Source organism: Photinus pyralis, unplaced genomic scaffold (genome assembly GCF_008802855.1).
Source record: "Photinus pyralis isolate 1611_PpyrPB1 unplaced genomic scaffold, Ppyr1.3 Ppyr1.4_LG4, whole genome shotgun sequence".
Classification (NCBI taxonomy): domain Eukaryota; kingdom Metazoa; phylum Arthropoda; class Insecta; order Coleoptera; family Lampyridae; genus Photinus; species Photinus pyralis.
Window position 1 is genome coordinate 45,667,930 of NW_022170511.1, and position 64,271 is coordinate 45,732,200.

The window sequence follows — 64,271 nt, forward strand, 5'->3', positions numbered from 1 at the left end:
CGAAGCACAAACCCGCGTGGTCAGACCGTGGAAAATAAAACTCAAAATCATGTGTAGAGTTGTTTTATTCATTTAAATTGAGTTAGTATGTTGATTTTCTCTGTTCCAAACATAAAATACATGCTGTCTCAAAGGACGTTGCTGATAGGACTTGCCAAAATAATTCGTACAGTTTGATTTATTAAAAGTTTCACGTATTGACTTGCTTTTCTTGCTTTTGGGTTCCTCTACATCTACCTGTTATGTATTTTAGTAGTTCTGTTTATATTTTGAGTCAATTTTTCCTACATTAACGGTATGAGTACAATCTAATTTCAATGAAGGATGTGAGAAAACAGCAAAATCCAACTCATATCCCAGTCCCAAAGCGCCCGTAACAAATTATAGTTGGACAAAAATATTACGCGTGCTATACGTTCATTAACCCAGAAAGCTAATTAATTTGTTTTTGAAACTATTTAATAAGAAAATATACTATGCAATTTGTTTCGCTATTTGAAATTCGCACGAACCAAAAATTTACCAGAAGCGAATTTGTGGGGTGGCGAAATAATCGTCTAGCTTATTTATTCCTATTGAAATCTAATACCATTATTAACCTAAAAGCTTTTGGTAATTAACGATTTCCTAAGGGAATGCGTTGTGATACTAATAAATGAAATTTGTCGTTTATAGTTTCATATGGTGAGACCGTAAAATTATAAATACTTGCCTATTACGTAGGTAAATGTACTTTGAGATTTTTGGGCGTAGTGCATTGCGCAATTACATACGATACCTACTTCAAGTTAATTTTCGCAATCTTAGGTAATTTGTGAACAAATTAAACGTTTTCATGGAATAGAAATACCAAGTGAAGGACACTAAATATCAATAAACAAGCAGTCATTAAAACATAAGCAAATGATGATGCCCTAAACACGATTTAGTGTAGGCGCAATTTTAGTAAAATAAACCTAGAACTGAGAATAATAGGGCTGAGCAACACACATTACTTCATTCCAGTAATACTCGTACTTGCATGAGCTGTATGAATAGTTTTCTTCTTTCTTTACTTAATTCTTATATTTAAAATGTCGCTTTGTTATTCACAATTAAATAATCTTATGCAAAGGGAGAAGATGGAGAGGAAACCTTCTCCTACCATACAAACTTGCCCTTTTTGCAAACCATTTTTAGCCAGGCAGTAGTAGGTACCTACAATTTAAATAATATATTAACATTTAGCTGTTCTTGGTTATTTAAATTTGTTTAGATCTTTACTTACTTCATTAGTGTCAGCGTTGAGTATTACTTTTCACTCAACGGTGTCAGTCAGTTTTCTCTTTCCTATCTTTTTTCTTTATCGGCTAGTCCCATTTCAATGGATACCATATGAACCCTTTCCATCCGTCGATATGCAAGAAATGAGTGAAATATTGCCGAATCCTTTCCTACGATACCATGAGGACTAGCAGGTTGAGCGAGGAAAGGATCGAAATCGAAGGCATCATCAGGGTACTGCAATACTTTGTATGGGGTTAGCTTTTTTTATATTTCTATTGTTATATACAAATTTAAGGGGAGTAAATGCGTATTATTATTATTATATTGTTATATACGAGGTACCTACCAGGACCTTTCTTATATTAGTTATATCCTTAAGAATATGTGTACCAGTTTTCAAAGCGTCGTGCACATGATACGTAGGTAGGCCTTTCTGAAATTAATCCTAGCGATTTTGGAACAGATCCATTTTTGACCATCCGTTTGTCAGTGTGCATGATAGTTTGTTTAGAAACCTGCGATCGCTTTGAAAATTGGTACACATGGTCTTAAGGATATAAGAAAGGTCCCTATTGTTTTTAAGTTACGTAGACTATCGAGTCAAAAAGTTTCACTCCAGGATCGTTCGGTATTCAGTTGTATCGGATTTTTATATTTGATTTTGTGACAATGGAAACTTTCCCTAAACATTTCTAAATTGTTCTCAAATATTTGAATAACTTAAAAGTACTTCCTTTTTCAAACAGTTCCAAGATTAGGCTACTAGTTCAAAAGCTACAGCCCTTTGAATTTTCTTTCGAAATTGGTTTCTAGTCTATAACTTTTTATTGAGAAGTCTGATCGAAAAAGTACGAATTGTTTTGGATTCTACGCACCAAAATTAATAAGAAAAAGTGTTTTCCCGAGAAATTTTGGTGTAGTCGATTTTTGGTAAAAAAAAGAAGGTTATACAGTGCCTTTTTTTGAGGTCCGAAAAAAAAATTCTCTCAGATCGACCCGGAAAAAAATATATCTTATAGAATATGGCCTGTAGAATCCATAATTTCAAACAGTTCCAAGATTGGGCTACTAGTTCAAAAGTTACAGCCTTTTGAATTTTCTTTCGAAGTTGGTTTCTAGTCTATAATTTTTTATTGAGAATTCTGATCGAAAAAGTACGAATTGTTTTGAATTCTACGCAACAAAATTAATAAGAGAAGGTGTTTTCTCGAGAAATTATGGTGTAGTCGATTTTTGGTAAAAAAAGGAAGGTTATACACTGCCTTTTTTAGAGGCCCGAAAAAAAATTGTCTCAGATCGACCCGGAAAACATTTTTTCTTATAGAATGAGGCCTGTAGAATCCATAATTTCAAACAGTTCCAAGATTGGGCTACTAGTTCAAAATTTAGAGCCTTTTGAATTTTCTTTCGAAATTGGTTTCTAGTCTATAACTTTTATTGAGAATTCTGATCGAAAAAGTACGAATTGTTTTGGATTCTACGCACCAAAATTAATAAGAAAAAGTGTTTTCCTGAGAAATTTTGGTGTAGTCGATTTTTGGTAAAAAAGGAAGGTTATACACTGCCTTTTTTGAGGCCCGAAAAAAAAATTGTCTCAGATCGACCCGGAAAAAAATTTTCTTATAGAATGTGGCCTGTAGAATCCATAATTTCAAACAGTTCCAAGATTGGGCTACTAGTTCAAAAATTACAGCCCTTTGAATTTTCTTTCGAAATTGGTTTCTAGTCTATAACTTTTGATTGAGAAGTCTGATCGAAAAAGTACGAATTGTTTGGATTCTACGCACCAAAATTAATAAGAAAAAGTGTTTTCCCGAGAAATTTTGGTGTAGTCGATTTTTGGTAAAAAAGGAAGGTTATACACTGCCTTTTTTTGAGCCCCGAAAAAAAAATTGTCTCAGATCGACCCGGAAAAAAATTTTCTTATAGAATGTGGCCTGTAGAATCCATAATTTCAAACAGTTCCAAGATTGGGCTACTAGTTCAAAAGTTACAGCCCTTTGAATTTTCTTTCGAAATTGGTTTCTAGTCTATAACTTTTGATTGAGAAGTCTGATCGAAAAAGTACGAATTGTTTTGGATTCTACGCACCAAAATTAATAAGAAAAAGTGTTTTCCCGAGAAATTTTGGTGCAGTCGATTTTTGGTAAAAAAGGAAGGTTATACACTGCCTTTTTTTGAGGCCCAAAAAAAATTGTCTCAGATCGACCCGGAAAAAAAATTTTCTTATAGAATGTGGCCTGTAGAATCCATAATTTCAAACAGTTCCAAGATTGGGCTACTAGTTCAAAAGTTACCGCCCTTTGAAGTTTCTTTCGAAATTGGTTTCTAGTCTATATGTAACTTTTGATTGAGAAGTCTGATCGAAAAAGTACCAATTGTTTTGGATTCTACGCACCAAAATTAATAATAAAGTGTTTTCCCGAGAAATTTTGGTGCGAAGTATTCGAATACTTCTCAAAGTATTCAAATACTTTGCGAAGTATTCGAATACTAAATATTTGTGAAAGTATTTGAGTTACAAATACAAATACTGTTCCCATACAAGTATTTAATTACAAAGTATTTGAATACTTTAAAGGATTTGAATACTAAAAAGTATTTACAAAATCGAATACTGCCCAGCTCTGGTTGAAACTTCCCAAAATGCCACCCCCTATATAAACTTGTTTAGGGTATTATTTTTCTTTTAACTTTATTAATATATACATATTCTTGTAACATTTTAACAGATAAAGAAAAATCTTAAGTCCATTTTTATTGAAAAATTAAGTTAAAAGATTAACCAGTTGGTGCGACGTGAGTTTCTCCTTGTACTACGGAACTGTTAGTGAGTGTTGTGTCAAAAGGTAAAACGGGAGAGTCTGGTGGAGGTGCTTCAATTGATATATCATAAGATAGTTCATTTTGATCACTTTGTGCACCAAGAAGATCAGTTTGTTGTTTCTCAGATGACGTAGCAGGTTCTTCTGTCGTCATTTGCGAACAAACTACTATTCTAGAGCTTATCGATGCAATCTCGTCTTTAATTCTCGTACATTCACTTCGAACGCAGTTTTCATATTGTTGTCCTAAACTTTCCATTTGATCATAAACCTTAGAGGCACTCACGGCTTCTACAATACGGTTACAACATTTTCTAGCTGATGTACATCCCTCTAAACTTTTTAGGCATTTTTCAATGTTTAAAACGGTCTCCCTAATGAGACTAATAACACCGATCACGTTAGCTTCTAAATTCATGTAACATTTGGCCCTTAACTGATTCTCGTGCGTTTCTTGGATAGTAACACATCGAGCAACTAAGTCATCTAAGCATTGACTTGATACTTGGTGACTGGTTAGTTGAACTTCTTCAACTGCAAGCCTTACTGGTACTAAGGAGACTGTTATATCTTTGGTACAGGCAAACAGCGGTTTCATCAAGTCTTTGACACTTTTGACTCCTGAGAAAATCCCCCTAATGCGATTTATGTAATCATCACGTATGTACATAATTTTTTCGTTGCTACACTTTATTCGTAATCCGTCACTAGAAAAGTTTTGAGCCAAAATGCCCTATAAGAATAACTGTATAAGCATTCAGATGCAGTTAAAGTACTTACTTGAAATGCGAACAAGAAAATGACAGTTAATTTCATTTTTCTACAACTGTCAAAAAAACCTGTCATTTTCTGACGGATTTCGAAACGCGAAGTACTAGATTTTTAATCGGTTAATTAATAAGTAAGGTTGCTCTTGACAACGTGCGCGAAATCGTCAACAGTGAAAAAAAGTATTTCGCGCACGTGACAAAGTTGAACTTAAACAGCAAATTTAATTAACAATCGGTTCAGTTGTAGAAAAAATATTGTATATAACGCTAGCGCGAAGTTATTTCGCGCATTTGACTGATATTTTAACTCGGCTTCGCCTCGTCAAAATACCTTCAGTCTCAATGCGCGAAATTGAACTTCGCGCTCTTGTTATATAATAGTTATTTATATAACAAGAGCGCGAAGTTCAATTTCGCGCATTGAGACTGAAAGTATTTTGACGAGGCGAAGCCGAGTTAAAATATCAGTCAAATGCGCGAAATAACTTCGCGTTAGCGTTATATACAATATTTTTTCTACAACTGAACCGATTGTTAATTAAATTTGCTGTTTAAGTTCAACTTTGTCACGTGCGCGAAATACTTTTTTTCACTGTTGACGATTTCGCGCACGTTGTCAAGAGCAACCTTATTTATTAATTAACAGTTTAAAAATCTAGTACTTCGCGTTTCGAAATTCGTCAGAAAATGACAGGTTTTTTTGACAGTTGTAGAAAAATAACTATTTCGTTTTGGTTTTTGTCACTGCACTCAAAATGTTTGTGACAATTCTCAAATAAAGTCCAATGCAACAGTTACTTGATCGTCTTCAGATCTTCCTAGCTTCCTAGTTCAAAATTTTTCTAGAAGTTCGGGAAAATGTCAAGGAACATAGGGGCATAGCGGAAACCAGGTGGGAGTAAAAGAGTGTCGCCGGACACAGCAATTTAATCTGTGCATGCTCAGGCATTCAGATGGGACGCGATTTTTTATGACGCCGGGAGATTTAGTGTGAATATTAGTATTAGAGTGAGAAAACACTCAATTACCTCCAATTAAACTCGATCTGAAAGTTTTTTTTACCGGAAAAAACACGGTCCATTTAACCAAATAATACAAAAGCTACTCGTGACTACACTTTTCGCGAAACATTTTGCTTAGGGGATAATTATATGGGTGGAAAATAAAAGTTTATAATACCATGCTGTTTTTCCCAGGGTGTTTCCAATAGCACTTTGTACCAACAAACATAAATCATTAAGCAACACAGCGCAATTTTGTTTCCTAAGTTTGCCGAGAGCTATTTCTTCGGCCTCACCTTCCAGAAAGTATTTGATAGTTTTAAACCCTAATAAAATTCAAAATGGGGGTGGTTTTTGTTATGTAATTATATAAAAATAAATGTGCTATATCTAGCTGTCAGTTAGTGATCCTCTTCTGGCCTCATAAGGAAAAAGAATAAATGAAAAGTCAATAATCTCCATTGAATTATGAAACGGTTCTTATTTTCTTTAAGGTACTCCTTTGCTCCAATAAAATTAAGTATCAGTAAATAGGGTTTGAGGCGAACAATCCTGTAAAGCAATAGTTATTTGTACAACTAGAGAAGAAAGTGGAGTTTTTCAACTCGAGTTCACAGTTTGACACATCAGTGTAGCGTGTGGGTCGGGGTGAATAATGTGTTTCTCGCACACTAGCCAAAACGAAGAAAAATATAGTAAGCCGTATAGGCGCCACTTAATCTTTAGTAAATTTCAAAAGCGAAAAGAGAATTCTTGCCGAAAGGCAGACAATGAGATCCGGTTCTGTTCTTGATAAGCTACAGAAATAAAATAATTGAAAGGGTAGAACATAAACAAGAATTGTTACCACAGTCGAGGGTAATTTAATAAATGATCTCAAAATATTACAAATATGCAATATGTAGATCTAACGTTTAGAAGTAGGTAATTTAATTTTCAAAAACGAAATCAACTTGCAGTTTCGGAACTTATCGATATCAAAACAGGCTTCTATAGAAAACAACGGAGCTGCAATTGTTAAATGACGATTCAAACAAATATAGTAATTACAAATCGATTGTATCGAAAACCAGTATGTAATCAAACGTTATATCAAGGATTAGTCGAAAATGTTACCTTTGAACTCTGGTCGTAACGGCTGTCTGAATTCAGAAAGGCGCTTTTCTGCCTTACCTGTAACAGATAACAACAAACAAACAAGAGAGATAGTGAATAGCACAGCACATAAATATGGCGATAACAATGTCTAACGTTTGACACTAATCAGGTAACTGGTATACTAAAAACGTAATTAACACTTAATAAGAACCAATAATTCAATTTAGGTTAACTAAACAAAAGCAAAATTTTGATCGACAACGAATCTTCCGTACAAATTGGTGATATCTATAAAAGCATGAACGTGGCGTATTTCAAGAAAACTACTTTACAATGCATTAATAAAAATAAACTAGCACGAATGAACCCTCGGAGTGACAAAAATAACGTAGGTAATGTAGATAAAGTCGGTTCTCGTTTTTGGTAAGGTGAAATCTTCGTAACGACTAAAAGGCAATGTACAGGGTGTAAATCGAAAAGTGGAACATAGGCGTTTAACATGGGAAATTACTTTTTCTTTGCGCAAACGATTCCTAATTATTTTACGCAACAATACTTCAAATAAAGGTTATAACGATTATTCTATCTTTTCTTGTACGCGAAAAAATTAATTATTCTGTTTTCACGAGTTTTTAGTCTAGGTAGCCATGGACTATGTTTTTCTTTTATCACGTCGGAACTAAATGGATTTACAGAGGAAATACATTGATGGCGTAAAAATGTCGCTTTTAAAAATCACGTTCCAAAATAATAGTACACACTATGGCACGAAGGATGCTAGCACTATTAAAAGAGCTCAGGCATCGAGGTTTCATGCCTTTAAAGATTTTATAGAGACGGCCTTTTTCCACTTGAAATGATCGCAGTAAATGGGTTCTAGAAATTCTTTTACTATTTTCGCCTCCGGGTTGGGCGAACTGGTTCTAAAAACTAACATAAAACTGTTTTTTGGTTAGGTTTTAGTACAACAAACCAACAAACAAAACAAAGCATCAAGAATCAAGTCAGTAGCTGATTCTTTTGTGGCTTCTCCAGATAATCAACGACGTTTTCACCTTCCGATTCGCTATCGATAAATCTTGACTCTAGAAATCGGAATGGGGCTGAAGAATTGTTCCCAAATACCAACTGGTCACTATATGCTATGGTGTTATTATCTTGGAATTAGAACCGAATCAACCTGTCTTTTTAGAATTCAATTTACGAAAAAATTATGAAACATTAACAGTGGTAAACCAGCCATAAGCTACTTGAAAGCAAACTTTTTCAAAATAGACAAATGTAGACCTTACTTTTATACAAGTACATTGCCCGCGATTATTGTTGCAATTTAAATACTTAAAATCGGCAAGGAAATTGATAGGTGTAAATTATAAATTCTACTTTAATAGATAATGTATAAATAATATAATAAATTAACCGATTGGTGTCGTGGAAATTCCATTTTGTCGCTGAACTGTTTCATTCAATCCGAAGGCTTCAATGGGCAGCCTCAGAAGGTGGTGGTGCGAGTTTATGGCCCTTGAGCTGATGTTTTAGTTTGAGATATCGTAATACCATCTTCAGTTTGGTGGGTTTCTGTTACAGAAGGGCTTTCCGTCGTTGAATCAGTAGGTAGCGATTCAGTTGTCGGTATTGTAGAACTTATAGTTGATATGAAGAAATGGTGTGTATTTAGGGATGGAGTTGTTTCCGTTAGTCCAGTGGTAGACCCAGTTTGGTGCGTTTCAGTTGATACCGAAGGGTTTTCCGTCGTTGAATCAGTAGGTAGCGGTTTAGTTGTCGGTATTGTAAAACTTATAGTTGATATGAAGAAAGGGTGTGTATTTAGGGGTGGAGTTGTTTCCGTTAGTTCAGTGGTAGACACAGTTTGGTGTGTTTCAGTTGATATCGAAGGGTTTTCCGTCGTTGAATCAGTAGGTAGCGGTTCAGTTGTCGGTATTGTAGTCGATATGAAGAAAGGATGTGTATTTAGGGGTGGAGTTGTTTCCGTTAGTTCAGTGGTAGACACAGTTTGGTGTGTTTCAGTTGATATCGAAGGGTTTTCCGTCGTTGAATCAGTAGGTAGCGGTTCAGTTGTCGGTATTGTAGTCGATATGAAGAAAGGATGTGTATTTAGGGGTGGAGTTGTTTCCGTTAGTTCAGTGGTAGACACAGTTTGGTGTGTTTCAGTTGATATCGAAGGGTTTTCCGTCGTTGAATCAGTAGGTAGCGGTTCAGTTGTCGGTATTGTAGTCGATATGAAGAAAGGATGTGTATTTAGGGGTGGAGTTGTTTCCGTTAGTTCAGTGGTAGACACAGTTTGGTGTGTTTCAGTTGATATCGAAGGGTTTTCCGTCGTTGAATCAGTAGGTAGCGGTTCAGTTGTCGGTATTGTAGTCGATATGAAGAAAGGATGTGTATTTAGGGGTGGAGTTGTTTCCGTTACTCCAATGGGAGACCCAGTTGATACAGAAGGATTCTGCAGCTTGCAGTAAATTGCCATTCCAACCCACATGTAAGCAATCACGCTCTTAATTCGCTTACATTCACGTCTATAACATCTTTGATATTGAGCTGTTACAATTTTGACTTCATCTTTAATGTTAGCGTCATCCACTACACGCTTACAACATTTTATAATTGAAGTGCATTCTCCTGGATGTCGTGTGCATCTTTCAAGGTTTAATGTGGTTTCACGAATGTGTCTAATAGGATCTTTGGTGGTTCCTCCAACAGTCCAATGACACTTTCCATTTAAAAAACCCATGTATTTTTTTTCGATATTGACAGATTGGGCAACCAAATAGTTTAAGCATTGATTTTTTTGGTGATTATTAACGGATATAGCACTCTCAATGTTAGCCCTTAAAAGTGTTAATGTACTTTTTACCTCCACAGCGCAGGAAAGTAGTGGCTTCCATAAGTCACTAATATCTTCGATTTCTGAATAAACTTCACTGATATATTGGTTCCGTATGTATTTACTACTTGTTTCGCTGCAACTTCGCATTTCGATATGAAAAACGCATTGTACCAAAACAGCCTGTAAAAGGATTACCGTATTAGCACCCATAAATTAAACGTAAGAGTACTTACATGCACTATTAACAAGGCAATACTAATTAGCTGCATTCTTTCAGTTTGGGTGAGTTGGTTAAAAAAGGTTACCAAAAGGCGGATAGGTGTTGATGTATCTAGAAATTCGTAAAAATATATCGTCTCAACGACTTATCAAACCCTTTTATATAAGATTTTTTCGCGACATAGGTATTGTTTGTTACATTTGTACGTATTATGCTAATTTACTACGTCATATATACGTCACTTTGCAAATACAAAATGAAAAATTCTAAATAAATGAGGAAACACTGTTTGCTTAAGAATGTGATAAGCTTCTTCCCAAGTACAATAATTATTAACTAACCATCAGAATTACTGTCTCGTTATAAGGATAAATATTTAGAAGTTTAACCATCGACCGTAGGGTCACCTATGAAACAATAGATTTAGATTTTCACAAGATACCTATCCCAAAGAACGTGTAATAAAGCTTATCGGCTCTGTTATATCATTGCCATTCTCAGTCAATGATAATACGATCTGCCTATTCCTCTCATGTTTGATATATACAATTTTCTTTATTTGAGGACACCTGTCGCTTGGTGTGTTTTTTTTACCTTGACATCTTTGAATATAGAAAGGTTTAGATTATTTTATTATTTTAACCCTTTTGATTATAAATAATTATAGTCATAAGAAGAAATGCGGTGGGGACAGGACAGGTTGATCTTCATTCAAGGTAACGGAAAATCCTATTAAATGATAAGGTTTAATGTACACTTCCCAATCATTCTCATCATCTTTACCACTTTTTAAACCTATGAACTTTATAATGCGGTAACTTTCCTTCGGTTCAATTTCACTTTCTTGCATTACCTATGAATAAAAATAATCTATGGCAGTATGGCACGTGTGGTGGACGGGCGCAAACAAAGATAACACCGGTACAGCATTTTTACACATGAGATGTATAGTCGTACATACCTTATTTTTATTGCTTGTATAGCCACAAACTGATTTTGTGTGAAAAAATGAAAAAACCAAATAAATAAACCTAAAATATGTACTTACCGAGGTACTTACATAGCAAAAGATAACGATCCTACATTATTTTATATTTTGTTTGTCCAAATGTTTAAAAATCGACAGTTTTGCTTTTCTTGTCATGTTCAACGGAAGTTTCTCTTATCAACCCCAAAATATGATCTCCCATCATGCTTTCATCGTACTGGCCTTGGTAACGTGTCCAAGTTCCATTATGTCTTGATGAAGAAAGCGTTTCCCTTGCTCTTCCAAATAAGATCCCATATTATCCGGTATCTCTATCTAAATGAGAATGTAACCTGTGAATTCTATACCCCATGATGCAAAACAAAATCAGCTCGTCATAATTTTTAGCTCTATGGTTTTTCAGGAAACCATGAACGGGAAACCATGGACTACTGCCTTAAAACTGTTCTAGGATTTTTTCTCTTCATTGCGAAGTAACAGCGGGAAAATATCACAATCCTTATTGATTTTTATTTGAAGGAAAACAATGATTCTAGTTTTAATTTTCGCCCCTGTAAGCTTTCAATCAAATCGCTTATAACTTTTGTAAAATCAAATATTTTCAATGCGCAATCGCACTTTTTATATATTTTTGCGTATTACAGTCAGATAATAAATTATGCAACATCGTCATCATAAAAGAAAGAAAAGGACAACTATAGGATTGTACCGTCGGCTTGGAAGGACAGGACCGTAGACTGGGAATTTAAAGAACCATACTAATACATAGTAAAAGGATTGCCAGAGACCTCAACTACTAGGATATCAAGGAACACTAAAGAGCTAGGGGTCTTTCTATAATAATCAGGCATCATAACAGGCCAGTTTAAGCAGTTTAAAAGTTCTAAAATGAAAGCCGCCGAAACGCCTCGGTTCATGGACTGAAGACATCAGGTGCTCAAAGAGAAAGAAGGTAGCGGTCGGAGTCCGTTTAGCCGGTGAAGAGCGAACGGAAAATCCCAGCCGACCTGTCATTGAACTAGGAGAGCCAGAAATCATATCAGCCGGGAGAAGTAAATCGGAAAACCCCCAGTCAAATAAGCTAAACATCCGAAAAACGTCAGGGGAATGGGCAATTTGCTAGTAAGCTCGATTAAACCAATAATAAAAGCTCAATTCGCTGATCGAGAAGCTTTGTTAGAGATAGACGAACCGAAGCTCAAAAGCTACACGAAGGATAACTGCAGCCGCAATAAGAGAAGCATCAGAAGCACAAAAAAGATTATTGGAAACAGGAAAATCATCAGAATGTCGAATCTATAGTAGGGAACGAGTATGAAAGTAGTATTGCAAGTTTTATAGGAGAAAAAGGCATGGAGATGATCGATTTACAAGAAAGAATCAAATACTGGGTAGAACATCAACACAAAGGAGCGAGAATAGAGGAAGGCAATGCGTTAACTAAAATTACCATTCAAGAAAATGTAACTAAAAATCTCAACCTGTTAACAGAAATCGTCAAAAACAATGCAGTACGGCCAAATGATGAAGATTTTAAATTACTGTGTACTAGGATGGTAGAGGATGGGAAAGTCGAAGCTTGACCGCAGTACTAAAGGTCCTTGCGTTCGGACATGGATATTTGTTAATATGTAGTGGGGCCAAGGTTAGTTTTCTACTAACCTTGTAGTGGGACAGCCTTGGTTGAAACCCTGCCCACTTAAAAATAAATAAATAGTTACTTATTAAAGAAATTTTTAAAAACCTACCCAAAGGATATCATTTTATTCAATATACATGGAAGTATTTCTTGCAGCAACCGAGAATGTCAGCGACTATAGCTAAACCAGAACTTGTGATGTTCCAATAAGAAGGTAGTAAGAAATTAAGAATTACTAATCCTGTAATGAATCCTTTGAGTTTGCTGCCGGATGTGCATGCGGCGCATCGCCACATTACTCCCCCTCCAGCGCAGTGGTATGGAAGTTGGGAAACGTTTTGGAAAATTCACGAGTCGTCCGGGCATGGTTCGTTGATGCGAAGAGACAGTTTTCTCGGCAGGAACATTCGTGACTTTCTATGTTCTCCTGATTTGGGCTGACGAAGGAGGATCTGAGTGTCTTAGCAAACTCAGTTGTGTCCGAATGATGCGGGTTCAAAACCAGATTCATCTGCGGGAGTTGACCGAAGACCCAGAAGGATGGTAGGTAGGAACTTCTACCCATCGCTCGCTTCTGTAGCCCTTGATCGCAGCGTCGAGCGTGCGATGGAGGCGTTTCACTTTAGCGTTCGCCTGGGGATGATATGCGGTAGTACGGAGATGTTTGATTCTGAGGATCCGGTTGATTTCAGCGAAGAAAATACACTCAAATTGTCTGCCAGGGTCGGTTATAATCTGTTCCGGAATTCCGGATCTTGCAATCCATTCGCTTAAGAAACGGATTCGGTGGAAATGTCATTTATGGAAGTGGACGGTGGTTGGTAACGGTAAGTCCTTAAGAGTTGCTATCCTGGTGGCGGATGACTTAACACCTTCGCGAGAGATGTCCATTCCAAGGAATGTGAGCGATGGCACTCCAAACTCGCATTTGACGACGTTGATGATGATTCCATGTTCTTGAAATCGTTGAAACACTCGTTCGAAATGCACCTTCGCTTCGCTTGGTGATGCGGTCAAGACATCGTCGAGGTACGCGACCGATTGATGATTGATGAAGCGTTGGAAAGTTTGCGCCACATTCCTGAGACCAAACGTGACCACCGGGAACTCGACTAATCCGAAAGGGGCTGTAATGATGGTATTCTCGATGTCCGAAAGCTCGGATTTGATGGAACGCAAGTAACTGAATGCGGGACTTTATCATTGACTACTCGCGGTGTAGTCACATCCTTGTAGTTGTTAAGTAGGTCTGCGAAGGAGTTAGCACTTTGAACCGATCGTACTGAACACACAGAACACGCGGGTGCGAATGGGTGGTAAATTGGTGGTAGGGGACCATAGCACATTATTCCCAAGTAATTCAAAGCAGTGATTGGTTCGGTAGGGGCTGTAGCTACACCCCCTATAGGCCCAAAGTTTAGAATTAACGGTTCTACCCAAATTTTGGCGTAGACCTTTTCCAATTTTGCATTATTTTTAAATGTTTCTACCGCAAGATGATGTCCCATCCCTAAAAATTTAGATCACGACGAAACTTGGTATGGTTCGACAGAAATAGCGAAAAAATTTTTGAAAATTTTCGAGTCCACCTCGGTATAAGTTAAAATCTTACAATCTTTTTCATTTCCGGGTCAAGAACTGCTGCAACAAGCTATTTTATGGAGTTTTTAAGAAACGTTTTTTTACTTTGATGTATAGATAAGAACTTTAATTAAATCATCCCTCTATTAATAAATTCTTGCGACGATATAATAGGTACAGACAAATGATCACGCTGCTTGTTATCGACCATATACTGTGGCCAGTTAGAATACGAACAAGAAATAGCAGATAAGCTTATGAGTTATGGAGGAAATTAAATTGGGAATTGGAGCAAATACGATGAAACCAACAATTAACATCCAAACGAATATGTTCATTTCTCTATCTCCCACAAAATGACAAACAGTATAAGAACGAACATGCCTAGCCTACTAATGCCAGATAAATGAAGAGCACGATTTATTTTTAGAAAACGAAACGGAAAAGATGAAAGCAGCAAAAACCAACTCTCCAGGGGAAGCATCGAAAAAGGGGAAACGGGGAAGAAAACACGAAATGGAAAAGAAATGCCAAAAAGTAAAAGAACAGCAAAAGCAAGGAATCAAGAGGAAATAGTAAAAATTAGGGAATCGAAGTCAAGAAGAGGTTACTAAAAATAAATAAAAAGAAGAAAAACCGCACAGTGACTTTACACCCAAAAGAAAAACCAACATTTTCTTGGAATGTACTAGAAATTGTGTAAAAGAAAGAACGGACTTGTTTTTGAATGCGAAGGCTTAGCGCTAATTGAGAAAATGCTAGAGGAGGCTACACTGGATCAAATACAAAAAATAGCCCTATCTATTTTCAGTGCAAATTCCCCTTTGAGTTCCTTACCTTGTTCAATTGCTTTCAGTATACATATTAAATGACGGTCACCATTTAATTAATTTCATTGGCTTCATTGATGAGGTCAAAACTTGAGCTAGGCACACATAGAAAGCATTGAGCAAAACCATGGCATTTAGCATTTCACGTTTATGTATTATTTTAAGTAGGAACGTAATCTTTTCTAAATACATTAAGGATTACGTTGCAATATGTAAGTAGTGGATGCACTTGAAAATCAAGAGGAGATTGAAATCACAACGTAAGTTTCACCAAAACCGATGTTTCAACTAAATATGATATACGTTTTGCGTACTCGGATACGAGATGAAACACGACTGTACCTGAAAAATAATCTCATATTGCAACATTGCAAATTGAGTACCAATAAAATTAATAATAGGTTTAACAATGGCATGTGCAGTAGAATAAACCACAATTCGTTATCGTATCAGTAACTGGAACTTACCTTACAGATAACTACGTCATGGTACCCTGAATTATAAAGTGTTCGGCTTACAGGGATTTGTCATTCGTGATTATCTTTATTGCACAGTCATACCGTAAAATGGAATTCGGTACCTTAATTTTTATTGCGGTAAGATTGTTAACGTACACATTGCTCGCTTAAGCTTAAGCGACTTTGATTCACAGGTTGTTTCCATAGGAGTACCTCAAGCTCAAGCCCTTCGACCAAGTACAATCGACATAAAGGCATTGGAGCTACTCTACCGCGAAGGGCTGCACGAAACCAACGAGTTAATCCGCCAAGCCAGAATTCCGATCGAAAACATAATTGCCACCGGAAAACTGAACGTCTCTCAGCAAATTCGCGATTCTCAAGCGAGGGTTGCGTCGTCGTCCGGCCCGAATTCGGAATGCGCCAAGGTGCACGCCGCTACGTTACAACAGAGGGTTAATCCGGAACACCTCAACGATTGTGATTATAACTATTCGCTGAATGACGCCTTGAACAAGTGGGACGCGGTTAAATCTCACATTTTCTTTTGCTCAATATCGAGCACTAATGGGTGCGTTGACGAGACGAAGAAGGAGATCAAGGATTTAAAAGCTTCGAATGCTAAACGAATTCCAGACACTGTAAAACTGAGCGATAGCTGTAAACAGGCGCATTGTGAAAATGTCGTGCGAATTATTGCAAAAATTGACGCAGCTTTTCAAAACTGCTTGCATGTTTAGTTATGTAAGTCCATTGTGGTCCATTTGGCATTTGGGTTAGGTGAATGGAAATGTGACAAGTAAATGTCCACCTTCTATTGTAATTTATTATTTCTTATTTGTGTCTTATAAAATTTAGTGCACCGATTTCTTTGGAAAACTATTACCAGGATTGAAATTGCACAATCTTGCAGCTGTGAATTATATACGAATTATATTCGAATGTGATTTATTCTTAGAACTTAGAATAGGTGTCTTTATTTTGGTTTTCAATTATAGTAAAATATACAATCACAGCATAACAAAATACAAACTTCGTGCGATATTTTACGAACTTGTTTATGAATTATCTGCAACCCAACATACGGTGCTCAATACTAAAGAAATCTAATACTTCAGGTAACTGACTGTAATAAACTTTCTAGAGAACTACCCACTATGAACTGGTAGCATGGGCTACCGAAGACTGGTGTAACCAGTTTGGAATAAATATTGTAGATGGTAGCGCATGTCGCATTTTTGATCTTTAAGGGAAATTTTAAACAAACAATTACTCACATATGATTATTTTTCGAACATGCTCAGGTTAATTTTCAATAAAAGGAGGCCTGAAAGTAATTAATCACCGTCCATACAAATCCTATCTTAGTTCTATATGACGACGCGACATGATTCTGGTTTTAATTCCTAGTAAAATTTTCTAAACCATGAACAGTTTGCAAACGAATAGTTCTTAAAAAGAGTCTGTAATATTTTTGAATGTATTTTTTGGCGCATTACTGTTCAAAAATGAAAATTAGATTCTTTGGCTGTGTATAAAAATACACATAGTCAATTTTACTAAAAGTTCAGGAAGTAAGTGCAGTAATAAAGGTATAAAGGATACATATTACACCGTTGTAAAGATTTGTCTAATATATCTTCATCATATTCTTTCATTTTGTTCAGTTTGTGTGATAATGGAGGTGATTGTATCTCGAGAGAGACCTGATTGTAAGATCACAGCAAAATGTACCATACCTATTCCAAAATATTATGTAAAATGTAAGATTATTCTGACAAAATTAAAACTATCAAAACTTGTATGCAAGAAATAACCGTTTCGGATTAAGCCTTATGTGGTTTTTAGTTTATTCGTAATTACGTGCCATCCAATATGCACGGCATCGTATAATTTTTCATTATTTGATATTATTCGTATAAATTTGTTACTGCCGTACATGTCAGTAGAAACGTTATCGACATTGTTATCAGCTGTGGAAAGTCCTCGTACTGAAAATGTACGGTAGGTATACGTTTTTCTTTGCTTTTGTATGAATACAACATAGCAATATATTTATGTTCTTAATCATATCGGAGTAGTTTGAAAATCTGGCACATTTCATCTTTTTGTTTTTTGTTTTGTTTTCAGGAAAAGTAAACGACAACAAAGGCCTGATGTTTTTCCGTTTTACTTATTATTCTTATTTATATCGTTTTAAATAAATTGATAGCTTTTAGAAAATGCATGACTTTCTTTAGAATTTTCTGACTTCCATTTAAGATTTCAGTAGGGGAACCCGGGGCAAAGTGGACAGGTTAAGACCAAACAATTCATAAATTGATGAAAGCAACATTTTAAATAATGGTAGTGTGTTTATAGGATAAATATAGGATTTCTTTACAAACTGGTGTAACATAAGGATCATAATGAGAGCATATATTTTACTGCGATTTTTTGCCCCATATACGGGGCAAAGTGAAATTTAAAATGGGGAAACATGAAAATTTTATATTTATTCGGTTTTTTCTTTGCACACATCACTTGAAAACTAATTCCACTTTGCTTCATTTAAAAATTTTTACTTTGCCCTATTGTGCATCATAACAGAAGTAGGTTATCTTTTCCACTTCCTTTACTTTCCAATTTTGGTAGACGTGATTCCACTATGGTGCCTCTATTACGCATATATTTCACAAAAATTCGCTACAAATATCAGATGTATATTTAATTTCACTTTGCTCCGGGTTCCCCTAATGTTTTTACTTATGGCTGCTACATTCCTTTGATATTGTTCGAAATTAAGAGCGCATCCATATTTGGTTTTGTAACGTAAGCAACGTGTCTGTTAAATTGTTTGTACGAAAGGGCCGATTTATAATTTAAAATTTGACAGGTTTCGATTTTTTCTGTGTGTTACTCGAGATAGTAAATTATGTGTAGGTAACGTCTCCTACTTTCTTTTCATTGCTATGTACTTCTTAGCTTTTGTATTTCTTTTCTTTATTTCCTGAATATGACTATTTTGTACCTCTCGAAACAGATTATGGAATGACTTATTTTTCTTTGTGTGAACATTATTAAAAGCATTTTTTTAACTATACCTTTCAAACACTTTTCAGATTCAGGCACTGTTTTACCTTTTATTGATGTGTAAACCTTTTCTTTAATTTTCAAGCTCTCTCTTCTAATTTTATGCCAATTATTTGAACTAAACAACTTTAGCCTTTTATTACTAAGTTTTCCTATTACATAATATAGACATTGGCCCTTTTTACTCATACAAATTTAGCTAAAATGTACCTTCTAATACGAAAACAGTTGACATTTGCCCTTTGGGAAACAAGCCAATAAATTTTGATTGAATATATTTCCGCCATACAACAAAAGCATCTTTTCTTATTTTTGATAACATTATATGACATATTCCCATATTCCATATTATGGGAATTAGGTAGTTCTTCATGTTTTTTGTAATGAGCGATAATTGGCAGTAAATAAAATGATTTTTTAGGTTTCCAATTAACATTTCAAAATCAAATTACGTCTAAGAAATAGTATTATTTTATTAAAATGTACACTATGCGACATGTACTCGTAACATGTTAATTTAGAATCGAACGGTTTTTATTTAAACTACATGAATTTATTTGAAAAACTTAATAAATGTATCCTTCACAAATTTAACTTATCTTTTGCAAAGCGAGCATACAATCTCCTTGTTTTCAGACTTTTTTCGAAACAAGTCCTAATATCAGGATTTTTCGCATTCCTTCCTCAAAATCCATTGGTGGTATATAAAAAATGTTGGAACCATCTTCATGAAAAATTGTAACAGGCTGGGGTTAAATATCCCTTCTTGAAACAAAATGTAGACTTTTTTGGAGTAAAATCGAAAATTCTTTATTCTGGATATTCAATTTAGTAACAAAATACAGCACAATTTTTTTTTATACAGTGATATTCATGTAGAGTAGACATAGGTATTTTCTATAGGAATTTCTTATGTTTACTTTTAAATGATAAAAAGTCTGCTGAAGGACGCCAAACTTTATGCAACCAAAATAACTACCTACAACAAATGAAGATCTGCCTTTCATATTAATTAATTTGAATATTATCGCTTTGACTCCCGTTTTCTAATTTTCGTTCGTGTGCGATGTATTCAACTAAAGAAAAAGTTGATATTTCCAATTGGTATAGTGCCGGTAACAGTTAAAGGAGCGCACGAGATTTATTTTCTGTGAAGCCAAAGCAACAATATTCAAATTAATAATTAATATGACAGCCAGATATTTATTAATTATATGTTTCAAGAAGTTATCTTGATTGCATAAAAATAGGCGTCCTTCAGAAAACTTGATTATTTGAAAGTAGACATAGGAAATCCCTGATCACTATTGGCATAAGCTTCCAGTAATTGTTTACTTAAACATAACCCCATACCTGACACCAATTAAACGTATTTACAATTAATTAACAATAAATTTATAACAGTTAAAATATTATTTATCACTCACATATACACAATTTATAAGAGCGGGATCTGTTTATTACTTCGGCGTTGAAATTAGAACTGTCCTGAAACGCAATTTTGTTTGCTAATATAGTAAACTCGAGGGTTCCCGAGTGGTTGCGAGTCTTCTCGAATGTTCTAGAACAAAGCCGTCAAATTTCTCGGAAATATTGCGCCTCATTCGCCTTCGTTCTTTACGGCGATGACTAATCTTTCATGGCACCTCGATGTCTATCGAGATTTCTGGAATATTCGCTACAATATTAAGATAAATATTTGCAAAATTTCCCAACCCTGGTGAACTAAATTTCATATTTTTATTTTATATCATTAAATCGTGACGGGAACTGAACCATACGATGTTCATACATTACCAAATAGCGGATTTGGTTATAGGTTAATAACCACAAAATTCGTGTACGCAAAAAAGCATTTACAACATAATACTGCGTGCATCTTCTTATACATTACGTAAGATAATTTTTTTCCCATAATTACAAAGCGCTTTTAACACCTCACGTGTGATTTATAACCAATTGTGTTATCATACACGATCTAAATAAGAAATGGACTACCTATTACAGTTCCATCAGATATTGCATGATTCCCATACTTGAGGGTATAATAAATACTAGGTTCACACTTGAATGTTATTTTGTAAAACTTCATTCTACGGCGGCGGCTTCCGTTTGCTTCTGCCAGAGTGTTAAATCAATATAGAAGTTAATTTACATCTTATATTTCGTCCTACAGCAAGAACTTACAGTTTAAATAAGTAATGCGTGTACAAAATACTCGTTATACATATCTTTGGTCCTTATTAAGGACCTCTTTGTAATAACAACCAATTATGGCTTACTTCACGATAAGTTGATTTAATGCGAAGCCTTTATTTTAATACAGGTTTTAGTGATGAATCGCTTTTTACTGATCAAAAAGATTTAATATTTCCGTAAACGTTCTTCCGCCTTGCTTGATGGAAAAGAATTGCTTAATTGTACCGACTTTTAATATTACCAAATTCTTCTCCAGGTATTTTGCAATAATATAATTAAACTGTTTTACATGCTCATGAATTGTCATTTAAGTGAAAAGCGCTTACATCATAGAGCTTTTTGGCTAAGCCAAACGAGCTTAGTTATATGCGTACACGTATCAATGCTCTACTTCTGTCAGCAGGAGTGATTTACGATTCATCAATTTTATTTAATAACATTTATTAGTAGTTGATTATTAATCACCTTTCGGGGTTTCTACTTCCCAAAAAAGGAAATAAATGACTTTAGGTAAATTGTTTGTTTTTCTAATAACGTCTTAAAATTAATGAGAGAAGAACTCGTTCACCTCAACTATTAATTATGTGTGTGTTTTACTAAACATTTTTCTTATTTTAATTAAGCCTACTTAGGTAACGGTATGGCATTTTTAACTCTCAGAACCCAACTGTGCCGCTTGATTAACTTAACTCCCTTATAATCCTGTAGAACTTCGCAAAGTAGAAGATTGAAAATTAGAAAAGGATATGAGATAATTTCTTGTTATATCGGCTTGTAACTTTGAAGTCATAGGGACTTTTAAATACTAGCAGGTATGGCTAATTTCATTAACAAACCATCCTAAGCTACGTATAGTACGTAATTGTTTCTCAAGTAAATCAATTCCCCTCTTAAAATTTAACTTTAAGGTACTGGTCCACAAGTAATGATCAGCTACTCCCAGAAAAGTTCTATTAAAAAATTAAAGAAGGGAGTTTCGATACATTGAAGTAACCGAAGACGACCCCTTCTTCAAAAATAAAACGATGGGTACCATTTGCGTAAGTACATACTATTGATGTGGAAGGAATGAAGACGGTTGCGCTAATCTCGTGGTAGCTCATCTCATAATTATGGTTCATGGGAAGATCGGAGTGGTAGTTTGTTTGATAGCCCGTCTATTGTTTTAGAACGTATAGTAAAAAAACCGACAAGGGGAGAAGTTTTAATTTGTTAGCATAAAACGCAGAACCTGTTTTAGTTCTTACTGGTATAGTGAGGGTATGATACGTAATTATCAGGAGGAAATGGTTACCAACAATTGAAACTAAGTTACTGTTTTGATTCTGACACCTCAAATTGCGGCAATAAAATAACCTGTTGTCGCCAGCGCTTTGGTGTCAACGTTAACTGCTTTATTTTACACGCGCGTGATAATCGTTAATCGCCAAAGTTTCCTTAACTGAGGTAAATTACTTGGCTAAACCTGACAAATTCTTCAATTTTATGCCAAGTCCTTATACTGGTTTTTGCATATACATGATCAATTATAAGGTTCAATTTAAAAGTATCTGCATTTAACAAGAAGGTACAAGAGTAATCAGTATAGCAGGGTATCAGGGTCTGAATTTATAATTGTTATAATTTTCGATTCTATTTGTTTCTTACATTTTGTATACAGAGGGTGAATTTTAAGAGTGATGTGAACACATCCGGAACGTAAGAACAAAAAAAAACACCGTTATAAGGGTTGAACTTCAACTTCAACCTTTCAACCGATGAAGTTCATAATATGCTCCCCTTAAAGTCGTTTGGTGACACCCTGTGGCGTAGCCGGAAAATTCTTTAAAAATGGTTGTCGTTGGTATACAGTTAAGGAGTATTGACACCAGTTTTGGATATCTACACTGTCTCCAAGCTACGGAGGGCCACTATGGCCATTCTAGAAAACGGTTAGATTTACAAATTTGGTTAAATGGGAGTAATATTGCGCATTCAAAGGTTTAAGAACGTTCATCAATCCCCGAAACATTTTTTGATTTTTGACATATTTTGAAAAAAACGGATTTTTTTAATTTACGAACTATTTTTTTCTACCGTTAATATTAGACCTAGAATCCACAGCGGCTCAGCAGTACGTATTTATAACAATCCAATGAGTGAATTGATGCAATAATTTAATAGAAAAAAAAGAACAAAGACGAATCAAATTAAATTAACAGAAGATATAAGAATTTAAATACAACAAGAAACAAATTTGAATAAAACAACTATATTTAAAGCATAATGGTCCAACAGGTTTCCATTATTGTCTAAAACAGATAGCAAAGCAAGATTTTTAATGAATCCCCATACGAAGAGATCAAGCGGGATCATATCGGGTAAACGCACTGGACATGGTATTTCCAAATGGGCGGTAATGATTTTTTCTGGAAATCTCAGTGAAAGATATTCCCAAAAGGCTCTAGAAGGGCCGGAGAAACACTAAGGTGCACAGTATGAGAGGATGCCCGTGCGTGGGGCGCTATCGCCTCCTCTGTCGCCTCTTAAAGTAACCGAAGAATGGTGTAGAGAACACTCCTTGTCCATCAAACTGACAAAAACGGAGCTAGTTCTCTTCATAAGAAAAAGCTCCCCTGTTATTCCAAAAACACCTCCAGATTCGTTCTAGGCATCACACTTGGAAAAAAACTGAACTGAAGCAAACATATCCAGCAACGTCCCCGCGCAATTGCCAAACTTTGGAAAGGATTGTCTTGTGGCTCTACACTGCCGTGATAAGACCTATGCTCTGCTATGGAGCAATTCGCTCTGGTGCCTAGAATCAGACTCTCCACAACCGTAGCACTTCATAATCATGTGCTAAGACTTACCCTTACTTGCAGAGGCGCGATGCCAACACCCCCCCCCCCAGCTATCATGGAGGCCCTTCTGGATCTGCCTCCACTAGATCTCCACGTGAGAGAGCAGGTCGCTCTGGTATCCTTCAGTCTGAACAATAAGGGAGTGTTGAATAGCAGAGGTTTTGAGGTCGACCACTCTCGAATTCTGGGCGAGAAGCGAGAAGATTGGCGATCGAACTAACTCACCCCTCAATTCATATTAGGGAAACACATCTTTTTTGATGCGAAAGTGGCATAGTCATCTACGCGGATGGGTCAATAACAATGGAAGGAACAGACACTGGTATCTACTTAAAAAAAAATGAATTCCCATACAGGCCCGCAGTCAGGGGGTGGACAGGTGGGGCCGCAGCATGGCACCTACAGCATGATATTGTTGGCTAGGATAATTTAATATTATTATCTTCAGAAGCATTTTGCTGTGTAATATCTTTATCTATGCAAACCACACAAAATTACAGAGCTGCGCCCAGGCATAGGCACTAGGCAGACCATAACCTAAGCATAGGCGTCGGCGAGCGGCGAGCTAAGGTGCAAGCAACGCAAAAACTGCAATGCTAACTTTAATTACGTTATTTTGAATTAGCGTATTCCTTACACGTAGCAATAGCCTACTATACCTACTTAATTAATAGTTATTTATGGTAGTGTATAATACAAAACTTTATTTTATAATAGAAGTCATAGAAATCATCGTAAATCTTCTGACAATTCTTAATTTAATGTAGAGAAAAATAGTAAGCTTAAACTGTGTCGACGCGGTCGTATAGAAACAGCATTGAATTATGTCCTGAACTTTATTGGGTGCACCGTGTCCCATTTGAAATAAGAATTACAGATGTCATTAGAATGCACAATCATCTTTTTCACTTTATTTACCCTTACGTTGAAAAAGGCACTTAGCCTACTCATTCAAAGCTATTAAAATGTCAAATTAACATATGATATAAAAGTAGTTTTGTTTGCTGTTATCCTCTGACCACTTACGCATTGACTGAATTTGAAAAATGTCTGCTTTTATTAACGATCCTCGAGATCCTCTATAATTTTGTATTGCTGTCTGTCTGTCCGTGTGCCCGATAATTCCGATCGCTTTAAAAATGGGTACACAGATCTTCAGTATACCGGGTGGTGAACAAGACATCATAGGAATTTCAATAGTATTCTTTTCTGATTATTGGCTTCTCTAATTATTTTAGAGTTTATTTAGGTTTTTTGTAGAGACAACTGCTACGTAGTTGTAAAACATTATAGATACGTTGAAGATCTAGAAGATCATTCGGTATTCAGTTTTATATATCTGATTTTTTCTTTTAATTAATTCGTTTGAATAAGACAACTAATATTCAGATTCATCCTCCTGTAAGCAGGTACAACTAAAGATACATATTTTCATCACCAGCAACTCCAGATTTAATGCTGTAGCGCTTTTATTGGCATATTAAGATACTCTAGCGTAAAGCTAATTGTGTAGCTTTCTTATTTACAATTAATTAAAAATAAATTTATAACAGTCTTAAAATGGATTAATTTATACCTGTAAATTAGTACGAGTATGAGTAATATAATTTTATAGTCTAAACTGCACATTTCTAGCATTTCAGCTCTAAAAATGAGAAATTGCGTGGCTTGTGAAAAATAAGAGTAAGCTTACTGGCACTTTCACCATAAAATCCCCCATTAAATTTAGATAAAATAAAGGACACATCTATACTTCAGAGAAATCAAATATTATACCTATTTAGAAGTACAGATTCATTAGGAGGAATGGAAAAATGCAGTGTGAGGTGTGAGGACGAATTAATCAGTTAAATCTTTGAATATACTTTGAATAATTCAAAGGTTAAATGGAGGTGAGCATTTGAGCAATGTATAAATACTGATGGTATCATCACAAATCACCATAGACAGCGGCTGCAGAAGAGTATTACTAGATGGCACCCCACGTATCTATTTCAAAAGATTCATCACGTCAACCCATCCAAACAAACGGTAATGTGCAAAGAAGCGACAGATGCACAGTAAACGAGTACAGAATAAATGGGGTGCGATCTGAAATTGATATCATGCGAGCACTTAAAATTGAATTTGGCCAGAACAGATTGCTTATCAGGACCGTTACATATCGACCACTACCTATCATACTTACAAATCCACTCTATACTTACGATTAAAACGTTAGGTACCCAGAAACATCCGTTACTGCAGTTTATTATTCTAAATAGAAGTGTTAAGAATCGCATAAAAAACTGGAATTAGAAAAAAATGAAATAAAATTGTATCTGCTGCATGGAAATCATATGTACGGGATTAAAAAACGAAAAAGCATCGCAGGAATTTATTTTTGCATATTACTACCGTTGCTTCCAATGCAAAAAAATACCTTAATAGTTAATTTAGAAATTGATAAGGAAATTATAGTCGCTTGTTTTGAGTCAACGTCCGTCGCGTGCCATCGACGAAATTCACCTGTCGATACACCTGTTTATTAACTTAAATGAAAATGCCTGAGATGCTAAAAAGGATTAAGAAAATTTATGTAAGAGAGTTGTCCATTTTGGGCAAGTCAGTTTTGCATTTCGCTAACCTACTAATAGCCATAATGACTCGTCGTCGGCAAAAACCGGCGCGGCGAGGACCCAACTCCAAATTGAGATTGTAGAAAAATTGGAGGTTTAAATACCTTTGAGTAATTAACGACACTACCGGCAGATGCTCGAACCTCCAAGGTATACGTAAAGTAGGCCAAAATAAAGAATTCTGGTAGTCGATCAAAAAAGCACGCGTGTACCGATGATGGAGAGCAAATAAAATCTCGTTCACTCACTTTCAACAATTACAAATCCCAATTCATCACCGCCGCCGCAACGACGTGTTTCTACCGATTCAGAAGCGAAAATTATAGGTTTCGACGGCTCGTTTCGTAGACGCCCCTGTCTAGTTAGGAATTGATTTATGACGCTAATTTTGTCCAAGTTTTAAGAAATGTCCAGGTGAGGTGATACAGGTTTTGTACTAACGGAGAATTTTTTTCCGTAAGATAAATTAAGACTTTTACATAATAGTAATATTAAGTAGTTAACATTCGTTTACTTGTAATATACAATAAACTGTGACCCATATTAGGTTCGCCTAAAGGAAATTAATGTCTTTTTGTCGGTTTGATGTTATACTTCAGAAGGATTATTAAAGTTCATTATAACACCACAGAGTTCTCATAAATCACATACCGCGATTCGTATAATGACGGGGGTTGTTTTAAATAACCCTTTCCTAGGGGTTTCTACGATTGATTTATATATGGACGTGTTTTTATGTATCGATTAGGCACGTTTTTTTCTATGCCGATCGTCTTTGGGCACAGCGCCTTACTGGTGGGCTTATTTTCACATTTCAAATTAAATATTCAACGCATCTATTAAGCGTAGTCAAGAAATTAGTTAACAGACTGTTAGTCTGCGCTTAAGTTACATAAATAACATTTAAGTTCGTTTTTTCTGCTATACGAAAGCATTTTTGAAAAAATTTAATTGACAAACTGGTACATACATTAAAGTTTCACCCTCCTATTGCTGAGAAAATGGTAGGGAATTATTTAATAAAATTTTAATACCTAAACTGAATCTGGATCAAATATCCAGAAATAATTCTTATAGTAAGTGGTATTTTACAAAGACAAGTTTTTTATTTATTTATTGTCCCTTTCTTGTTCTGGGCCCTCAACAGGTTTTCCTCCAATAATTACAGTGACCCGCAGAATGCTGTTTAAAGGTGCCCCTGCAGAAGTCTTGTTCTATACTACTCCTTACGAATAAGGAAAACTGCAGGAAAACCTAATTCGGAGTAGCCGGAAGAATGCTCGAGAAGTTCCCATCTCTGCCACATATGAAAAATTCTTATCTCAGCCCAGGTTCGAAACCCCACCTCCCCTCTATGTAGCCCAACGCTCTACCACTGAGCTATACAGTTTTGTTGTTCTGTAAAGATTATTTCGAGTCTTTTCTTGTATAGCAAGGTAAAAAGGTATCTCTCTTTCTTTTTGTTCTTGCCGGTTTCTTCTTTCGCGCATTCCCGTAATATAAGGCAATTTCATAATGTAGAACGACCGTTTTGTCCCATACTGCATAAGACTACCATGTGTGGCGAAGCTTAGGACCGTTTTCTCAACAGTGTGCCAGATTGAGACAGAAGGCAAATGCGTTTTTAGCCTGCTTAATAGCTAATTCTACGTTCATTTGCGTCTTTCGAGATTTCATCACACCCTCTTTACATTTATTCCATGCCTCGTTGTAATGGCGTATATAGTTACATTACAGGGGTTGAAGATCCTCTACGGCGCTGTGAAAAATTGCACTATTACAATTAATTTTACCCACGACTAGCTCTGCAGCGAAAAAAAGGTTCAAATAAAATGTAAAGAAAGCAAAATTCCTCACATTTTTTGTAGTTCGCACTTCAATATTTCCTGGCCAGTAATGTATCATTTTCCTAACTTTTATGTAAATAACTATTTTTGTGTTCTAGTATGTTTCGGGTCACAAGGGCGGAAATAACATTTTCCCCAAGGTTTGCGATTTTTTCGAATATTTCTCCCTATTTATTACATAGCTATAACAATTTTTCTAATTGAAAGTGTACTTACTCATTTCCATAGCACCCTTGAGGTACATATTGCAATGAATTGCAAACCGAATTTGCCGGCTAAAATTTGATTTAAATATTCCCGAAGCTGCCCCTGGCGCCGAAAGATTTCAAGATTGCGCTTTGTTTCGTTTCCGTGGAACACGTGTTTTTTTATTCTCTACCCTACATTCAAATGGGCCATAATTTACAATAAAATGCTAGACGAGGAAAGTTAATGATCCATATCTACCGACGACCGGGCGCGTCAATATTAACAATTTTCGTCTAGGATTAAAGGGGAAATTTGGACAGAGATATTTGTGGTTTTGTTGAGGGCAGAAGTAATTTTTACGTTTCGAATAATGATGCAGCTTCGACAATTACAATGGTAACGTATCTTTTTATCTTTACGTCTATTGCGTCCTTCTAGTGATCGTGTTAGATTATTTGCCAAATTAACGACATTCCCGTACAGCATGGGTATTGTCATTTATAACTCATTCTAAATACAAATTGCCCTTTTATAATTATACTGATCATACTTTGAATTAAATGCAAGATTCCATTATATTTTCTATGTAAATATGTTGGTTTCCAATTTACAGTATCCCTTTGTTCCTGGTGCTGGTTTTACCTGCCAAACCGCAATATGAATTACTGACCGATTTACGTATTTTAATTTATATTTAGATACAGTATGTTGTCTTAGAGATGTATGCAGAATGTAATTAATATTATAATTTATAGCGATTCGTGGATGGTGCTGTATTTGAAAACATCGACACTACATTGTTAATTTATAATAGAATTTCTTGTAGCACATTTTCTTTCTTTTGCATGAATATGTTACTGTTTATTTACAGGGTGCTTCACCTGGGGGCGAGTGACGTACGTTAGGTCGTTGATTGTTACATATTGCACTTGGCATTGAGAATTAAGTACTTTATACTAATATTTTGCCACGACTTTGTTTCGTTGTAATGTGATACTTACTTAACGTTATGCTCCTTCCCAGTGAAGCCTGTGATTCAACATTATATTAATTTACTCGATAATCATAACATGCATTTATGTCAATACAGACTAAAAAACGAATTTTGCTATAAAATTTAATACTAATTTGTTGGCTGATTTTTTCTTGGTCAGTTGTTTTTTTCCCAGCCTATTATTATATTATTGTACTCGGTCAACTACCATTTTCTAAATTTAATCTTGCAATGCCAATTATTTTAAGTAAATTTTGTCCTGCAACCACATGCTGCGCCGGCATTTCTTTCGACAAGTACATGAAATGCATGAAATAAATTTCATTAAATTTTCTGGTGCTGGTGCTGTCATTGAGAGTGTAACAAGCCAATTACTGCCAAGTTTCCAGCTCCAGTTTTCAGGTTATGTGCATAATTACAATTCTTGCGAGTATTAGTTTATCTCAAGACACCGCAGTAATCACCATTTTGCAGAGAAAAATGTAAGGACAGTTTGAAATAAATAAAATTGCGCGATTTATTGGTTTCCGATATCCATGACAACCAAAAAACAAAACTATCCCGCCAGCGTTTTGGGAAGTATCTATAAGGAGATTTCTAAATAAAATGGACATCTACTGTGGGTTTCTGTACATTACTTCTCATCCTACACCTTCCCAGTTTTCTTTGTAAGGATGCTTCCTGAAAACTATTGTGTTGTATCTCGGAAAGTTTACACAACAGTGCTATAGAAAAGCGATATTTCAATATGGTCAAGACGCTCAAGATACGTGTGAATTTATTAATTAGAATACTACTGGTTTTGCAAACCGTAATGTAATAATTATACTTCAATAGCAAAAAATTATTGCAAATTGCGAATTAATCGCGTTGGTCGTTAGCAGCCATGCGGGTGCCCACATGCTAATTTGCTTTTAATTCCACCCTACTTTGCATAAGTAATAAGGAGTGTTTACTTAAATCCTTGAAATCTTCCGATTACTTGCGATTGATGTTTAATACCGTCACTAAACCTCAACCTTGCGAGAAGTCGTATGCAAATACAGTAGCAACAAATCGTTCTCATACTTCATAAATCAATACGCAGATTTAATTTCCAATCGTCGATCTGTAATTAAAAACCCCAACGAAAAGTGAACTTAATATTTCAACTTTTAATTATAGAACAGCAACGTTATCAAAATGGATCAGATTAAACATCTAAAGATGTGTATGGTGATTTAAACCCTTACAGATAAAGGCGACCATTTGTATTGTTCTATTAATTATATTTATTGAATGGCGTCCTCTTTTTGCATTTAACACAAAAAATTTAACTTATAATTGATTTAATTCGATGTATTGTTATAATTCAGTTCACGTTCTCTTATATTTATGTGGACTTCCAATTCTATTTCCATATTGGCTTAATTGGTGGTCCATTCACAAACGGGCGATATAAAAACTTGTCATAAAATTCTGTACTAAATATTTTGTTAGGAAGCCATTATTCAAAGTTGTCATTGTATTTTAAGCTCCGGTTGGTGCTTTATGCACTTTTTCAAACGTGATCGATGAATTTCCACAAAAATAAGTAATGTATAAGACATTGGCACACAAAACGACCAAAGGGGGAAACAAAGGTATTTTCATCACGCCGACATACCACAATTAAGCGCATAACGTAAAGACTATGGAACGATGTGTGTTTCACAATCGAGCTTTAAGCTATGGTAAACGATCTGGGTACTTTCACGTAGCGCATGTCATAAATAAAGCACATCTCAAATAAACAATTTATTGTCGATGACCTTTGAAGATGTTGCGATCATCACAGAAATAATATAGGGTAGGTATCCCGGTACATTCAATAAGATTGAACGTAAATTATTACGATCCATAAATTGTTGTAAGCAATTGCATTTCAATTCACGTCATTACTTGCATTTAAATTATAAAATATAGTAGGAAATAAACTAATAATAACAATAATTTAAGCGCGTATACGTATAATTATTCAATTGGTTAATCCCAGAGTCTCACGCAAGAAATACTGAAATCTCATAAAGCTTCGATCTTTAAACTTAAACAATGTATCATCGTACTCTCTTCTGTTTATTTTTCACATTCACTTACAGAAAATAATATTGAAATCAACGTTTAAAACCACGAGATCGGAGGATAACGCACATAATTCACTATAGTATTTGCACAATACTAACCAAGGGCAATACGAAATAAGATATTAAAATAACAAGAAACAACGTTGATGTTTGTTTAAGGGTTCATCGGCGCTTGAAGCGTTGAAGGCGTACGTGCGATAATCATTCGGACGAACCTAAGGTAAATTATGATTCCTTCGTTTTGTTTTACAACAGTAAGGAGTCAAGACCGAAATTAAATTCCGCCCACAACGCAGCGGTCTTCTTAATTTTTGCAATTAACCGAATGCGAGCCGTTCGACGTCTGTAATACGAGCCGATCTAATTTCGTTTGCTCCCAAACCTATACAAATATTTGGAAGCCATTTAAGTCCCTGAAGTGCCCTATATTTTTAATTAAAAAAAAGTAAACACACACACTTTGGGGCTTTGTGAGAACATCTTAAAAGCATCGACTTAAGTGTATTTGTAGTTTGTCAGCAACTTCCGATTTTATGTTGCGGTAACGAAAAAGCTCGCAGCCTTAAATTATCGGGTGGGAGAATTATTAATACCTTCGATAAACGTACCTATCTTATTTTAAGTGTTTTCATATCTGATCCAGTCATAATAAGAGTTCCACTACTATTTAGATCGTGTTGGATAAGAGCGAAATCCATAAATCAAACCCCCGGAGGTGTTAACAGTAGGCTTTAGATCAACCATATTTTAATACACAAAAAACTTTTTAGTTAATACTATTAGTAGGTAGCGCCGCAACTTGCAACGGATGTTATCTATTTCAAATTTTAAGCCGGCTTAACCCCAAAATTCACTTTGAGCCTCCAAACCAAAAAACTCGGTATAAATAACACATAATAAGGGGTATAATATTTATGGGAACATTTACAAAATATATTGAAAAAGCGAAACCAATTTAACACCATTAGATTGCACGATTTTCGTCAGAGATCACAAAACGGCCATTAAAAAATTAAGGGATAACTTTAGCGCCTTTCCTATATAATAATTCAAGATAGCGCATCTCGTGCGAAATAAAATTTTCGAGGGTAAGGTGGTGAAATTTAATACGGCACGATTTTCGGATAACGGTTTATAATTGGCTATTACACGCCAAAATCCTTTTCGTTAATTATATTGTTTCAAAATTGCAATTCATTCTTGAATCGACAAAAAAAAGAAGAACGGGTAATCGATTTTTTCTACGGTAGTCTTGGGGTGCCGCCGCAGTTTGATTTTCGTTCCGTAAATTAAAAAAAAATGCTATCGAGCCAGATTTTATTAATTATATTTTTCGTTATTTTCATTTAGCCATTCTTCATGGCCGGAACAGTCAATCCAAATCACTTAACTTAGAAGAACAGAAAACTATACTTCATTTTGTATTAGCCAAGTATAGTTCTTGATCCACCAAGGGTGTCCCTCCTCTTTCAGTAGTCCGCTAAAACGATTACTATTTTTTATTATTTTTTTTTCTCATTTAGCGTTTATTATTGTACCTATGTACATTCATTGTAATTTTTCTAAATTGTCTTAGAATTGGCGTGTTTTGCCGTTAGACAATAAATTCATTATTATTATTTAAAAAAAAAGAACCAGCGTAGGAGAACTGAACCTATTGCTTGGGTGCTACAGAGGAAAACAATATTTTACTCGATTTTTGTAACTTTTATCTTCATTAACTGTGCTTCTTTCTTATAATTACAGATGTAGGTAATATTTACATACCCTCTGAACTTAATGAAAGTGAACTCAACGTGACAAGGATCGACTAGGGAGGATTGGACTCATTGCCATTATGGTGGTATAAAGGAAATCAAATTGTTCTTGATATTTTAAACGATTTCTAGGTTTTCTGTCTTTCCATTTATCCACTCTGAGCGACGTACCTCTAAGATACTGAAGCGTGTCACTTAAATAATTAAAAGCAAGTGCAGGGACACGGAACAATATCCCCCCTCTACATTTTAAAAGTACACGCTTACCTTTTAATCGGATCGGAGCTGCAGAATGGCACGGATATAAGACAACTGGCGAGGATGCAAAAGGTAAAAGAGGTCTTCTAAATCAAACGTTTACCTTATATAAATATATCGATTGTGCCATGCCGTGATCGACGGTTTTCCTCAGTTTGACGGCTTGCCTTGCGATAGAGCTCGAAAATCTTTACTTCAACGCCCGAAGACGGGGCTCATAATTCTTCTTAAGTGTGCGCGCTTAATTTGACACTAAGGACGCCCCAATCGAATGACGTTTACTGCAACACCTTTATTTAACTACTGTTAATTTCACTCACGTAATTGGCCGTATTAAAAATTCCAAAATCGGTAATCAATTAACAAGCTGATAAGCTAAACCTGCATGACCTTGCAGTTCCAATGTTCGTTTTAAATTTACCATACGAAACAAAACTTGCTAATAGGCGCTTATCATGGCTGAAATTCAAAAATATTAATTTGCTCTAGTCTTCAAAATGACTGCGGCTGAAATACTCTAGGAATTACCTCCATCACCTCCATCACCTTTAACTTCTATTTTCAACTCCTCTAGGCCCAACAGAAATACTTTCGGCACAACACTTTCGTAACGAGGCGCCTTTTTATACCGGGCGTTCAAACACAGAGTGATCACCAAAACTTTCGGAAACTGGGTGCTTCGTTAGAAATTATAGAAGTGAAGTTTACAAAGATGTTATTCGGAGTGTTGTCGTACAAGCATTTTTCGGTTTTGTGAAGCTTTTATCTGTTAAAGGCAGTTTGTTCTACAATCCAAGAGCTAACTTTACACCAGTAATTACAATGAACCCAGTGTCATCGCAATTGACATTTAAGTGCAATAACTAAAGTGCATTTTTTGTTTGTGTTTGTGCATGAGTTATAGAACCCTTTAAGGTAATTAAGATTTCGTTAATTACACGGAGAAAAATGGATTGTTAAAATCATGTAGTAAAAATTATACCTATTGTAATCAGTACGAGAAGCTATTATTAAATCAAACAAACCTTGACACACGCTGTACAATATGAATATGTCTAATCAAAATTATTCTCACTATAATAATGATATTATACCTTATTAGTTATTGTTGCAAATATATCATGATTTTTGAACTTATAATTTTATATATTCCAAACCAATATGTGTGTATCCTGATTTTTGGTAAAAAAGGAAGGTTATACACTGCCTTTTTTTTAGCCTCGAAAAAAAATTGTCTCAGATCGACCCGGAAAAAAATGTGGCCTGTAGAATCCATAATTTCAAACAGTTCCAAGATTGGGCTACTATTTCAAAAGTTACAGCCCTTTGAATTTTCTTTCGAGATTGGTTTCTAGTCTATAACTTTTGATTGAGAAGTCTGATCGAAAAAGTAGGAATTGTTTTGGATTCTACGCACCAAAATTAATAAGAAAAAGTGTTTTCCTGAGAAATTTTGGTGCAGTCGATTTTTGGCAGGTTGTGCAATAATCTAAGTTACTTATTAATACAAAGCGGAGATGTTAATTCAACTACTCCCGTATTACAAAAGCATGCATATGAGATGGTTGCCGTTACATACAGTTTTTTTGTATGAGTTAAAATAATATATAGTAAAATAAAATTAGCTATAAGTACACTTGCAACAATATGTATATGATAAATTTTATAATTCTTCATAGCTATCCCTATACGTATTATATTTTTTGATAGCTATTATTATATTTTCAATTACCTTTAGCATACATTTTTCCCCGTGTAATTGTTTCAATGGATCGCGCTTGTGGGGTGGTATGTATATCTAGAACGTTAACGTAAGGGTAAAATTATTCTGCTTCAACGCATGCTTTAAAAGTTTATTTACCTGAAAGGTAGATATGACGCTAACAAAACGATACAACGAGTGGTAGGCATGTATTAAAACAACAGAACAAAAAAATGTACATTCGTAACTATGTTTTCCTTTTCTAAAGAGATTTCACTTCTATGTAGTCCACAGAACAGGCTCACATAAAATAAGCGTTAATTATATCATCATAGTTTGACTGCTTCGTTATTATAAGGCCCCATTTATCACTTATGTGTTTAACTTACGATCAAGATCAAGTGAATTTCACCAATTCGGTAAAATACGACATAAGAAACTACGTGTGCCTATGTACCTATAATAGGGGTACAATTTCCGTACTTATCTGGAAGGAGAATGCGAACGCTTCTTTTAATTGATCAATATGTTAAAAAGACCAGGAAGGCACCACCATAATATTCTCACAGTCAGTGAGCTTTCGGCATTTACAAGCTGTGCACAAGTAAGGCACAAATAATAATGAGCTAAGAAATCCTCCAGCAACGAATATAAAACGCAATCGGTAATAAAAACGTCAAATATCAAGAGAAGAGCATTAGTAGCACGAACGGATTCATTTATATTGCACTTCTTAGCTGTTTCGGCATATTCTTTACATACGATCGGAATAAAGCATATTTACGATCGCTTATTGTGTATATTCCAGACATTAACTATCGTGAAAATTTACCGTATCCTACCATTAAGACCACACAAATTGTCTTTAAAAACTAGATGTACCGACGTTATAACGTTACCTATATTTTTGCTCTGTCTAGAATTGGGGATGTAATTGTGATAAACTTCCTAAGCCATCACGAAAATTTCAGTTTACTTACGCTCTGAACATGCATTATTTTGTTTGGTAGGTAGGACAATTATCCCAAAGTGGAGGATGCAATTACTTATCTTCGTAATGATATACTGCATGTGAGGTCTACCGTTCAATAATGAAATCTGTTCATTAATAAAACTTTTCTTAGAATTCATCTACTCTTTCGCATGTTTGTTGCATCACTTTTTTTATGCCAAAAAATGTACTAACGTTATCATTATCGGCAAATAACTTATTTAACAGTTACCTTCTCTATTACTGTTATTATTAATTTTAGGTGTTAGAAGCTTGTTAGTGAAAATTTATAGTGTTATTAAATGCGCTAATGATAGGGTAGAGTGTAGCATTGCACTTGCGATAATTGCCCGGTTTGTTGGAAAGTGCCACTAAATTACACTTTTAGGCTATATCCTTAGCGAGAGGAATATGCTATTACTGATGCTGAGGAACATCGATAGCATGTTGCCGCATTTCTAACGACGAATCTCTCCAATTAGTAATCTATAGCGACGACCCAGGAGATCGTTATCGAAATTGCAAATAAAATAAAAACGACACGGTTTAGAAAGATCATTACTTTAACACATCGTTGGTTCCAAAGATACACTGCGATTATACTTGCAACTTGGGTATGAATTGTAAATTTTCGATCCTCTTTCTGAATTAAAATTCCACTAAGTCATTCATACTGGTAATGTTTTTGTTCGAGCTGCGAAAACGGGGAATTAGTTCCCATAATTTGTTTGCACGTCATATGATTACCGTAAAGCACCGTTACTTCTTCTATAAGTAATTGCCAAATAACTAATTAATCCTTCCGTCTTTTATATTTTACTGATTATTTTTAAATCTTGCAGGCTATCCAATTTTGCTTTTAGCTTATCTTGAGTAGCTAACGGATGGCGCACAATCTATCTTTAATTTTATATTACTCGATTCTGAATTAACATAATGCGTTAAAAATTTATGGTTATATGTGCTGGATCTTATTTATGAATGTCACAACGGTTCACCGATGTACCCGTATCAATAACAACAAGTTCTAGTACATGTTTACATCTCGCGCTACGCCAAGGCTACCGAAACTTTGTAATACAACAAATTAAACTTGTTACGTTTAAATTTGAAAATGTTTGTCAGAAAATTTCTGGTAATCGGGTAGCTTTATTGGTTAGATCCATCTTTTTTACCACATGTTTTGCATAAGTGTTTTCGGTTAATATTACGCCCAACGGGTTTTCATGCAGCAACACAGCTTCTTTAAATGAATCAGAGCATGGTAGCTCCCGATATATTTATTTATCTATTTATTTTATATTATGTTAAGATTTGTTTAAATTAGTTACCTGCATGTCATTCCAAAAACCCTAGCATCGCTAAGTTCAATATTCAGCGCTTGTTTCAGAAGTATTTTCCCAAGTCATGGAAAAACGGAGAAAAATGGATTGTTAAAATCATATAGTAAAAATTATATTGTAATCAGTACGAGAAGCTATTATAAAATCAAACAAACTTTGACACACGCTGTACAATATGAATATGTCTAATCAACATTATTCTCACTATAATAATGATATTATATTAAATATGACCTTAGATATTTAAATATATCCAAGAGCAATTTTTAACATATGATGTAATTGTAATGAATCTGCAAGATAAGCATAAGCTTATTTTGAGAATAACCGTTGCAAAGGTTGCATTAAATTATTAAAAGCTCTGTATTGTATATTGTATGCGGTTTTTGTTCAGTCGACAGTCAGTTCAGTGCGTATGTGTACGTGGCTCGCAATTTTGGTGAAGTTTATAGATAATTCTATACCACTTATAATGTGATGTTCCAGAGATTTTGAGGGTTGGGGCGTTGGGCCAATACAATATGGCAGTATAAGTACAAGAAAACTGTATTATATTGATTATTATACCTTATTGTTGCAAATATATATGATTTTTGAACATATAATTTTATATATTCGAAACCAATGTGTGTATCTTGATTTGTGGTAAAAAAGGAAGGTTATACACTGCCTTTTTTTAGTCTCGAAAAAAAATTGTCTCAGATCGACCCAGAAAAAAAATTTTCTTATAGAATGTGGCCTGTAGAATCGATAATTTCAAACAGTTCCAAGATTGGGCTACTAGTTCAAAAGTTACAGCCTTTTGAATTTTCTTTCGAAATTGGTTTCTAGTCTATAACTTTTGATTGAGAAGTCTAATCGAAAAAGTACGAATTGTTTTGGATTCTACGCACCAAAATTAATAAGAAAAGTGTTTTCCCGAGAAATTTTGGTGTAGTCGATTTTTGGTAAAAAAGGAAGGTTATACACTGCCTTTTTTTGAGCCCCGAAAAAAAAAATTGTCTCAGATCGACCCGGAAAAAAATTTTCTTACAGAATGCGGTCTGTAGAATCCATAATTTCAAACAGTTCACTTCTACTTGATTATTCACTTCTGATTTCGAGCATGTGGTAATCGGTATGGTTTGACGTAAACAGGACGACCATAGCAGTTATAGGAAGTCTTGTAAGTTCTATAGAAACTTCCACGCGCGCAATTTTTCCCTACGTATTGATGATTCGGTTGAGTATACTTTTTGAAGTTTTGATTGATTGATTGATTATACGGCTTTCGGGGTTGATATTTTTGAAATGTATTGGAATTATTTCCCCTAAATTTATTAAATTGATATATAACGGCCAGTTGCACAAAAAAAATCCAGGATTATTATTTAATCCGGTATTAAGACATTTGATGGGCTTTATACTGCAGAATGAAGAAAAATGCGAGGCTTTTGCCAATCACTTAGAACGCACATTTGTCCCTGTCATAAACGATTATGTGTGGTGTAACGAGTGGTTTTATTTCGCGCCAAATTTCATTAAAAATTTCGAAATTTCTTGTCATGATAGTGCAGGTCACCCTGTATATTTCATTATTTGTTCCGGTTAGAAATTTTGTGTTTGGGCATTTCGGTTCGCTCAAGACTATGGTCCGATAGATTTAATTTCGCTCAGATTTAATTTCGTCGTGGGAAGAGTGCAAAGTTGATCGACGTCATCATGAGTAATGCGAGTTTTTGTCGTTCGTTTATCACCCAAGGCGCCGTCTAGACCGAGAATAGGAGCGGATATAGCACCGAGCCATCAAGAGATAAGGGGTCTTCAATTCGTCAGCAGAAAACCGTGAGATAAGCTTATTCAGCAGTTCCTGGAGGTTGACGACGAAGTTAGAGTGGGTTAAGTCTTCTTTATCTAAACCAATGGGAGAATTTCTAGCGGGAGCCATTTTTGTTTTATGGTAATTTGGGTGTGGCTTTCTCATTTCAATTCTGAAGAAGGGGATCGTTTTGGAGAGATTCGCGGTTAGTACGTCGAGGGGTCGACACGTACCTTGAGTGATCGTTTTCTTTGAAAGACTCGCGGTTAGTACGTCAAGCGGTCAACACGTACCTTGAGCGATCGTTTTGGTACACTTAGCGGTTTGAGCCACCGGTTTATTTCGGTTGCTCGCAGTTGCGTGCTTTTTGCACCCGTTTCGAAGTGTTATTTTCTTTTCGCGTTGAATTTTTTGGCGACGAAGACCCAGGTTCCGATCAGGTGGTATTTAGGCGAACCCTTGAGCTTCACCCCAGTTTACTTTGGATGCAGTGAATCGCGTTAGGATACGTTGTGATTTCTCGAGGATATATAATTCAAAGTGCTGCCCTAGTCCTCAAGGCGCCGATATTCGGGGTCCGCCCCAGGTGGAATTTCCTACTAGTGCCGTACGGTCATTGGTCGAAGGAGCGCTGCGTTTTTGGAGAGATATTTGCCCCAAGAAGAGCTGGTGAAATAATACGTCGAACCACCCAAGAACAAATCGCGGTTTACCGTCGGATAGTAATCATAAAAATTTGTGTTCTGCCGTGCCGCTAACTCAAAAATCTGTCTCCCGCAGGCGATCAAAGTTAATAAACTCTAAGAGCCGGTGGAAGGAAATAGTAGGGGTCACTGTTTAAATTAAATACACCTGCTGTGTAGAAACTTTGGCAAGTAGCCGTCTCCCACTCGCCACGCGAAGGATTTCCTGGACTAAGCTTCAGTTCAAACACTAAACTTTGCTTTCGTTCCGAGGAAGGATAGGCACCGTGGATTTTGTTTCCGTGTGTTAATTTCAAGCCACCCCCTAGGAAGTCACAGAGACCTAAGTGTCAGGTTTCATCACATCCACCCTGTACCAGAGGAAAGAGCAGTTCACAAGATCGGCTGTACAAATGTTGTAAAGGTTAGTCTAATTAAATTTGTAACGTTCTGTAAAATTCCACTTTTTGGTAATTAAGCTATAGTAAAAAAAATTTTGATTTGATTGTTTATTAAAGTCCAATGAACGATTACCAAAGAGTAGGATAAATTGTTGTGTTTATTTAAATAAGTCCCAGCCCACGCTGGAGTAAAAAACGATTACCTGTTGTTGCAATTTTCAAACTGTAGAGGATGGTCACCCCTTGAGTAAATTAGTCTCACCTGGTAGGATTTTTTATTTAGTTTAGTTGTCATTGTTAAGTTATTATTTTTACAAGGAGGAGAGAAGAACTGCTAGATCCCTGTAATGTGTTTGTATCTCTAATATCATTTAAAGATATTATCTATTTGGTTCCAATGTGCCTATGTCTTTAACGAAGAACGAGGGGAAGGAAAGAGAGGAGTAGGAGTTGAGGCAGGAGACTGGTAGGCGGCAGGTTAAGGTTTGTTACGCAGTTTCAAAAGAGTTAAAAGCCCACCGATTTGAGTTAGCCGGAGCATTTATTTTTATCGATTGAGCAGCCTGAGAAGAAGACGGTTTGCCTTGCCGGGCGGAACCGATGGTAATTTTCAAGTCCAAAAGGAACCCCCGTAGCAGTGGGCAAATCAAATTAAAAGATATATAGAAACACATGCGCCAATTATTAACAAAAACCAAATAAAGTTTATTAGTCCAACGGAAATGAAAGCTTTGATCAAAGAATTGAACAACAATAAAGCTCCTGGTGCACACAAAATTCCAAACATTCTTCTTAAGCAGTTAACGACAAAGGCCATTAGTCACTTGGTAACAATATTAAATAGGTGCTTAACTCTAGGGTATTTTCCAAAACCGTGGAAACATGCTCAAATAAAGCTGTTCGCAAAACCTGGAAAAGATAAATCGCTGGTCACAAGTTATAGGCCAATAAGCTTATTGTCTACACTTTCAAAACTATTCGAAAAAGCTCTTCTAACACGACTAGAGGATCAGCTTCGAGAAAAAAACACCATTCCTCCTTGCTAGTCCGGGTTTCGCAGATTCCATTCTACCAGCCATCAACTACAAAGAATTTCGGAAAAAATTGAAGAAGGCTTTGAGTACAAAAAGTTCACTGCTGCTTTATTCATAGATATCGCTCAAGCATTTGATCGCGTTTGAATTGATGGATTAAAATATAAATTAATTCATCTACATTACATCGGTTATTTCATCATTCCTTGACGATCGAACATTCGCTGTCAAAATACATGAATCCCTTTCATCACTCAAAATTGTTAGTGCAGGAGTACCACAAGGCAGCATTTTGGGTCCTACGCTATTTAATATATATACGTATGATATACCTAACACAACTGCCGACTTGGCCATGTATGCAGACGATACAGTGTTACTAGCACAACACACAGATGTGCACACTTCTATCCAAAAACTCCAAACCGCTATAAATACAATAGATAAGTGGTTCAAAAAATGGAATATCACGATAAACCATTCTAAATGTGAAGCAAAAATTTTTACGCTGAAACGAAATATGCCTCTTGAGAACCACCCTATCATCATAAACTCTAATGAAATAACGTGGTCACCCAAAGACGTATGTGTAAAATACCTAGGAGTAGGTACACCTCGATACAAAATTAACGTGGAAATTCCACATACATAAAAAATTAATTGACAGCAATATTCGACTCATGAAATTATACTCGCTTCTAAATCGAAAATCCTCTCTTAAAATAGCGAGCGCGATGCTGTTATATACGTCGCTAATTCGACCACAAATACTTTATGCGTGTCAAGTTTGGGGAAATGCGAGGACTAGTAATGTAAATAAAATTCAACGATTTCAAAACAAGATATTAAGAATTGCCACTAACGCCCCATGGATTGTGAGAAATCGCGATATTCACTCGGACTTAAATGTCTCAGAAATTCACTCATATATTAAAAAGGTTACCAAGAAGTTTCATAGCAACCTCACTTTGTGTCCTGGTGCCACCTATTACTCTCTCGGAAAGAAAAATATTCACAAAAGACTTAAAAGAAAGCTACCGCAGGACCTATTAAGTATTAAGTGAAAGTGATTGACATAATGTATTAATACAGTGATTTTATTGCAATTGTATTGTAATTGTATCCCTATTTACTCTAGAGGTGATATTGAACCTAGTCGATATTTTGTAAGTGTGATAAGTTCATGTTTATCACTGCCATGTATAACAGCTGTAGTTGTTGATCTGGTATACACACATATTAAAAAAAAAAAAGAATGCAGCCAATCAAATGTCAAAATTGGCAAATAATGTAGCATTTTGATTATAATTCGCTTTCCTGCAACCGGCCGATTGGGAGTTTATTTAACTGTCCATTAGCAACGGTTATTACATCTTTCAGCTTCTCGCAATTTCTAGGTTTAACAATTGTTTTGCTCTTACCTCGTGATTTCTCAAACCATTACAAATTGCATTTACCGCAATCTCTTCGTTTACCGGACGTAAAGATTTTAACAAGTCGTTACCGTTTTCTGCCTGTGCCAAAGTTAGATCACCTAGAAGTTGCTCAACCTATTCGGAAAATTCGTTTATACTTTGATTTAACATAGAGTGTAGCTGACGGGATAAAACAGTGGCCGACTTTTTCGTAATAAAATTGTTACTATAATATCAATTATAGTAAAGAATATACGGTATCGTACGACGTATTTAATCTAACCTTAGCATTTTCCGAGAGTCTCGTTTGTAAAATGTACTTAATTAGAATTCCATGATCCTCTTTTTTTAAATAAATCTGCGTATAATCTATTAGAATCTTCCAATTGCTTTGTAGTGGCCTTTTTCCCATTCATAAACGGTAAAAGACTCGAAGCAGTTTTTAACACAAAGTGTATTACTTAAATTTATCCTACTTTCTATTAAATTATGACATTCTGCTAAAATAACTTCAATAGACCCTATCGTATCTTTAACTTTGATGGTCGTCCAATTTCAATTTTGAAGATTTACGTTCTTGGTAAAACCTTAATTGCAAATTATGTAATTGTAACGCAAATTCTCCTAAATCATTTAGTTTTCTCCTATTGTACTCTAAATCACTACGTTTTCCCTGATTGTCTTTTTTCCTATTATTTAAAATTTCATTGAGAACTGTTTTTATTAATTTCGGGTCGAGGTGGCATTATCGTTCGAAAGAAATTTCTGAGTGCGTGTTCGAGCAGAGGCAATTTTTCTTAGGGCGACTAATCCACGGGTGAATTTATTTAAAAGTCCGTAATTCGAGAGCGACTATTCCCTGGGCGAAAGAAATGTGTATAAGTTACGCTTTTGAGGACGTTTCTTTTTTACCTTCTAGAGTTTAGCCGTAACTTGTACCATAGTGTAAGTTCTAATTCTTTACACTAAGCTTGTACTGTGGATGACTAAGTTTGACCTAATTTTTCTATAGAATATAAATGTTTGTTGTCAAACTGTTGCCAAAGTTTCCGGTAGGTACACACAATCCTTATTTACGTGCGAATTAAAACTGCGCAGCTGTTTCTTAACACTTCTTTGTTGGCAATGTTGGCGCCCTTAACTGTATGTCATCTTGTCTACAATTTGTCACGTCGCAAATTACCGAAGAACAACAGAATAAAATGCGCCGTACGAGAATTCATTACTCGGCAACATCACAGTCGTGCAAGGAAGTTGTAACTGAAATTCTGAAGATTCGGTATGTATTTACCTACATTTCATATTCAGGTAGCATAAATTAAGTTTTGTTTTCGCTTTCATTAATCAAAACACTGTATAGTTCCTGCGAACTCACCAAAAATTCCTCGTATAACCAATTAAAACTTGGAATATAAATTACCCGAGACACGTTAGTTCCTCTGTAGGGGCAGAAGATTTTAATTAAAATTTGTATTATGAGGGACAGTTGAATAATTAAAAAGGAATTATCCAAACATTTTAATTGATTTTTAAACAAGCGGAAGCACATTTTCCCCGTAAGTATAACAAGAAATTGTCGTCGGCAAAAAAATTGGCTACAAATACGTAAGAGACTTCGGTTTGTGGCATTCAGTAATTGCACTTGTAATTTGCATTAATTAGTGTTTTAAAAAGACGGGAGACTGTATGGGCCACAGGCCATAAGGGATTGTGGGCTGTTAATAACTTACCAGTAGATTTTTTAATAATCTTCCTCTCTCGTTCTCTCACCACTTGCGTCACTGCAATGAAGTTTAAAGGTCTTAGGAGAGCTTTATCCGCAAGAAAAAAAGTTGCAGGGTGTCGCCTCCTGGCAGTATCTTAATCAGTGTATAAAGATTTCTTAAAATATGTAATTTAGAAAATTCGTGCTCACTGAATATTCTTAAAATGTCAAAAATAATTGTCTGTCGTGACCATAATAATCCCTCAAAACACAAATTTTGCGGTATTGGGCTCCCTAATTTTGGTCATTATTTTTGCATTGAAGTTACAGCTAAATTTGACGGGTCGCCGTGATTTTACTCTCATCTTCTAAAAACCGTATATTTATAAAAAAACGAGACCGTATTTTCTACATTATGTAGGCTTTTTTGTGTGATCTTCGTAGAATTTTATATGTAGGTTACTATTTTAATGTACCTTTTGCTCTAGACGGTCGTCTACAAAATGCATGACGATGTTACAAATGATTATTTTATTATGGTCACAAAAACAAGTTCATAGTATGAATGAAATTCTCGACGTTCCTATTATCTGTATTCCAAGTGTGGTTTCTGTCTCTAACAAGGTGTTTTTAGATGCACTTACGGCTACAAACTACTAATGTACTGCATACATTTATTGTATATTGACACAGATAACATCTTTAAATTCCACTTATGAATAAAATCGAACGTTTTCGATATCGACTGACTGCATAAACCAAAGCATGCAACCAGATTGTCCAGAATAAGGAAATCTCTGTGCTGCATTATGCTAATTTTATTGAATTGTTTGTATCTCGAAGGCGCGCCAGCAAAATAATTCAAACTGCTCATTATTGCAAGTTACGGTTTCACAAAACTGTAATTAAAATTAGATTATTGTTTCGCAACGTTAATCACAACTAGTCAATGCGAATATAATTTCTGCTCGTATCTATAATCTAAGTGACTATTCCAGCTTCTGGATTCCAGCCGGCCACATTAGGTTGACAACCACCATTTAGTGATATTTTCGGCGGATTATTACTAATGCCATGCTTTTTAAGAGAAGGCCACCCCGTCGTAATGTAGTGGTTTAAAGGAATTTACAGAAAAAACCAACAGTCGAGGAAAAGGAAAAGGAATCTTGACGAATCCTAGTTCCCTTATTCACGTTACAGAAATGACACAAGTCACTAGACGACCTGTCTGTCTGCTCCACAAGCTTAAAAATAAGAAGGGTTGCAAGTTGCAAGGTAAAATCTCTGCAGTGGTTACAGAAATTTTTGAAACGTGAAAACTGCATCGAGATAATTTGGTATTGGCAGAGATCGTGTAATAGGTAATAGATACAGAAATACTACGTCGTTAATTTGCAATTTTCGCTTATTAAGTATGGTTTAAAACAGAAAAGAGAAATAAAGGTCACGTTACTCTGGCTTCCAATTTTTAGACTTTCTTGCATTCACGTAAATTGCCGTAATTCTCATAGGTAGAAAGTATTTACTTAAAACCCGCTCTTTATTTTTTGGTTCCTGTGCATTTCCTCAGAATTTTCTCTCATCACACATAATTTCTCCTTGTTTCCTCAAAACCTTCATGTATTTGCTTCAAAGTTACGTCCTTTAAATCTTCTCTCTTAATCCTTCATATAGCCGTGTGTTCTATTTCTTTTTGATTAAATTACTAAAGATCCCTCTATTGCCAAAAGTTCCTCTGTAAAGGTTCCAAGAAAGTTGCGGCATGTTTGCCGAAAATTTTTCATTTCGAAAAGTTCCCTTTGATTCCCCTTTTCCGTATTGGCAAATTTGCCCACTTTCTATACAAAATAACTAATAAGTAATCGAAATTTTTAGTTTTTTAAAGTTACCAACCATTTGTCCAATTATTTACTAATATTTCACAAAACTCTCCCTCTAATTCAGCCAATGAAAAATAAATGAACAAACTTTTTCCAGAATTTCTTCTGATTTGAACTAAACTTCTTGAATGCAAAATAAATTCACGAAAAAGCTCAAAGTTGCGTTACTTCCGAAATGTAAGTTGCTAAGATGAAAAAGGCAAAAAGATCCCTCTAAATTAAGAGTTTACCTTATACACACTTTTCAAAATACGGAGAGGGAACGTAGGATATGCCGGGGCGTATTTGGTTAATACTGTCTAAATAGTTATTTATGCATCAATGGCATTAAGGCCATATTTATGCCGAGGGCGACAGAGCCCGAGGGCCTCCGGCCCGAGGGATTGTAAGTCGCCCGACGGTTAAATATTGAGTAATGCCTGAGGTGCATACAACATTTTATTTTTCATCGTTCCAAAGAATGCATTTCCAATATACAAATGTCATGATTCTTGTTTGCCCAACATTAAAGTGCTTCATACGAATCAAGTTGCATCTTTTTTTATTACATAATATAACTCCGTCAATCAATTTGACAGGCCGTTTGAGGGCATAATGAGATGACAATCCATTATGCCCTCTCATTATGCCCTTGGGCGTAATAGACTGCTGTATATATCACATATGACAGATATAATTGACATATAATAGGCAAATGAAAAATAATAGTATATTAAGTATGGAGAACGGTAAGGGATTTTTACCGTTCGAAGACAATTGTTTGGAGGAGGAGCGAAGCGACGACTCCAATTATTGTCTGAGAACGGTAACCCTTACCGTTCGACGTGCTTATAACATTTTTTGCGCGATCGAAATTAAAATTATGCAACCAATATAAATATGCACTAAGAAATTAACGAGCAGAATAAATCGAAATGATCGAAGTGGTATGGTGTACATCACTAGGTAACCAGTTTATTTGTCAAAATTGAAATTAATAATTTCATAAAATTGTGCATGTGTCTGATGCAGTTTACTAGCTTTGCACTTCCTTTATGACTTTATAAGCGTCTTGCTATAGGAAACAACAGCACAAATTGTACGTTTAATGTACCTAACAATAATTAAAGATTAAATGTAATGTTAAGACTGTTGATTTTTAAAAAGGCGTCGGTAAGTATTTTTGCTGTTCTGTTTTTAGATCGGTAAGTAATTTTGACGTCGTCGTAATCATAGCAACTGGTAAATTCTACGTACTGTCATGGAAACACCCATGGTAAATAGTCAGAAATGACCGATCGCGCAAAAAATGAATTAATTGTACGGCTTGCCGACGTCCCAAAAAACTGGTCTTAAAATTCAAATGCATTAAGGGTGCTTCTTTTGAGATCCCTATCCCTCACGACATAATCGGATACAGTTTACTACAACAGATTTATTTAGCTACTGTTAATTACACTTACTTCATTGAAATTTCTTAAGTTGGTAGTCGAACTAAGACCTATTGTTAATTGCAATTTCTCAGGTCAGCATAAAGGTCACTTATGAACCTGATAACGGGGTAAAGCTGTACGGCCTTGCCTTGTGTTCGGCACGACACTTGTAAATGCTTTCAGTTCATTTACAGAGTGATCACTAAAACCGGTAAACGTCAAGGCTTCGTTCCAGTACTAGGTAAGTAATTAATTTTCATTTGAACAGTGTTTTAGTTACTTCACATGTACAAAAAGGATTCTTTAGTTGTGATGTTAACAGAAACGGATACATAGACGGAAGGTACGATTGCATAAATGATTTTAGTCTACTGCAGTTTAGAGGCACGCGCCAACGTCATTTTTATGTACTATTCGTTTAGTTGCTTTGATTTTCATTGGTATTTAAAAAAGTTTAGGTGTAAACAATGTGGATGTTGGTTGTAATTGCGGGGTTTGTGTCGGTAATAATAGCGACGAATAATTTTTGTCAATAATTGTCTTCTGAAAAATAAAGTCCTTATGCGTACAGTTGTAGAATCACATCAAAATAAGAATTTACGAGCTTCTTCGGTGGCGAGGCAACGTACCCAATAATTACTATCGTCCAATTAGTTGCATTAGTATTCAGAACAAGTTTGCGAGCGACGTTCGAGAGTAAGATTCGCTTACTTTAAAGCTTAACATGCGTACAGACTTTTTCAAAAATTAATACCCGACCGTCATTCCAATATGCAGATTGGTTAATTAAGATTATATTAAACGAAGCTTCAATTCCAATCATTAATACGCTACGGATCTAATATCATAAATTACCTCCAAAAGGCGCACGGAATGTAAAAATATGGCTCGAAGCGTGCGAGTACATTACAAATCAGTACTGACAATTATTCATCTCCAAAACGCCCAATTAACTTTTTTAATGGCTCAAAATATATTTTTAAGAATGCAAGACTTGAGGCTTTGCGTATAGGAAAATAAGTAGAACTACAAGCAACCCCAGCTACACGTGATAATTTTGTAAATTGTTTTGACACAGTTTACTGTCACCTCAAGTAAAATATAAATTAGTAACCGTTACGTTAATAATTGTCGACTAAAAATACTTCAATTACAAAAACCGGCAAACGTGAATAAACAAATTTTAAAAATTATACCTACAACATGCAAAATTTCGATCGCTTCTTAACAAAGTTATAATTTCGAATCACTTAAAGCTCCCCTTTAAGCGTATTTTCCTTTTCTATAGCCTTAATAGGTCAATTATTTCTTCATTTACTTTGAATTCCCATTTATTCCACTTAATTGCGTACCTTTTCAGCTTTAGCTGCAGTACGTGTATGGTAGATCCAATTTTAAAAATCGAGTACGCGAACTTAATTAAAACGGACTAAAGCAAAAAAAAATTCGGTGCCATTATGACCCAAACGGAAGCGACCACGAAGATTGTACGACATTCCTTAGAAGTGGCGGCAAAGTATAGCGAATTTAAACCTCAATTATTAGGGGAGGCAATTACTTCTATCAAACTTCCCTTTCGGCTTTGTAATAGAGAATTTTATCTCTACTAAAATATTAAAATATACACGCATTATTTTCTGCACGATTATGACAGAGGGTCATACTTACCGTCCTAAGTCTTAATTTGGAACAACAAAGAAATATGAACAGAATGTTATGTAGTTAAGTACGAGTAACAAGATTTTAACTATTTTATGCTGAATGTTAATAGAACATTTGAAGAATAATTATTCAAAACGATAGGAATTTGTTTTTTTTTTCAATTAAAGTTGTAATTGAAATTTTGGTCACTTCATTATGCAATTTTGGGGAAGATTGACACTTGAATTACTATCTTGAACATTACTGGAAGCTGAACTTTTACTGGGACCTGACGACATATTTGATGTGTCCGTAACCGAGACCGCATCTCCATCGTGCAAAATTCAACATTATTAAGCGGCGGAGCAAAGTGATGAAAGCTTTATAGGGGAGTCGATGGTATCCGTCTGTCCGTCTGTAAACACTAACTGCCAAATGCTTGGACCGGTTGGGTTCAAAATTTGCACAGTTGACGTATATACCATATGTAACAAGCCTATTGAAAATGGCTCGAAACTACCGGGTGGGTCCCAGCAAAAAGGGGAATCCGGAAAATTTTTGCATAAATTGCAGTAAAAATCTTGCTACGTATTTTTTAATTAATATATTAGCTTCTATAGTCCATATAATCACACTAAATTATGTATCCTAGAACATTGTAATAGGCCAAGCCTGGCTTCGCAACCTCTTGGACCAAAATCGCAGCTCAATTTCAAATAACCTTTTGTACCTTCACTTGTAAGATCGTAAAAAAAGCAATATTTAAAAATACAACAAAATTTTAAAGAATAATGAAATTACTAAGAATACAAAAAATCTTTTGTTAAAAAATTATGAAGTCCCTAATTAAAAGAATCAAAGGACATTGTATTTAAAGGTTATTGTCCTTTGCGAAAAACTTTTTTACATACTCTTGGTCTTGATATAGTTAATAATAATAATAATAATAATAGCCATTTATTGAGTTGATACAGATTGGTAAAAAATAAAATTAATAGTTCTGAATCAGGCAGTTTCCTTTTTTTCTCCTCTAGGAACTTCGCCACCGATGGCCTTGGGTCGAAAAAAGCCGTTCCAACTCCGTTGAGAGCGATGCGCATTCTAGAGTTAAGAGCTTCTCGCGACAGGTCAGATTGTTTGTTTGATTTTAAAGTCGAATGTACTGACCCTGCCCTTTCAGGACCTGCACTGTGCGAGGTCAGAGAAATCAAACAAAAAAGTGTCTCAGTGTCTCTGACTTTTTCAAGGTTAGAAATCAGTTTCATTGCTAATCACGTGTTTACTTAACGCAATCTGAGAATACTCTAAAAGACTTACATTTTTTAAAGCAGTTTTTAAATTACGATACATTTAAAATGTTAATCATTAATAGGGCATAGGGAAGCCTGAGCCCATTAGTAATCAAATCACCAATGTGCCAACAAGCAGGAAAATCCTGTGAATTTGCCATCCACAGAATAGTGAATATAGCTGAAAGGGTAATCTCCTCTGAGGGGGCCGGGGGGGGGGGGGGGACACTACCACTCGATAATCCAAAGAAACTTTACAGGGTTTTGCAGTTCACTACCATCTTCAATGCACAATTCCTTTTCAGCATTCTTTATTTTTGAGTAATCTTCTTTTCGACCAATTGATGAAACTCTTCACCTTCTACGGGACGATTATAGAAGAAAGAAATTCTGATTGTTTATATCACGGGACAGCAAATACTCGTTCGTGTCCTGTAATAGCAACCCATCTTTTAAAGGTAGCTGATATTTCAGCCACAAACAATTTGAATCATTACGCTGCCAAAACAGATTTGGATATAAATCCGTCAAAACCTAACAGTAAAACCAAAAATGAAGCACGTAAAATTATTTAAATTTCCGATGGTTAAGCAATTTAAAGTATATACGATGAAAAATTCAAGTAATTAAACGAACCTCATCGGCATTTACTTTGCAAAACGCAGCCATATAGCGAAATGTAGCCAGTATGCAATTACATTTTTATTATAGCATGTACTACACCAAGCGAATACCTGTCATAACATAATCAAGACATGAAAATTATACCAATTTTCTACCGGATTCCTTCAAAAAGCCGCTATTAGTTTACAGAAGCGCTATCGATAACATCGCGACTTTAAACTTTTAACAGAAAATTCCTTTTCGATCGCAAATTTTCAGAAAATCGGCGGTAGGTTAAAAAACTTAACAACTGTGAAATCCTCGCCGTTAACTAACCAATCAACGTCTTTAAATTTTATCCCGATAATTAATGTTAATCTGTCGGTGGCGTCTTTCATCTTATTAAGATATCTGCTAATGATGGTAAAATTCATTAAAAGCCTTTGTGGCGTCATAAAAAGTTAAGGGATTCAGTTTCGATTTATAATTTGACGTTGGTTTTTTTCGATTTCGTAAACATGTTAATTTCAAATTAGCATTCGTGCAAAAAAGTAATCTGAAGGTAATTTAATCTAAACGAGATAATGAGAGATCTCTCAAATTTCTTCGTCTTTTTACCAAAGGCGTTAAGTTTTGGACGGGATTACGCAAGGATGAAATATAAATATTAGGTGTACATACGATCTCATGGCCTGCGAGGCGATCTGAGACCGCGTATAGCGAATTCCATGGGCGGTCGGTTATGGTATAGTTAGTTTTTACATGATTACCATATTAGCAAATTATTTTTTATTATACCTGAATCACAATCTCCGTTTGAAACACCCAAATGCGTGCGAAAAAGGGCCTTTAAAACACACGTGCTTTAAAGTTGCTAAGTAACGATACTTCAAGTATGACTTTTGAAACTGTCATCTGGATGAAATAAAAAATCCTCTTAGGTCACTTTCTGTAAATGCAGAATATTTCTTTGGCTTTTGTACCTATCTTTTGGTTAAAGGTTTCACAAACGCGCGTAATTTAGGGATGCTTCCAAATCTGTTCCACTTTTTAATCGCAGCATTGCTTTAAAGTTTTGAATGAATGCACCAAAGTATAGAAGATTTAAATACCTTTGACATTTCCTTCATATATGCTAGCATTATGGATGCATTTAAGACTGTATTCGTAAGTAACTTCCTACTCATCCATGGAAACAACTTTTCATATTCTTTATAATAGGCTTTACTGGAGTTGGATTTTACACCTACCAACGTTTGTTTAGATTTTACAATAATCGATTTAATGGACGGTGTATTCTCTTTTACAACGGAAATCGTTTAATTCACAAAGACGATGATTTTTGTAAGCAAACGTCAAGTGACATTTCCATGGCAATCGTGAAATTACGAACACCCAGCCCACTTAATTAGACATGTATTCGAGTATAACGTCAATATGACTTCATTGTATTTCCTATTTTTAAATTATACTGCAGGTATAATAAAAAATACTATAAGATACACGTGTATAATTGATCTTTAAAGCACTTGCAACGTTAAAGGCACTCCGCTTTGCGTCGTGCCCTTAAACTCGTTGCGCGTGCTTTAAAGACTTGATTATACACTTGTATCTTAATATACTATTTTTTACTAAAATAACACGCACGTTTATCAAATCAAGTTTAACAAATTGTCATGTTAAGTTACATGTATCAATTTTGAAGAATATGTTTTTAAGAGCGTTACCAGGATAAACCTGGACAACCTTATTTGGAAATTTTGTTAATGGAAACCCTATTTTTTATGATGAATTTGGAAACAGCACTAAATTCTAAGACTTTTAGAATTGCAATCATTAACATTGTCATACAACCTGCTATTATTTTTAGTCGTCTTAGAATTTCCTTGTAATCTTCTTCGAAACATCTCTGCGGTTTTTTTAGGATCAGAATCTATAAACCCTTCAAAATTGTTAAAAAATCGTAACAATCCTTTTAGACTTTTAAACACATTTTTTTAAAAACTGTATAAAACTTTTACATTTTCCAGAATTTACAGAACTTACAGTTCAGGTCGACTCTGCTTTAATGAGAGGAAGTAATTCATGTGTCTTTTCTTACTTTTCCTCTACACTACACGAACCAGCCGAAAATTATACGAAAATATCAATTCTCTTAGTAGTATTCTTTGGACGGCTTTAACACAGAACTATTTTTCGCTTTCCGTCTACTATTTCGATCGTAATAACTCACACCTCTGTATATCAGACGACAATATTTATTAATTAAAATTTGTTGCAAAATGATGTAATTGGAAAAGTACGAGGTATAATTATTCACATATAAGGTATAATTTAAAAAGTTTCATGTACAACGCATATAAATTTAAACTTGGCCGATGACCAATCAGGAAGTAGAATTGGGCACCTGGTTGCTTGTAAAAAACCACCTGCCTGTCCCTGATGTCCATCCCAAGTTGCGTAAAGTGATGTCCACAATATTAAACCATAAAAATATTTTACGGGATACCTTTTTACTTATTTTTTAAGTTAAATTTCGTACACAAAACACAGTTAACTAAAAAAAAATGCGAGGCCGGCCGCCGAGTCGCAATTTATACCTATTAGAAGCCTACACAACAAGTTTCCATACTGGGCATTGCGTTTCCGAAATACTTCGCAAGGCCGATTAAATTAGGACAATGTTCCTCTGACTATGTCCGGCTGTTAATTTAATCTGCATGGGAGATCTGAATATTGATTTAGCGGTTGCCAGGCTTTTATTAGGGAAAAAAACGAAATTCCACTTATTTATTTGTTAGTATCCAGTTTCATACTAACGACCACTTTTTCCTTTTCGTAATATAAGAAAATCCGATACATTGCGATCTATAAATAATGTAAAAGTCAATCAGAATCAAATATAAAATATAATTAACTACTGAATTAATTGGGCTGTCTCCAGAATGGATACTTTATTGTAATATAAATAGTTCAATATCCCGACTTTTTCTAATTGCTTAATTGGACAATATAATTTACGATTTGCGGTTATTGATAGGTCATTGGATTTAAGCTACAGAAATATGAATGGACCACTGGGAGCGCTTAATTTATAGATCGTAGGCAGGTATACAACACTTTCGTACACGGAATTTATTGAACTTACGTTTATAGAAATTGTGGATAATACTATCTAGATAACTATAAATCAAAAATTACAAATAAATTTTTTAAATCAAGATAACAGCACCTTTTATACCTGATAAAAACGCATACACAATTGACTCCCCCAACGAAATGTATGCAGATAACAACATCTGATTATTATTGAAAGGGTTTTGTTAATGTTCCTGTTCTCTCGCTTATTGTGTTGTTTTCAGCTCGATTTTTTTCCTCGGCGATAGAATGTAGAGAATCAATCGGCAAAATTTTACTGCAAACCGTGTGAAAAGGGTATTCAATTATTTTGTGATGTAATTACGAACAAAAAACGTTTTGATCGGGGGTGAGAACAATATTGCATATCGCACCTTTTCATATTATCTAATGACATGTCGCACATCACCTGTCCAGACGTTTTAATTATACAGGAAATTGAAAAAAGTTGATGTTACGTCGCATGCGGATTGGAGCATGGGAAAGCGAGTTTGTGATTTTGTTCGTATTTTTTAATTAAATATAATTTCTCTACGCATTACCATCCCTAGAAAAATTAAACTAATTATTTAAACAAGTCAAGTCCCATTATTGAATTAAACTCATAATCGAATCGTGGTGGGAAAAGGAGAAAGATTGTGTCATCAATTTTTTTTCTCGATTGTTTGAAGATTATGTTTACTATATTCATACATTGCATTAATATTCGTATTTGTTTCTACTGCATGTAATGATTCTTAAGGCACGAAATATATATAGTTGTAGTTCCTGGAATGGTGGTAGCCTGTAGCATGTAAACTCCTTAATTACATTGCTAGCATCATGCCTTCGGGATCATGTAACACATATAGTCCCGTCAATGAATACGTAAAAGGGGCCAATCTTCGAAAGCCCTCAAGAACAGCTTCGATTTTATTGATTATTTTTTTAAATTTTGTTTTTTTAAATTATTATTTAAAATCAGAAGCCTTTCAGAGGGAGGAAGTAATTATTTGTATTGTTTAAACAATATATATCCTCTTTATGTAGGAAAATTGTGCATTTTAAAAAAAAACGACAGGAGGTATTTGCAGATAGTGCTCTATTTAGTGTGTATGTATAAAAACCAATCTACATAAAGTATGTACGTACCTACGAAACATTTTTGGGATGTTAATATATGAATATATTTGTGGACAAAATCACACAACACTGATTTTTTTTATATAAGTAGCATAAATACTGTTTAAGAGTATATATTATTATTATTTCCCCCTTCCAAAAAGTTTCCGATTTTAAACAATATAAAAAACAAAAATTTAAAGAAATGAATCATCAAAATCGGAGCTGTTTTTGAGGACTTCCAGAGAAAAACGTTTATTCACGCAACTAATAGTACCATTTTGTCATGTACGATACTACGAGTATAAATATTTAGACAAAAAAAAATATAATAATAAAAATATTAGAAATCGCATGAAATCTACTCTGCGGTTGGTTGAAACATTTTGACGCCTATACGAACTATATTTACAGCTCAGTAAGTGGAAAACTTCTAATGTAAAAATGTGCATACAGTGTGAGTGTAAAAAGTCTGGAACTATCACAATAAATCTTTTAGTAAACGTTTTTGAAAAAAATCCTCGAAGACTTATCTTAAATGAGACATATTTTATTGTAATTGTCATAACCTAGGTCATAACTGCTTTTAAATACGCTCTTTTTCAAAGTCAAATATCGCACCATTACTTACTTGGGTACCTAAGTAAAAAACACACAATAGGTAAATTAATTTATTAAAAGGTTTCAAAATGTGAAAAGGTGGTTCAAAACTTATTGATTACCTAAAGAGCACCAAGTTCATGCACAAAAATGTGTATATGCTCGTGTATATGTCTAAATACTTGGAGATCGGAATATAATTTTAGTGTTGGAAGCTACAGTCATTAAAAATGTTTATAATTTTATTTTAAATAGAAAAAAAGGAAATTTTCATATCCGTCAATGGTGATCAATTTCTGGGCGTGTTTTTTGCCGACCTAGGATTAAGCATTGTTAAAGAAAGTATTGAAACAGTGGTTTTAGCTTACGCATAGGCACACTATGCGTAAATTCACTCCTGTAAGAGAAGATAAGGTCATTTTTGCCTCTAGATGGTTTATATAACCGATTAATAGAATAGGGGAATTTTTTCTAACAAACGAAAGTAGTAAAAGAGACGTGAAAAGATTCACTTTACTTTCGTGAATTCGGATACCACCTCCAAAAGATATAGCAGATCTGCTTTGTGCCAAATTTGCCACCTACTAGGAGAGATCCTTAGATATCGTACCTTTGTATTGTACTTATTGTTTTTCTTTCAGCAGTCCAATTTTTATCCCGGGCCCCGGATGATAATAGTGGGACGATTTAAACCTTATTGAAATTGTTAAATAAATTAATATTTCACACCTAGTTTGTTTCGTATGTCGAATTAGTTTTTTATCGGGCCACAAGGGTTGAACCTCACAGACTTGCACACTGGTCTTCGACTACTGAAACTAAGAGGGTGCAATGACCAGAAGTTCCTGTAGAAGGGCTGAAATGAATTGAGCGATGTCCCTACTAATAAAATTTAAGAAAAAAGAAGGATGGGTGGGAGAAAGCTATCTATTGCACTTGTCATTTCATTTACACTACTATACTCTGTATCTAAAATCTAAAGCAACTTCTTTTAAAGCTCTGACGACCTGACGTGTTTATTTAAAATTCAGATATGAAATCTCTTAGCATTAACAAATCTTTAACCTATTCTTTTGAGCACACGATATTTTGGTACAAAGAAACGGTTTGGAGTTAATTAATCACGGGGAGTTTCAAAAGAGTTTGCTATAATTTCTGACATGGGATTATTTATCATCGATTGCGTTGTACGTGGATGGAAAAAATGCGGTGTGGGTGGATGCAAAATGAGACGTCGGTTTCACGGATTCCAGCAGTACGCGTACGTATATACAATACATCACACTATAAGATATTGCATCTCTAATTTAAATTGCAAATGTAAGCAACAGGTGAACAGTGGGGGTGGACGTGAGAGCCACCGTAGGCTTATAAAATTACTGCAAGTCAAAACAGTATACCTACCACTGAAAGATTTACAATTCGACATTCTTTTCCTCTATTATTCAAATTCCAGAATTAAAACTAATTATTGAATATTTAAAAAAATCTCCGAGTGTAAATTCCGGCGGATTTATTCATGATATTAGCTGTTAAAAGGGTGCTCAGCGGGTAATGGGCGATCTACGTGGAGTACCATGTCGTAATTAGGCGAGAGTATTTGAAATAAAAGTAAGAAAATGATTATTAATAGGCGAAGGAATCGATATACGATATAGGATAAAAAATATATTACAGGAGCCTCCTCATCAAGAGGTAAAGTTTATGTAGCCCCATCCTAGAAAAAAGCTTAGGTTACCAAGCGTTTCTGAAGCATAACTGAATTAATGGGACAGATTTATTTGATAATAAAATGATAATTTACCAATACGTTTCAAATGAAGTAGAATGTAAAGTAGTCGTTATACCATTATTGGAGAAAGTGATTCATTCGGAAACGAAATGCTATCCCTTTCTCTATGTTATGTATCGGTTTATGCCAAAAGAGGTTTGGTCTGTAATTCTACATTAGTCCACGCATGATTATAGAACACAATTATTCGTTTTGACATCAAACTTGCACCCGTGCTGTTTTCGAAATACTCTGGCCACTTTTGTCTGCAAAAAGCTTCGAACGCTGTTTCGTTAGGTAGAAATATTTTAATTATCATTTTCATAGATGTTGATGGTATTAAATTGGGCAAAAGATCACATCCCCAATTCTTGGTGTTGGCTTCGTTAAAATATCCGCAACTTGATCGTCACTTGCAACGGGTACAATGTTCATCTCTTCATTTTTAACTCGCTCGCTCGTCGCTCCCGTACAAAAGGTGCCCGTACATCAATGTGTTCCGGTCTCTTGTGGAAACGTGGGTTTCGAGTGAGTTTTATTGAGCTTTTTCTGTCCACACAAGGCTAGCGGTGCAATTTCCCTAAAAAGTCGGTTGTCATATAATGCCTTTAGCTGCTTTGCTGGCTGACACATATTCTGCCTCTGTGGTAGATTGAGAAACACTCTTCTGCTTCCTGCTCGCCCAAACGATAGCACCCCCACAAAAGTTGAAAACCAAGCCGCTGACAGACCGTCTCGTATGAGGGTCGCTTGCAAAATCCGCTTCGCTGTACGATTCCAATCCGTTAAATCGAGTGTCACTGTAATGGATCCCTATTTCAGCCGCGCCGTTCAAATATTTCATGATACTTTTTATCATTGGCCACTGCTGTTCCATTGGTTTCTCCAGAAACTGTGTGTAATTCACAGAAAACGTCATATCATAACGAGTAGATACCTCTATTTACTTTGTCAATTAAAACTTCATTTCCTCCCCTGTTAATTTACAACTTTCGATTGGCGTACTAATCATACATTAGCTGTACTTTCCTGTAAACCAAATGAAATTAAAACCGCCTTGGACTGTTCGTTCCAGCATCTGAGGGATTGTTTTAAACTATACAGACTTCGCTGCAATTTTCAAAATCACGTTGTACTCGATATACCCAGCGATTGGATATCGACTTTCGCTTTTCCAGCAGTTCAATAACTTTCCACGTCGAATTTTCTTTCAATGATGCCTTCCTTCATGGCGGTCACCCAATTCCTATTTTCCAGGGAGTTTATGGTCTCGTTATAACTTTTTGGTTCCACAACTTCGGAGAGCATTGCATATAACAGCCTGTTTGTTGCTTTGAGATCCCTCCGATTTCTGATATGTCGCGTTTCCAAAATTCCTCTTCTTCTTGATCGACAAAAACTTCTTCTTGACCTTGCAAATTCCCTCGATCGATGAAGTCTTCTCTTTGAAATGTGTTTCGAACTTGATTTTGTCTTCCCCGGAAATAGGAGCAGTAATTTTCTAGGTTGTTCCGGTTCAAAAACAACGCGTTTACGACAAAAATTCCTCGTTTTCCTTTTGGGTCTCATTTTTGTCCCTTTTCTTTCGGAAAGCGCACGAAACACTCTGGGCCAAAAACATTGAAATGTTTTAAATTCGCCTGTTTTGCAATGATACGCTCAAATACGGCAGCATTCCACCACCAAACAAGTAACGATTCACGTCTTTCTCTACTATTTAAAACATTCTACCCTCTCTCATAGTTGGTAGTACTAAGATGGTCACCCTGTTATAATTAATTTTTATTTTTTGCCTAACCTCATTCTTTTCACATTAACCGCGTTTTAATTTTCAATAATTTGTTGATCACAATGCGTTTGATTTGCCCCCCCCCCCTTCTATAAGTTTAAAATAATATACTATACGAGATGCCATTAGGCCATAGTTAGTCACTAGTTTTTCAAAAATATTGTCGTAATCACTTCAACTATAACATTTTTGCATATTATATGTTTATGGGGAGATCCGGAAGTTGTTATTCAACAGATACTTTTTTACAACCTGAACATTTCGATGATGCTCAATGCCTAAATTACTCAAACCCCTAAAGTTTCAAAATCTCTAACGGCGGGTAGTATAAAGCATAGTTACCTATGTTGTCAGGCTAATTATAATGTTGTTAATTGGATGTTTTTTTAAAACATGATATTCCTTCAGGTTTTCACTGATATCTTTGTTTCGGTGCATTTTAGCTGCAATAAATAATATATAATAATATAATAAATAAATACTCAATGCTGTAGATATTAAATTTCCTATAATTTACGTTTTTAAATTTTGTTTCTAGGACGGATAGTCAAGGAGATATACACTTAAAAAAAAATTTAAAAAATCACATTTTCCAAAAATTTGTCAAACTTCTGAGTGGGGGATAATCATAACAGTTGAAACAACGACACGTTCCTTTTCTTGGCTATTGTGACTGCACACTGTACTTAAAAAATTCACTAATTTCCGGAAAATGACCGGTACCTGGCCGAAACACTACAATAGTGTTTGTGGACATTAATAATGGCATCGGAAGCAGAGATGTCAGATTATACTAAATGCTTTATCTGGATCTGAAAGAAGCCCCGATCCGTACAGTGAAGCCTAAAGAAACTTAGGTACACTTCAGAGTTCAAGAGAGGCTATAGGCAATATCCCACAGTGCAGATGGCAACACCTGTGAATACCTGCCCACTGACAAATTTTTGAGTGATGCTGGAACAGTATTTCCACACTTTGCTCACTCTCTTGACAACCGTTATAACAAAGCACAAGAATGTTTGACCAATTTGCGGAATACCTATGCGATTTTTTTATTTTCTTAAAAAGAGCATAGGTATTTCCGTAACTATCAGTTTTAGAAAGAACGTTGAGAAACGAGAAAAATTTAATTCTGTACAACATTGAGTGGACCTTTTTCTAATGAAAATGCTCCGAAACGAAGATGGCGAAAATATGAAAAAAAAAGCCAATTCTTTGTTAGCTTGGGAAGAACTGATCCTATTCTCCTCCAGATCTTTTAACTCGTCTTTTAACATGGGGGGATAAAAACAGACAACCACAAAAATTAAAAAAAAAACTGAATCGAAACGATGTAGAATGGGAAACCGAATCGTACTAACTGACAGGAAGTTTTACAATAAAAATTATGAGATTTAAGCAGTGAGTAAAAGGAAAGAACAGAAAGAAGTGATTGAAAGAGCGAGTGTTATAAAAGAGTTTTGTTTACTAATTTAGACTGTAGCTCATTTACATTAATGTTCCTTGTTCTATTTATTTGCCCCAATATAGCTCCTAATTAAGAGTTCGATATATCTCAAATGAACTCTTCTTAAAGATAGCAAGAGGGAGGAAAATTTTGAAAAGGATTATTTATAATTGGTAGTTACGTGGGAACTTTCATATAATGTGCGACCTTTCTTAAATCCATAACCAGAATTTACATTTTACAAAATTATATGCACCTGTCTCTCTCATAACAAGCTTAATGTAATATTTTTAAAATAGCCACCTAGCGATTCTTCCATGGATATATGAATGTAACCATTGATTATTTATTAAATCCTCTGTACGTCCCCTAAAATAAAGAAAAATGATCACATTGGGAAATGTGTCAGGAGTATAATAAATAATTGGGAGGTGATTATGGAAAACCTTTAGTATATAACAAACACTATATTTCCATTCCCTTAAAAAAACATTACAAAAACTGTCTTTCCAATTACAAATCATTTCAATGAGAGGTCTCAACGGCTAGCGCTAAATTGGACAAGTAATTTTTTAATGAAGCTGTTCGCGAACATCTCGAAACTTCGGCGGAACCTTAAAACTGCTTCTGAAAGTGAAAGGACCTCCATGCCAAAATTAAAGATAACGGTGGTGTCATTTTGATTAAAATTACAATATAAATTAGTAGGTACACAACTCTATTAAGTTTGATTAACAGACACGAGGCTACCTTATTATTATCAGTAGTTTTCCACAAGATTAAGTTCCTCTTTGTATTCATATCGGGAGTCAAGTTTCCACCACGCTCACTTTGACATATTTACAAATTCGTCTTGATAATTTTTCTAGCTAACGAATCGAGCGAGATTTAATCTCGAGATCTCAAAATGAATAAAATACGTTTCAAATGAAGTAAATATTACCGCACATTTGCAATTCGTTTCACTCCCGCAGTAGTAAACATATTTGATACAGCTGCCATTTATAATATCCGACATATTTAATATCTCCAAGACGTTACAATTGTCCAATTTAGTACGTATCGAAGTGGAAGTGCTTTACGGCGTTAATTAACGCAATATAAACTATGCATGTGGTTGAGACAAAGTCGAGTCGAGGGTGTACGTATAAATAATTCTGACATGTACTCCTACACACAATAAATTGCTTCCAGATACATCATTGCATATTGTAACTCATGCTTATAAGCCATGAATTCTGATAATTAATGTGCCCTGAATTAAATTACCTAAAGAAAATTACATTTCATAGTGTTTGAATGGTTTATACGACAACGGTTATAATGAAACTTGGTGTCCGATAGGTCTTTTTTTCGACAATCATTTACATATTAAGATAATTGAAATTTATGCGATTATGTTAATTGTTAATATTGCCGGCCTGAACTATTCCGTTATGTTAGTTGAAGAAGCATCGGATGAATTACCATACTTCTGGTAATGAGTTGGTGTCTATGTAAATTAACAAAAAAATTAATAAAAATATTATAATAATAAAGCATGAGCGTTTCGTAACTCAAAGCGTTTGGAATTAGCTTTCAGGTACACATTACGTCAATCAGCCGGTGTCAGTATTTTAACTGAGGCATGTCTTGTTGAAAGCTCCCAGGATGGAAATTAGAGCCAATGGTTTCAACGAAAATTTTCACATGCGCTGTGCGAAAATTAATGAAATTAAATTTTGACTGAAATAACTCAAATCCGTTTTCTTGTGTATGGTTCTGCCATATTATATATACGAAAGATTGCAACTGCGATTTATGTTTAGTTTCTATGTACACAAATGATGATGAACCTCCAAACACCAAAAGTTCCAACAAAATTCTCTCGTATAGTGAACATCGTCCTAGTTTAATTACAATTGAAACGATAATTCACTTCCAAAACCACGATGGAACTTTGAATAGACAAATTGAAATAAATAGGAGTATGCGTTGGTTTCCTCCTATTTCGGGCAATTATGATAGATTTGTTGAAGACGGGAAAAGCGCAGCTAAAAATTCAATTCCTAGGGGTTATCAAAAAGAATGCATTCTTGGTTAGTCAAGTGAAAGAAATACACATTACGCAAATTATATAACTAATCCATCAGAATAAAAACTTAATTCTACAATCTTTACAAGAAACTCATAAAAATAAATGGAATTCTTTAATTCACAACATGAATTTTACACATTCATGTCGTAGCAGTTGGACTCTTCTGCGAGAACCAGGAGTGATAATCGCATTGAAAAGGTATTTCAATTATCTCCAAATGCGATAGCTTCTCATCTACTATAAAATTGAAATACCTAATGAGAACACGGAGAAAAATGTATGTTAAAGGTAATTAAAAATATAATAATAGCTATCAAAAAATATAATACGTACCTATAGGGACCGGCGTGAAAAGAGCGGCCAATCCTAGCGGCCAAAATTTCCGAACATACCCGAAGCGAAAATAAACCATGCCACAGAATTTTTTTGCTCTTAATTCATTTTCCTCTAAATACTGAAACAATTCTATTTACAATGAGATAGAAAACCCTCTCATCAAGCAGAATTACGAGTCAATAAGGGTTGAACAAGCCACCCTCTTATCATATCTCCAAAACGGCACATACTATCACGATCAAATTTTCGTGGATGGCTAATGATAGTGGAGAATATATAATCAACAAAAATACCCAGGTGCACTGCCGTCCAAGGGGGTTGAAATAGTCACCCCCCTGTCGTATCTCGAAAACCGCACGTACTATCACGATCAAATTTTCGTGGATGGCTAATGATAGTTCGAGAATAAATAATCAACAAAAATACCCAGGTGTACTGCCGTCCAAGGGGTTGAAATAGTCACCCCCTTGTCGGATCTCGAAAACGGCACATACTATCACGATCAAATTTTCGTGGATGGCTAATGATAGTTCGAGAATAAATAAACAACAAAAATGCCCAGGTGCACTGCCGTCCAAGGGGTTGAAATAGTCACCCCCCTGTCGGATCTCGAAAACGGCACATACTATCACGATCAAATTTTCGTGGATGGCTAATGATAGTTCGAGAATAAATAATCAACAAAAATACCCAGGTGCACTGCCGTCCAAGGGGT

General features: G+C 35.2%; 3 protein-coding genes across 17 annotated transcripts; 1 reads left to right on the forward strand and 2 right to left on the reverse strand.

The window, feature by feature from the left end:
* Nucleotides 1–3,989: 3,989 nt before the first annotated feature.
* On the reverse strand, nucleotides 3,990–4,935 carry LOC116169504. 2 transcript variants are annotated; one of them, XM_031485613.1, is made up of 2 exons: nucleotides 4,872–4,935; nucleotides 3,990–4,824 (listed from the first exon to the last, which is right to left on the reverse strand). In XM_031485613.1, exons 1-2 carry the CDS (start codon nucleotides 4,905–4,907, stop codon nucleotides 4,048–4,050), a joined length of 813 nt encoding a protein of 270 aa, XP_031341473.1. In that variant the 5' UTR covers nucleotides 4,908–4,935; the 3' UTR covers nucleotides 3,990–4,047. The 2 variants fall into 2 exon arrangements, with proteins under 2 accessions (XP_031341473.1, XP_031341474.1); XM_031485614.1 differs by having other exon boundaries at nucleotides 4,868–4,885.
* A 1,264-nt stretch (nucleotides 4,936–6,199) lies between these two features.
* On the reverse strand, nucleotides 6,200–34,262 carry LOC116167706 (mucin-5AC-like). 14 transcript variants are annotated; one of them, XM_031483188.1, is made up of 5 exons: nucleotides 33,929–34,262; nucleotides 33,504–33,859; nucleotides 33,410–33,454; nucleotides 10,039–10,136; nucleotides 6,200–9,985 (listed from the first exon to the last, which is right to left on the reverse strand). In XM_031483188.1, the coding sequence occupies exons 4-5, from the start codon at nucleotides 10,072–10,074 to the stop codon at nucleotides 8,474–8,476; spliced, it is 1,548 nt and encodes a 515-aa protein (XP_031339048.1). In that variant the 5' UTR covers nucleotides 10,075–10,136; nucleotides 33,410–33,454; nucleotides 33,504–33,859; nucleotides 33,929–34,262; the 3' UTR covers nucleotides 6,200–8,473. The 14 variants fall into 14 exon arrangements, 6 of the variants coding, with proteins under 6 accessions (XP_031339048.1, XP_031339049.1, XP_031339046.1 ...); XM_031483189.1 differs by lacking the exon at nucleotides 33,410–33,454; XM_031483186.1 differs by lacking the exon at nucleotides 33,410–33,454 and having other exon boundaries at nucleotides 10,039–11,328.
* Nucleotides 15,496–16,365, forward strand: LOC116167707. The gene is made up of 2 exons (XM_031483193.1): nucleotides 15,496–15,659; nucleotides 15,716–16,365. The coding sequence occupies exons 1-2, from the start codon at nucleotides 15,630–15,632 to the stop codon at nucleotides 16,259–16,261; spliced, it is 576 nt and encodes a 191-aa protein (XP_031339053.1). The 5' UTR covers nucleotides 15,496–15,629; the 3' UTR covers nucleotides 16,262–16,365.
* Nucleotides 34,263–64,271: the final 30,009 nt, after the last annotated feature.

What these genes read in the sequence shown, in the direction of transcription:
- LOC116167706 (XM_031483189.1), bottom strand. Translation starts at nt 10,074, where the DNA reads ATGCAGCTAATTAGTATTGCCTTGTTAATAGTGCAT. An exon ending in TTGCCTTGTTAATAGTGCAT is followed by an intron (nt 9,986 to 10,038) that starts GTAAGTACTCTT and finishes ATCCTTTTACAG; the next exon opens with GCTGTTTTGGTACAATGCGT.
- LOC116169504 (XM_031485613.1), bottom strand. Translation starts at nt 4,907, where the DNA reads ATGAAATTAACTGTCATTTTCTTGTTCGCATTTCAA. An exon ending in TTTTCTTGTTCGCATTTCAA is followed by an intron (nt 4,825 to 4,871) that starts GTAAGTACTTTA and finishes TTATTCTTATAG; the next exon opens with GGCATTTTGGCTCAAAACTT.
- LOC116167707 (XM_031483193.1), top strand. Translation starts at nt 15,630, where the DNA reads ATGGAATTCGGTACCTTAATTTTTATTGCG. An exon ending in GTACCTTAATTTTTATTGCG is followed by an intron (nt 15,660 to 15,715) that starts GTAAGATTGTTA and finishes TTTGATTCACAG; the next exon opens with GTTGTTTCCATAGGAGTACC.